At 30.0% G+C, this 72,089-nt stretch overlaps 4 protein-coding genes across 4 annotated transcripts; all 4 read right to left on the minus strand.

The window, feature by feature from the left end:
* Nucleotides 1-10,992: 10,992 nt before the first annotated feature.
* On the minus strand, nucleotides 10,993-12,130 carry LOC114189685. The gene is made up of 3 exons (XM_028078326.1): nucleotides 11,933-12,130; nucleotides 11,598-11,702; nucleotides 10,993-11,514 (listed from the first exon to the last, which is right to left on the minus strand). The coding sequence occupies exons 1-3, from the start codon at nucleotides 12,128-12,130 to the stop codon at nucleotides 10,993-10,995; spliced, it is 825 nt and encodes a 274-aa protein (XP_027934127.1).
* A 12,716-nt stretch (nucleotides 12,131-24,846) lies between these two features.
* On the minus strand, nucleotides 24,847-35,575 carry LOC114185859. The gene is made up of 5 exons (XM_028073803.1): nucleotides 35,203-35,575; nucleotides 34,818-34,943; nucleotides 30,032-30,070; nucleotides 25,940-26,482; nucleotides 24,847-25,175 (listed from the first exon to the last, which is right to left on the minus strand). Exons 1-4 carry the CDS (start codon nucleotides 35,239-35,241, stop codon nucleotides 26,354-26,356), a joined length of 333 nt encoding a protein of 110 aa, XP_027929604.1. The 5' UTR covers nucleotides 35,242-35,575; the 3' UTR covers nucleotides 24,847-25,175; nucleotides 25,940-26,353.
* Nucleotides 35,576-35,665: 90 nt separating this feature from the next.
* Nucleotides 35,666-36,948, minus strand: LOC114185850 (transmembrane protein 45B). The gene has a single exon (XM_028073791.1). It carries the CDS (start codon nucleotides 36,866-36,868, stop codon nucleotides 35,984-35,986), a length of 885 nt encoding a protein of 294 aa, XP_027929592.1. The 5' UTR covers nucleotides 36,869-36,948; the 3' UTR covers nucleotides 35,666-35,983.
* Nucleotides 36,949-38,949: 2,001 nt separating this feature from the next.
* LOC114188723 (pentatricopeptide repeat-containing protein At2g15630, mitochondrial) lies at nucleotides 38,950-41,425 on the minus strand. The gene has a single exon (XM_028077381.1). The coding sequence runs from the start codon at nucleotides 41,102-41,104 to the stop codon at nucleotides 39,248-39,250; it is 1,857 nt and encodes a 618-aa protein (XP_027933182.1). The 5' UTR covers nucleotides 41,105-41,425; the 3' UTR covers nucleotides 38,950-39,247.
* Nucleotides 41,426-72,089: the final 30,664 nt, after the last annotated feature.

Raw genomic sequence — 72,089 nt, forward strand, 5'->3', positions numbered from 1 at the left:
TTGTAATAATTGCGCAATTATGTTTCACCATAACAATTGAACTTAAATGGAGGCTTCAATTTCATTAGTACCTTTTTTATTATTGTTATTAGGTTTTTCTGGAATGCTCTGAACTATTAAACTTTTATTTCTTATCAATTCTCATAAAAAACACAGTCTTGTTTAATGTGTCCCTCAAATGACCAAAATCACATTTTAAAAAATATTTAAGCAGAAGTCATGTTTAAAAGGATCCATTCTAAGAAAAACATTGTTCGTATCCAACTGATTGAAATAAATTTTGAATTTGTTTCACTGAATATACATTATTATCCATCTATGTTTTTATAAATAAATTTTCTATCATATGCATTAATTTAATAAAGTGATTATAAATAGTTTATTGTGGTATTTGTTGTCATGTTTAAAAATTATAAATGCATTATAAATAGTTAAATGTATAAATTTTATATATACCAATCCATGTTTTAGTTAATAACATTCTCTTATGCGAGAAGGAAGTAGAATTAAAAATATAAATATGCAAATATTTTTTTCCAAATGCGTCCGACACAACACCTACAACACTCAAATAAGAGGGGGAAAAAATCACTATCACTTTATCCTAAAAAATAAAATAAACAATTTATCAAATTATTATCTGCAAAAAAACTCATTGACGAGGCTTTTGGTTTTAAAAAAGGAATAAAATCCACTATGAGAAAATATTAATTAGAGTTATAAGAAAACAGACGTGGATGGAATCAATAGAGTATGACGGAAAAGGAAAAATCTATAACTTCTAGATATAATTCTTACCGATTGTTTGATCATTGCCCAGAGCAAACACACAACTCATTCCCCAAAACGGTTCCTACTCCATTCACACAACTGATTTAACGAGAAAACGAAATCAAAGTATTTGATCATCAAGAAACATATATCGTGCTAAAAGAGTACAAAAGACTCAAAATAATCGCCGAAGTCTGTACCATAATAAAAAAACAAGAAAGAAATGGGCTCATATCAAGTGGAAATGTTGAAAGCTGCTACAAAGGAAATCTCAATTCAATTTATAAAGATAAGACACCAAAGTGGAATCCTTTGAAGAAAGGAGATGACGACACCTTCTCCAAGAATGGAATTAGGATTCCCACTCAGACCCCTCTCTTTGTAAACATTGTCGAATTGTGTTGTACCATAATAGTTGAACTTAAATAGAGGCTTCAATTTCAATATTACCTTTTTTTATTGTTATTAGGTTTGTTTAAAATGCTTTGGACTATTCAAATTTTGTTTCTTATCGATTTTCATCATAGGCACAATCTTTTTTAATGTGTCTTAATGACCAAAATCACAGTTTAAAAAAATATTCAAGGAGAAGTCATGTTTAAAAGGACCCCTTCTAAGAAAAACATGTTTTGTATCCAACTGATTGAAATAAATTTTGAATTTTAGTTTCACTGAATATACTTATTATCCATTTATGTTTTTCCTAAATAATTTTTTTATTTATATGCATTATTTTTATAAAGTTATTATAAAAAGTTTAATGTGGTTATTGTTGTCAAGTTTAATATTTGTAAACACAATACAAAGAGTTAAATGTATAATTTTTATATATAACCATCCATATTTGGGTTAATAATCTTCCATTGCACCACCAGAAAGAGGTAATATTATCCAAATACTTTTACAAATACATCCTATTTAACACCCACAACATTCAAACAAGAGCAAAAAAAAACCACTATTACGTTGTCCTAAAAAACAAAATAAATAATTTATCAAATCATTATATTCAAAAAATAAAAAATCCTCGTATTAACGAGCTTTTTGGTTTTAAAAAAGTAATAAAATCCACGATGAAAAAATATTAATCAGGGTTAAACGAAAACAAATGTGAATGGAATCAATAAAGTATGAGAGAGAAAAGAAATCCATAATCTTTAGATACCATCCTATGGTTGTCTCGTCGTTGTCTAGAGGAAATACATTAACTCATTCCCTAAAACGATTCCTATTGCTATCAACCAAAAAGAGAAATCCTTGGAAAGCCTCGGTTCTAATTGAACTTTCTTACACGCACAGATCAAAGTATTTCATCATCAAGAAACATATACCATGGAAAAGTAGTACAAAAAGTAAAAATAATTATTGAAGTCTATAACATAATCAAAGAAAACAAGAAAGAAACGCGCTCATATGAAGTTTAAATTTTGAAAGCTGTCACTCAGGAACACCCAGTTCAATTTGTAAAGATGAGATACCAAAGCCAAATCCTTTGAAGAAGGGAGATGGGGGACACCTTCTTCAAGAATAGAATTAGAGTTCCAACTCAAGATTGTAATTACTACCCAATTATGTTTCACCGTAACAACTAAACTTAAATAGATGCCTCAATTTCTCATTAGTTCCTTTTATATTATTGTTATTAGGTTTTTCTAAAATGCTTTTAACTATTCAAAGTTTATTTCTTATCAATTCTCATCATTGAAACAATCCTTTTTATTACGTCTCTTAAATGGCCAAAATCACAGTTTAAAAAACATATTCAAGCAAAAGTCATGTTTAAAAGGAGCCTTATAACAAAAACACTTTTTCTAATTGAAATAAATTTTGAATTCTAGTTTCATTGAATATATATTATTTATCCATTTATGTTTTTATAAATAATTTTTTGATTATATGCATTCTTTTTTATAAAGTTCTTATAAATAGTTTAATTGTCAATGATTACTCAGCTAATATTAATAATAATAAAAATATAAAATGATATAATAATAATTATTAGATCAATAATAATATTGAGACAATATATATAAAACAATGAATATTAATTAGATATCAACAAATATAATAACAATAATAAATAAAAAATAGACAAGGAAAGGAATAGAAATATCCTGGGTTGAGACACGCATAGCGCTATCCATAGAGAGAAAACGCCCATACTGCACAGGGCTAAACAAATATGTCAATACACAATCATATGTGTTTCAAATCATTTGCGTTTCTCTCCCAAGATACAACAACCCGTCAGATCAATCGAGTGCAGCGAAGGATCTCCGAACCTTATGAACACCATTGTCTTAAAGATAATATAGAGAATAAAGAGTAACACTTTTAAGAAAAACTCTAGTGTTTGTTGTTTTGTTGTTGTCCCCTTCCCCATGCACCTAGGTGGTATTTATAGGTAACAAAAGAAGACAAAGGAGTCAAGTGTAATAAGAATATAGCCGTTAGTCATTAAAAACCATTAACCCATAAATTAAAGGTCTATAAAAACTTCAGTAACAGTAAAATTTTATTTTAATTATTTATTTTTTAAATTATAATAAAATATTTCTAACAATCTCCCACATAATTTAAAAAATAAAATAAAATAAAAATATATTATCTTTTTAAACAAAATATTTTAGTTCAGTGTAAGGAACCTTCTGGGTCTGACCTTTACACCTAGTGCTTATAAACTTCCACCTGAGAAAATGCAGAGACTTGATTGTCTTAAACTACATCCCTTGTGGTCGGGTTTTAGTAAATAACACATACAATATCGGTTTCATTATAGGTTTTAATCAGTGGGTGCACGTTACGGCCTTGTGCATGTATCTTGTTTCATGAGTGTCACTTAGAGACTTGCCCATGTCTCACAATGGCGGCCCCACCATCACACTCACTAGGTAAACTCTCAAAGGGTGGTTTGTGACTCACACCCCTACAATAATTGTCATTGAGTTTATTAAGAGGTATTTTATAAAATAACATACCTCAACCATTGAGTTTATTAAGAGGTATTTTATAAAATAAGCATAATAATGCACATACCTCAACCTTATTATTGCCACAATTTATAGTACACCTCGTCATAGGAATGAGACATAAAATTTAATCAAATTATTTGGTGTACTTTAGTCAACAACAACTTCGTTGTTACCCATTGAACTCCATTCCATGGGATCGCCATTCATGTGGAGATGGGTGTCCATTGTTGCAACTAATTTATGGGCTATAGTCTCATTCCCCTCGATGACTTAAATTCTTGTTGTTGATGCATCAACCCTTTGATAAGCAGATCTGCAACATTTCTTTCTAACCTGACAAAGTCAAGAGACATAATATCATGAGTAATTAAGTTTCTAATATATTTATCTCTCATTCTCATATGTCAATTTTCCAATTTCATTGACATTTTTACTAAAAACTTTAAATATAACAATATGATTGTCATGATGCATTGAAAAAAGAAATAATTTATGCTTGCATAATAGATCATGATAGAACAACAACTTTTTAACATATTTTCATTATAGAACACCTTCATCCAATGTTATAACATAACCATAACCAATAGTTGATATTGTGCCACCAAAATTAATATCCAATTTACATTATCCTTTAATCATCTCAAGAAATTGGACATATTGCCATAATATAAGAAACACAAATAATATTACACTAGATGGCAAATCAATGAAGTATATATTCATTCACTTTATAATATATATAACCAAGATTTTTTTTTCTCATTAAAAGGTATATTAACCTTTACAAGACACCCCCACACTTTGAAATATTTTAAATGTGGTTCTCCTTTCTTTCATAACTCATAAAAAGTTTTATCACAATCTTTTGTGTTCAACAAATGGTAAGCAAGATATAAAATTTGACTAATATAATGTTAGGCAAGTTAGAACTTGTAGAATAACATTTACCATATCAAACAAAAACATTTTTTTCTTTCGCTGCACCATTACATTAACACCATATGAAAATGTTGCTTAATGAATTATACCATGAATTTTACATAAAAACACTCATTTGTAAAGACATGTATCATCACTTCTCTATTTAATTAATTTTGAACCTCAAAATTTTATAATTTGAATGGTCTCTAACCAAACTTCTTAACAATTATAATAATAGCATGTGATATATCAATACTTTCAACATATGTGATAACCAAAGAATAACTGCTAAATATTTTATTACAAGATAAATGTACTTAACTCAAACAAATCATCACAAATATATCATTTACCAACCAAATCACATGTCTAGAAATAATAATCTTATTGCACCTGGGAACCACTTCATAACCTTGTTGAGCACAAGAAAGATTCTAAATTCAGAAACATGAAAAACTCTTTAAAGAAATCTAGAAGACAAGTTTAATTTTTACTTGACTATCCCTTCAATTTTTTATATGAAGATTTCTTCTTTTATCAGCATTTACATGATCTTAAACATTATATCAATTAAAATAATTCATTTTAATTTCATGTCATAAACAATAATTTTGAATTCATAAATTTGATAAAGATTATCTTTATTATCAGTCACTTTTTTTTTATATAAATATCAAGCTAATTTTTTTTTCTCTTTGCAAATGCAAAGTTTAGTTCAAGTGTTTTCCATAACACAATAGTAGTTTTAGTAACACAAATTATTTTATAATTATTTTCATACAAACACTTAAAATATATACATGATATAGAACATCTTTATCAATGGTAAGAATAGACAATATTAAAGCATAAATTAATATAACAACATAAGCATGAGCTATAGACATCACAAAAAATTATTCAATGAGTAGGAATATCATTTATCCATAATTTTATTTATTGTTACCAATAGAAATAGAAACAATTATACACATCAATTTTTAGGCTTAGTTGAAACTGATTTAAATATAACCATAAGAAACACATTAGTTCATAAAATGTGTTTTCAGTCTTCAGCTCTATATTATTTTTAATTTTAGAAATGAATACAGATGAGTAATCAAAAATAGAAATAGCAAGATAATAAGTTTTTCTCTCTAAGAATGTTAAAAAATGATTACTCAGATAATATTAATAATAATAAAAATATAAAATGATATAATAATAATTATTAGATCAATAGCGCTATCCATAGAGAGAAAACGCCCCTACTGCACAGGGCTAAACAAATATGTCAATACACAATCATATGTGTTTCAAATCATTTGCGTTTCTCTCCCAAGATACAACAACCCGTCAGATCAATCGAGTGCAGCGAAGGATCTCTCCCAAGATGCAACAACCACTGTCTTAAAGATAATATAGAGGATAAAGAATAACACTTTTAAGAAAAACTCTGTGTTTGTTGTCTCTGTTTGTTCTTTTGTTGTTGTCCCCTTTCCCATGCACCTAGGTGGTATTTATAGGTAACAAAAGATGACAAAGGAGTAAAGTGTAATAAGAATATAGTCGTTAGTCATTAAAAACCATTAACCCATAAATTAAAGGTCTATAAAAACTTCAGTAACAGTAAAATTTTTATTTTAATTATTTATTTTTTAAATTATAATAAAATATTTCTAACATTAATGTGGTTATTGTTGTCAAGTTTAATTTATAAATGCATTATAAACAGTTAAATGTATAAATTTTATATGAAACCATCCATATTTGAGTTAATAATCTTCTCTTATGACGCTAGAAAGAAGTAAAATTAAAAATATAAATATTTAAATATTTTAACAAATGCGTCCCATTCAACACCCACAACACTCAAACAAGAGAAAAAGAAAATCACTACTACTACTTTGTCCTAAAAAACAAAATAATAATTTATAAAATCATTTTCTACATAAAGCCAAAAGTACTTATATTGACGAGCCTTTTGGTTTTAAAAAAGTAATAAAATCCTCAATGAGAAAAATATTAATTAGGGTTAAACGAAAACAAACGTGGTTGAAAACAATATGATATGAGAGAAAAAAGAAAACTCCATAATCTTTAGATACCATTCCTATATTTGTCTTGTCACTGCCCAAAAGAAACACATTGACTCATTCCCTAAAGTGGTTCCTATTACTATCAAACAAAAAGAGAAACCCTTGGAAAGCCTCGATTCTAATTGAACTTTCTTTGCACGCACTGATCTAAGGAGAAAAGAAGATCAAAGCATTTTATCATCAAGAAGCATATACCGTGCAAAAAAAGTACAAAAAATTCAAAATAACTGTTGAAGTTTATAACATAATCAAAGAAAACAAGAAAGAAACATGTTGATATGGAGTTTAAATTTTGAAAGTCGTCACTTAGGAAAACCCAATTCAATTTGTGAAGATGAGATACCAAAGCTGAATCCTTTGAAGCAAGGAGATGGAAACACCTTATTTAAGAATGGAATTAGGGTTCCCATTCAAACGGTGTTAAAACCATGTGTCAATTTCTAGTTTTTTTGAATTTTTTGAATTTTTTTGAATTTTTACACGTGTCACTTCACAGTTGTGCTACATGTTAAAATGATTCAATTTGGTCCCTATATTTGTTTTTAGTTTCAATTTAGTTCAATTTTTGTAAAAATGAAGCAATTTTATCCCTCCTTAAATTGAGACTCAATTTCCTTTTTGTATAAATCTTATGGTCATATTCTTACTAAAATTAACTTTTTTATTAAACATTTCTAGAAATATTTTTAAATTAACTTTAAATTCTATACAAAACTTTAAACTTTGGTTTTGTTTTGAACTTAAAATTTAGTTCCTAAACTTATATGTGTAACAAGTTATTTGATTTTTAATCTTCACTCAGTTTGTATAATATGGTATATTTGATGTCTTTATATATGATGACAAAATGGTTAATTATTGAAATTAGGTTTAGGATTTAACTTTGTTTAATAACAAAACTAAAAACAAAAAGTTTGATTAAAAATATTTCTACAAATATTTAATAAAAATGTCATTTTTGGTAAGAATATCATCATAAGATTTACACAAAATGTAAATTGAGTCTTAATTTAAGGAGGGACAATATTGCTTCCTTTTTACAAAAATTGGGACTAAATTGAAACTAAAATCAAATATAGAGACCAAATTGAATCATTTTGACTATGACACAACTATGAAGTGATAATTTAAAAAAATAAAAAAATTAAAAAAATTAAAAAATTAAAAAAATTAAAAAAATTAAAAAAGATTAGAAATTTACACGTAGTGTTGACTTTAACACTGTTTGGTCAAAATTTACGACAATAACCAAATTGAATCATTTTTAAAAAATTGACCAAATTGAGACAATGAAAAACTAAAGCACCAATTTAACACTACTTGACAAATACAATGATCAAAAGAGTAATTTAACCAACATTATTATATCATAAATAATAAATCATAAATATATAAATTTTATTAACCTTTATTTTTAAACAAAAATTAAACAGATAAATATTTTCAATATTTTAATATTTTAATTTACTTCTAATTATATATACTTTTATTTTTAGTTTTAAGTGATTACTAAAAATAGGTTGATAAAATTTACTTGTGGCGGTGTTATAATTTGAAGTGCCTCCCACATACATTTTTAAAGTGCTTCTCACTATTTTCACGTGACCATCCTCATTATTTGTTCCATCCCTAAATTTCACTTTCACATATATGTGAGGAGCGAGTTTCTTCTACAACTATGACAATGGACATGGAGCAAAGTGAAAACTACACGAAAATACTTTGAAAGTTCAATACCATCTACATATGTTCGCAGGTATGTTTAGCATTCGTCAATTGGATTGTGAACATAAGGTTGTTGTATGTGTATTGTGCTGTCAAAGAATTTTATTTCAGTTGGGTGGTAGTGTTAATAGTGTTTGTTTATACTATATCATGTTCTAGACGGAAAAGAAAAGTTGTATATCAAATTAAGTCTTATTTCACAAAGATATTTATGAATGTAAAATAACCAAAACACATGATAAAAGTCGTTCCTCTGCACTTTTTTTCATTTTCATAAATACAATGCCTAATTTTTTTAGTATATTAAGATTAACAAAAGTTGTGTTTCATGACAAAAATGAACTTTTGAGGTCTTATTTCACAGAGATGTTTATGAATGAAAAATAACCAGAACACATGATAGAAGTCGCTCCTATGCACTTTTCTTCATTTTCATAAATACACTGCATATTGTTTTGCGGTATTCCAAATATCTGCACATTAAGATTAACAAAAATCGTGTTTCATGACAAAAATGAACTTCTGAGTGGATGGATAAATTATAGTCAAGTGCTCATACAAAATAGAATTATCTTCATGCTATGAGTTTCATCATCTTCTTTATAATTTTGATTAAGACCACAGAGAATAAATATATAAAATTTGGGAACACATTTGTCAACAATAATTTGGGGGCATTTCTATACAATATTCCCTTTTCTTTTCAAACCATAAATTTCATAAGTAAAACCTAAACTTAGGGAAGCAAATAAGCATTAACTAAGTCAGAAACGAAGTGGGTACCTCCAAAATAGGCAGTGTGAAATCGACAAGCAAGAGGGTGATTGAAAGAATGGTCGAATTGGGTTTTACAATTATGAGGTTGTTGCTGCTTTTTTAGTTCAAACTTGAGTAACACCGAATAGAAGGGTACATGAATATGTTTGTGTTGTTGGGGTTTGATGAAGTGATGCATTGAAATTATAGAGTAAAAGGTGTTTATATTTTATTTATTGTTGGAAAATAATTTAGTGTGTTCATTAATTTGTAGCCATTTGGATTTGTCGATCGACATTTTGTTGTTGGTTGTGGACACGAATTAGGTCTACAGTGGGACTTGGTAGACGTAAATGGTAAGAGCACGAAATTTACCTATAACATGGATTCAGGTAACCCAATAATCATTGAAGGTTGAAGTAATATGAAAAATTTGTATGACATCCAAAGTGACTCTCACATCCAGCACTACAAGAAAATGCTTCATTAGTAACCAATTTTAGTAACCAAAAATTGTTAGTTACTATAATTACTAATTTAGATACAAGTTTACAAAGTAAAAAAATTATTGGTTACTAAAATAGTTACTATTATGAATAAAAAATTATAATTGGTCACTAAATTAGTTTTTAAAATTAGCTACCATAGTTTTGGCTACCAAAGAAAACTGGTCACTAAAAATTAGCCACCTAAGGTTTGGCTACCAAAATAACTTAGTTACTAAATTGCTCTCTAATTAATTAGTGACAAATTTAGTGACCAATTATAATTTTTTATTTATATTAGTGACTATTTTAGTAACCAATAAATTTTAATTTTGTAAATTAGTATTTAAATTGGTCACTATAGTGACTAACAACTTTTAGTCACTAAAATTGGTTACTAATAAGACCTTTTCTTGTAGTGCAGTTTCAGTATTTAGGAAATTCTTTATTTCAGCTAACAATGTTTAAAGGTGGTTATACACCAAGAAGTTTGACAACATTTATTTACCGTATCAGTTATCAAAATACAAGATCTATATTTTCAGTAAAATTGACAAAGTATCAAAGCAAAGGACACTACCAAAAAAACAGGAATTACAGATGGCAAAAATCCGTGGGTAATGACAAAAGTCCGTGGGTAATCAAAAATTATCCACGGATTACCGACGACTCTAAATCCGTATGTAATAGTGGCATAGGTAAATTTTGATGGATTTTTGGTCCGTGGGAAATGTCAGTCCGTGGGTAATACATACAGAGCACAGTCCATGGGTAATTACCCACCACCCAAATTCTGTGGGTAATACATACGACCACCTTCCGTGGGTAATTTCCCACAGCTTAGCTTTTGTAGGTAATGCTCACAGATCATTATCCATGGGTAATTTCCCATTGTAGATAGTTCGTGGGTAATCTCCCACTACTAAATTTTATTAGGTAAAATTATTGACCATTTTACACCTGTGGATGATTAATATGGATATATTCAAAAACCTAAATAATGCATTAACAATTGCAATCATTTTAATATTGAAATATCATTGAACACAATATTGTTCAATCATTTGACAATTAAAAATTAATTTCAAACACTATCCAAATCAAACATAATAAAAAATAAAGTGAAAGATAGCATGTCAAAATGCAATTAATCTAAAACATCATCCAAATTGCAAATGAAATTGAAACACAATCTAAGATTCAAAAGTTAACATAAAATATCCATCCAAATATATTGTAAACAAAGTTTAAACATAATCAAAATGAAGTCAAATATCCATCCTAATAATTGGCATAATCATGATCTTCATCTCCATGTTGTGCATGCTCATTGTGTTCTTGGTTGGGTGGTGGTTGTTGCTCTTGGCTTTGTCTAGGATGTTGTTCTAGTTGTTTTTCAAATGCACTTCGAGCATCAATGGGAAGCATAGGGAGGACAACACTAAGCAATGATTGCATTGTCTGTTTAAGTTTCTCATTGTCTTCCCTATAATTTTGGACTTGTTCTTTAAGTTGTTGGTTGCCTTCCCTGTAATTTTTGACTTCTTCTTTAAGCTGGTCAATTTGTTGTGAATCAAGAGAGGAAGTTGAACCTACATTATATATGAGGTTATCACCTAATTTAAAGTTATGGGCAAGCTCTCCAATCCCATAGATTCGACCTTTCTTCTTGCCTCCTGTAGCAACAAGCCAACTTTCAGTTCTTATTCTCTCTTCCTCTGTAGGATCAACGGGAGATGATTCTGATTGTCCATTAGAGGTATCCTGTGATCGAGCTTCAGAAAATCTAATCTCAAATTGTTCCTGTTATTCATAAATAAATGTAATTTCATATACATAGTTTATATCATTAAAATAAACAAAACATAAAAGAAAATTAAACTCACATATGTTATTCTCGATCTTTCATCAACAAATTCGCCAGTAGTCTTTCGTACATGGGTTTTCTTAAATACCTCATCAATGTGTGCAGGACGACCTAACTCCTTTTCCTAAAAAGTAAACATGGTTAACCAAATACAATGCAATATTTCCAACTACTTAATACTTCATTGAAGCATCTAATACAATATTATCCAATAACTTAAATATCTCATTAAAGCATCATCCAATGATATATAATCCAAATTAATTTCAATTATAATCCAAAATCAAATTCAAATATAATCCAAAATCAGTTTCAAACATAATAAAAAACAACATTTAAGTTTTATGTCCTTACCATGCGAATAGCATGCTCATGAGTACTTATGGAGCCACCTGTGTGTAAACAACCACCCATATCTGAACTTCGGTTTTTTTTGGCTCGTATAGACTTGTCACAAAACTCAGGTAAATTCCATTGGGACAATAAAGAGTTCCACACATCATCAAATATCCAATAGGGCTTCTTTCCTTTTTTGCGTGCTTCCATGAACATCTCTGATAGCCTATGTGAGGCTTTTGAGTGAAAGTTCTTTTTTATCCTCTCCTCATGTTCAGGTCTCCAACTGACTTTCCTCTACACAAAAGCAAACTTGTACTTTATCGAAATAGGACATTAAAGAAACAATAACTTTACATTTCATATAACAATCACACTTATACCAAAAGAGATGTTGCATATTCCAATACAATGTGTTTTTCCTAATCAAAGAATGCAAGAAGTAGTGGTGAAGCTAAATAAGGCCAATTACTTTAAAACGTTTAAAGAAAACGTCCCTTTCTTCATCCTTCATTGAACCCCATGTTAGCCATGGCTTACAATATTGTTGCTTAATAGTCATTGTGATTGCCTGTGATGCAACCCTACACGGATGAAAACTATTAGACAATAAATGCATACAATGAACAATGTAAATGATTTTATTTATATATAATTCTTACCTAATACCATAAGGTGAAATCATAGGAAGATCATCACCAAGTGGGGCATCCTCCTCAATATTTGATTGTGCATCACCTTCCGGAAGTCACTTGGTATATGCCTTCTCATTTCTTTTATCCTTACAAGTATAATTTAATATCATTTTACATAACATTAAATGAAAAAACTGAATGTACTAACAATCACCTTATGAATCATGTAGGACTTGCCATCAAAGTTTGCCAACTTCATTCGGGAGGAGAATGTACAAGATGTGTTTCTTCTAAGGCCTAAAACTATAATGAATTACAAAATCCTAATATCAAAGAAACCTAGAAGTTCAACAAAGATAGGTCAAGGTTGGAGACTATTTTGTTTTGAAAATGCCTTAAAGGAAGGAAATATTATTGTCTTTCAAGTAGACAATAGTTTCATCGAACCAAATATTGAAGTGTTTATTAATGGTTGTTGTTGTGATTAGATTAAGCTAAATTTTGTAATGTTATTGTTGAACATGGTGTACTTGAACAATCATATATGGTTATTGAAGCTTGATGTTTGATGGCATATTTTCTTTGATGCTTGATGAATATGGTTTCAAATGTGGAAAATGTTTTTATGTGTTTTTGAGAAAAAAATATATTGATGAAATAAAATATTTAATTTAAAAGAATAAATGATTTTATTGGACGAAGTATTAAATGTTAGTTGCAACTTTTTAAACTTTTAAAATAGTAATTGCTATTACTCATTATTATTTACGAAAGAGTTATCTACTATTTTTTCCCAAACTTCTAAATTTTTATTAGAACAAAATAGTTATCTATTATTAGTTACATAATTTATTAGTCTATTTTAATTTATACATATTATTAATACTCCCCTTTAAATTTAATATTATACAAATTAATGTAGAAAACTTTTAATGTATATATTTAAAAATATTTAATATAATATTGTTAATTTTCAATAACTAAGTTACGCGAGAACACCACTACATTGATCTATAACATCATGACTCACACATTTAGTTTATCTATTCAGTTAATTATTTTTTTATGATAACGGTCTTTATTATTTACATAATGTCTTCTTTTGAAAAAATATAGGTTCTTGAAAATGTGAAAATGGTAAAGAGGTAATTTATCATGTTGATCTCTCGTGATAAAGTACATTAACTTCTAAACAGTATGATTTTTGCATTATGTTGTAGATAAAAACTTCTACTAATAACTTTAGGAAAAAATGTTATGTTCCATGGGATCATTTAGATAGCATTCTCATTCTTCTACGTTGCTGACTGTAATTACATTTATTTAAACTCAACATTTTAGTCATTAATTTAAACTTAATTATATTTACTAAATTATTTAATTAATAATGAAACATTAATCTACAATGTTTCTTATATAATTCTAATTTATAATCAATGTTAAAGATAATTTTGTGCATTGTACGGGTAAAAAAACTAATTTTATATGTTATCATTCATATAAATATGCAAATATTTTTTTTCAAATGCGTCCCATACAACAACCACAGCACAAAAAGAAACCCTCTATTACTTTGTCTAAAAAATAAAATAAACAATTTATCAAATAACTATCTATATAAAAATATGTAATATAACTATATTTATGAGCCTTTTGGTTTTAAAAAAGGAACAAAATCCACGATAAGATAATATTATCAAGGTTAAAAGAAAACAAACTAGATAGAATCAATAATGTATGAGAGAAAAAATATATCCATAGTTTATAAATACCATACCTATGGTTGTCTGGTCACTCCGTAGAGGATTGACTCATTCTGCAAAATAGTTCCTATTGCTGTCAAACAAAAGAGAAATCCTAGGAAAGCCTCGGTAGGAAAGCTTTGATTCTAGTTTAACTTTATTTACACAATGATCTAATGAGAAAACAAGATCAAAGTATTTCATCATCAAGAAACATATATAGTGCAAAAATAGTACAAAAAACTCAAAATAATTGTTGAAGTTTATAACATAATTAAAGAAACAAGAAAGAATTGGGCTCATATCAAGTGTAAATTTCGAAAGTCGTCACCGAGAAAAATCAAGTTCTATTTGTGAAAATGAGGTACCAAAGTCGAATCCTTTAAAGTAAGGAAATGACAACACCTTCTTCAAGAATGGAATTAGGGTTCCCACTCGAGCCTCTCTCTCTCTTTGTAGTCACTACCCACTTATGTTTCACCATAACATTTGAACTTCTGTTTCAATTTCTTTAGTACTTATTTTATTATTGTTATTAAGTTTTTCTAAAATGCTTTCTACTATTCAACTTTTACTTCTTATCAATTCTCACCATAGACACAATCACAAATGACCAAAATCAGAATTTTAAAAAAGCACCTCTTCTAAGAAAAACACTTTTTGTACCCAACTATTCGAATTAAATTTTGAATTTTAATTTCATTGAATATAAATTATTATCCATTCATGTTTTTTAAATAATTTTTAATTATATGCACAACTTTTTTAAAGTTCTTATGAATAGTTTAATGTGGTTATTGTTGTTAAGTTTAACATTTATAAATGCATTATAAACAGCTGAATGTATAAATTTTGTGTAACCATCCATATTTGAGTTAATAATCCTCTATTACATGAGAAAGAAGTAAAATTAAAAACATAAGGCAAAGATATTTACAAATGCGTCCCATACAACACCCACAATACTCAAACCAAAAGGAAAAAAAAAAAACTATTACTTTGTCCTAGAATATAAAATAAACAATTTATCAAATCATTATATACAAAAACTAAATATTACTATTGTCAAGTCTTTTGGTTTTAAAAAAGGATTAAAATCATTAGTGAGGAACAAGAGAAAACATACCTGGATGGAATCAGAAATGTATAACAGGAAAAAGAAAAATCCATAATATGTAGATATCATTCCTACTCATTCTGGAAACGTATTAATCTAAGGTAAAAAGAAGATCAAAGCATTTCATTATCAATAAGCATTGTTAACATTCCAATTTTCAATATTTTTCATTTCTAAAATTTTAGTTTTAGTTTAAATAAATATTTATTTGTTTTTAATTAGATAATTTTTGTTGGCAGCTTAGAAAAATAGAATTTTTTTTTTTATAAAAATGTGAAAAATAATTTTTGATAGACTTTTGTTGTCATTAATTTTGTTCTTTTAGGATTTCTTTTTTTATAATAGACTAATATACTGATACGTACATATGCATGAGACGTATTTATTTTATTTTGTATATTAAAATAATAAAATAGTGAAAGTATTATGTAATGAAATATTATGAAAATTAAGTTATATTGTTGTAAATGTTGTTATTAAAGTAATGAAATAGTAAATTTAAGTGATGCAATAATAATTTCAGTTTTAAATGTAACACCCCATTTAATTTAATATGTGAAATTAAAAAGATAACATACTAGCGCAGTCCTGGAGTTTAAAATTCAACTCCTTACAACCCAAGACACACCATGATGCCCAAAAGAAAAACTGGATAAAAGTCTATAAAATGTATATAATTTCAAGGACAAACGAGTACATGGGCCATAGCCCTAAAGAAAAGGCCATAAATAAAATTTAAGCCCAGTCCACGCGGACTATGCAGCAGAACCATCACCTCCTTGCTGCCCACAGATGTTCCTCGCATCTGCTCACACCAATAAGTTGATGATCATCGCAAAGGAGAGTACCACACAGCAGGACACACAACAAACAAGTAGGGTAAGCTAGAGCACAAAAGATTTTATCCATGCAAACAAATATATTTTTCACATTCCCATATTCACATATCAGCCAAGCATGTTATGACTTCACAGATACTACACTAAGACACAACTCGACTCATCCGGATACGTATAACCTGGTCGGATTCAGCGGATGCTTGCACTTGTGGTGGATACCTCTGCTCACCCCCGAGCTGCTCACCCCCGAGCTATGTGTTACAAGTGTTACGATGAATCAATTTTTCCTCACCACAAGGTTAGCCCTTAATGAATTTCAGGCCTCCTGCTACTCTCACCATAGGACTCAGTCTACTCTAGGTGAGACTAACCGACCCCTTAGAGTGTCAGGATGCAACCTTACCTTGAATCCTTACCTAGTTATACAGATGGGGCACCACCATAGACACCCACTAACAAAGGCCATGGAATTACGTCCCGACCATTGAAGCACGACCCTGAAAACCCCACCTAAGGACTTTCAAGGAATTACGCATTGACCACAGACCAAATCATCATCGAAACAAGTAATTATTAAACACACTTATGTAAATATCCCATGCCAACCTTGGCAATTCCATCCTTCGTTATATCCCATGTCAATCTCTTTCATTCACCAATCTCAAACCACGAAAGTAGGAGTGTGTTTCATACCGACATCATGTCATATTCATTAATCAATCCTCACTCATGTCTCATGCCAAATCCATACCAACACATCATTTTAATTCCATGAATCATCCCATACCAAAAGCATACTCATATCATGTTAAAACTCATGAATCACAATTCCTCATTCATCTTATTCATGCAAAGCCACTCAATTAATACTTAGAAAGGCATAAACAATTCATACATGTATTCAACATCCAAGAACAAAGAAATCCGTCAACATACATACTCCTCGCTCAGCCCTTCGCTCAGGCAGAAGAGCCTTGCTCAGGCGAGAGGTCTCTCTTGCTTAGGCGAGCACCCTCCGCCTAGGCGAGGGCTCGAGTCAGGAACAATGGCACTGTCGCGCCCGCTCGCTTAGGCGAGACCACCCCGCCTGAGCGAGATGGGTTCTCGATCATAACTGGCGCTCATCGCCTGGGCGACCGTTCGCTCAAGCAGCCTGGGCGAGTTACTGCTAATCTCGCCTAGACGAGATGTACTCGCTTGGGCGAGACAACCAGAACCTGTCACTGTTCACGCAGGCAGATATATCCAAACAGACCAAAACATGTTTTAACAACTCCCACACAGTTTGTAATGGTAATTCAACATTCAACTCACGAAACAAGACTAAGCATATAGGAACACGAAATAAAATAGCGAGCCCTAACTTCCTCGTGCCTGGAAAGGACTAAGAGCAGGGTGCGTCTCCAATAGTGGAACGCGAAAGCTCCAGATGCAAATTACTGAGTTGGAAGAACAGCTATGAAAGAATAGACGTAAGTATACGACGAAGCCCCAACTAGAAATACAAACATATGAGCGAAAAGAAAACAAGACCTGAGGTGTAGAGCACTTACACGAGGCTAGGAAACGTAACCGAGCTGACTAGTTCTAGGTTGGGAGTAAACCCTAGCAAAGGGAAAACGACAACCACTATAAGGGTGTGAAAGTTTTGTGTTACGAAAAATGAGTATAAAGATTAGGGTTGGCAGATTAGGTCTGGTCCTTCCTGTTTGGGCCAGCCTTTAGGCCCATAAGATTGAGGTAGCCCTAAAAAAAAAGGACAGAATAAAATGGGCCTTACATCAAATATAATAAATAGAATTGATATCACAATATAATACATTTTACAAAATAATTATAATAGCCTATGATCCATGCAAACATTTTTTAAAATTTTTTTTTAGAATAATAATATAATGTTATTATATTTATTTAACCATTAAAAATACTAATAATAATATTAATATAAATTATAATTTATAAAAATTTTAAAATATTAAAACTCTATTTAGCAAAAGTATTTAGTATAACAACTTTTTCTATAATTAAAAAAGCACACTTATAATAATATCAAATTATGAATAGTAATAATAATAAAAATAATAATGATACCAATAATAATAATAATAATAATATTTATGCTATAAATATTAATATTAATGCTAAAATTTCAACTATAATAATCTGTAATTATATATAAAGATATACATTAATAACAAAACAAATACAAATGATAAGTAATTGAAATAGGATCCCGTAGTAAATTAATTTAAGATCTGTGTCTAACTATAATGATAATAATAACAATACCATTATAATAATATCTTATAGTGATAATAATAATAATAATAATAATAATAATAATAATAATAATACAATAACTACATATATAAGGAGATATACATTTGTTGTGTCCTCTTTTGTTTATACAATTTTATCCTTTTAATTATTATTTGTTAAATTAAAATAATTATTCATAATAAAAATTATTTGTCCATTTTATCATTTTAATAATTTTAGTAACTATTTTTTTAATTCAAATAATTACATATATATAAAAATAGAATGAACAACAAAACAAATAAAAAGTGCAAGTAATTGAAATATGATACCGTAGCAAATAAATGTAAAATGTGTGTTTAACTATAATAATAATAATAACAATAATAATAATAGATAATAATAATAACACTAAAATAATATCGCATAGTGATAAAAGAAGTAGTAATAATACAACTATATATAAAGAGATAAACATCTTTGGTGTCATTTTTTGTTTTTTCCAATTTTATCCTCTTAATTAACTATTTTTTTGAATTGAAATAATTATTCAAATGTAAAGATAAATAAACAACAAAACAAATAAAATGGTCAAGTAATTAAAACATGATTGATAAATAGTAAGTAAAAGTAAAATGTGTATGTAACCATAATAATAAAAGAATAATAATAATAATAATAATAATAATAATAATAATAACTATTATAATACTTATAGTTCTAATTAATAATAATAGTTATAATGATAATAATAATAATAATAGTAATATAATAATAGAAAGGATAATGATACTTTAATCCACTTTTTTGACCCATTTTTAACCTACCACTCTCATCACCTTTAGATCATCACATCACATCACTACAAAAAATTAAAATAGATGATCTAAGGGTGATAAGAATGGTGGGTTAAAAGTGGGTCAAAAAAAGTGGGTTAAAATATCATTTTCCTAATAGAAATAATTGTAGTTAATAATGATAATACTAATACTTATAGTTGATAATAATACTGATCATAATAATTATAGTTGATAACAACAATTATAGTTAATAATAATTATTATTATTATTATTATAATTAGAGCTGATAATAATAATAATAATAATAATAATAATAATAATAATAATAATAATTAGAATTATAATTGATAATACAATAATATTAAAATAAATTAATAAATATCATGAAAATTAGGTTATATTATTGTAAATGTTATTATTGATAAAATGAAGTTATAAATTCAAATTTAAATATAATAAATAAAATTAATATCAATTAATTAATTTTACAAAATAATTATAATAGTATATAACTCGTTTGTACTTTTTGATAGACTTTTGTTGTCATTAATTTTGTTCTTTTAAAATTTATTTTTTTATAATAAATTAGCTTTACTAGAAAACTTTTTAGTTTTGCTGAACTGCATTTAGGAAAATGATAAACTAACTCCATATTCTGACCCCTTATTTGACTCCATGAGGTGGCATGCACATGTGGATTTTATTTTTTAAATTAAAATTAATTTTATAAAACCATTCTACATTCAGACGTGGCTTTTATAATTTTTATTAAAACTTCTTTTGTAGAAAGATGTTTTAGAGAGTGGGTGTGGGCATGAAAATTGAAAGGGTGAGAAAGTAGGTTTTCTTTGCGTAGAGCAAGCAAAAATGAAGAAATGGAAAAGAAAGAAAGAAAGGGAAAAGGAAGAAAGGAGAAAGGAAGAAAGGAGAAAAAGGGAGAAGACGTGTGTTGTAGTGAAATCGAAGAAGAAGGGAGAAGACGAACCTCGCATAGTTAGGGTTTTTGTTGCTTTCCATTGTTCGATTCAGCATCATGGTTCGTAAGTCTGTTTTTTTTTTCGTTTCTCTAATACGCCAACAATTTTGTGGTTTTTTTTTTTCTGAAATCGTCGTTGTGGGTTTTTTGGTTAAGGAACTGATATATTTTTTTGTTTTTGGTTGCATAGCCGACTGAGTCATTCTTTAAAGGCAAATTTATCATCTATCTTGTACAGGTGAATGACCACAACACTATAATCAAAGAAGAAAAAGGGAAAAGACAAACCTTGCGAAGTTAGGGTTTTTGGTGTTTTCCGTTGTTCGATTCAGGCGGTGGTTGGTAAGTTTGGTTATTTTTTTGTTTCTGTGATTTTGGTGCTTTGATAGGTGCATGAATACTAGTTTTCTGACTAGGTTGATCAAAACTGTCTTATTTTTTTGTGCTGACCTGTTTACTCACAAGTGATGACCTGTGCTGCATTTTTTGCAATAATGTGGTTTGACTCAATTTTTTGAACTCATACTATAGCAGTCAATAGTTGATTATGGGGTGATTCACTTTGGGTAATATGTGTTGATTTGTAATAATTTCTTTCATGTGGTTTCATACCCAAGTGGGTTAAACATGTCTGATTTGTTGGTGATGACTTGTGTGCACCCAAGTGATGACCTGTGCTGCATTTTTTGCACTCATGTGGTATCACTCAATTTTTTGAACTTTCATATTATATTAGTCAATAATTGATTATTGGGTGATTCACTTTGGATAATCTGAGTTCATTTGTAATTATCTCTTTGATGTGGTTTCATAGCCAAGTTAATTACACTTGTATGATGTATGGGTGATGACCTGTTTGCTCACAAGTGATGATCTGTGTTGAATTTTTTGGAAGCATGTGGTATGACTCATTTTTTTTATCTTTCATGTCATACCAGTAAATAGTTGATTATGGGGTGATTAAGTATGGGTAATATGTGTTGATTTGTAATTATTTCTTTCATGTGGTTTCATACCCAAGTGGGTTAAACATGTCTGATTTGTTGGTGATGACTTGTGTGCACCCAAGTGATGACCTATGCTGAATTTTTTTGCAATCATTTGGTATGACTCAATTTTTGATCTTTCATGTCATACCAGTCAATAGTTGATTATGAGGAATCCACTTTGGATAATCTTTGTTGATTTGTAATCATCTCTTTGATGTGGTTTCATACCCAAGTTGATTACACTTGTATGATTTATGGGTGATGACCTGTTTGCTCACAAGTGATGATCTGTGTTGAATTTTTTGGAAGCATGTGGTATGACTCAATTTTTTGATCTTTTATGTCATACCAGTCAATAGTTGATTATTGGGTGATTCACGAATAATCTGAGTTCATTTGTAATTATCTCTTTGATGTGGTTTCATAGTCAAGTTGATTACACTTGTATCATGTATGGGTGATGACCTGTTTGCTCACAAGTGATGATCTGTGTTGAATTTTTTGGAAGCATGTGGTATGACTCAATTTTTTGATCTTTCATGTCATACCAGTCAATAGTTGATTATGGGGTGATTAAGTATGGGTAATATGTGTTGCTTTGTAATTATTTTTTTCATGTGGTTTCATACCCAAGTGGATTAAACATGTCTGATTTGTTGGTGATGACTTATGTGCACTCAAGTGCTGACCTCGGTTGCATTTTTTGCATATGTGATAAGTCTTTTGTGCACGAGTGGTAGTTGTTCAAAGTGAGAAGAATTACGTTGAAGTAAGTCTGAGTGCTGACATTGTGCTTACCCGGGGTTATGTATTCAGGTTATAAATATGACTGCAATCAGTGAGGGAAGTGATTTCAGTGTTGACCGCAAGGTATGATATATTTTGGAATTCAATTTATTTTGAAATTTGTTATGATAAAAATGACATAACTAAATTTTTTTTATTGTTCCAGATTTGTTTTAGGCATTCATGCCGGACAAATTTGATTGGTAGTTTGAATAAGAAGTTAACAGAGGAACAAAATTCATTTATTCGAGGAACACCATTTGGATGGATGGTTGAGTTGAAAGAGTCTGTGAAAATATCTAGGAATCTTTTGAGTCCGTTAATTAGTAGGTGGGTGGAAAGGTTAGGGGGTTTCACATGAGTACAGAAGTTGTTGGATTTACCTATTTAGATGTATGTCTTGGTCTAGGTTTGAGGGTGGTTGGTGAGAACATTGATTCAAATCAGGAAGGGTTAAATAGTCATTCAAAGAATTTATTTGGAGTTGCCAAACTTGTTCATATCTAAATGGTACATGATTACATTTTAAAACATATTAAAGTGCTTTGTTTAGAGGATTTTGGTAAGCTTTACATTTTGTTAGCAATTTTTGAGTTTTTGTTGCCCAATCGTAGTGGAACAGTTTTTTCTATTTTGTTCAACATTGTTGATGACCTTGGTAGTATTGGAAAATTTAATTGGGGTCGATTGGTGTATGAGTATTTGGTTGGCAGTATTTGTGAAGCTAAATTGTTCTTGAAGGAGAAACAAAGTACCAAACACTTCCATGTAGCTGGATGTGTTTATTTGTTACAGGTAGTGTATGTTAAATTAATTTCAAACTCGTTTGATCACTATAAAATATTTTGTTATGAGTTTTGACTAATTTTGATTATAATTGTGGCAGTTATAGTCTTTTGACCATTTTTTGATTCCGAATTTAAAGGATTGTCAGCGCACGACCAAGTTTCCCATAATCTTGCATTGGATGGAAATGAAAGCAGGGACAATGTAATTAAAAGGAGTTTGACAAATAACACTATAAGTTGGGTATTTTGTTGTACGATTTTTTTTTTAAATGTGTCATCTATACATATTGAAGGTTGTTGTGAATTGTTTCAGGTTGTTACAAATGTTGTTGCCTCTGCAGAAGAGCTAACCAATTCCTTCGTTAAAGAAGGTTTTGAGGTATGTGGACGTCGAAATAAGGGTACTAAAATAGTTGACTTAATTAAAGCTGTTAAAAATCAAGAAAGTGTGCTAGGGGAATTGTAAAAAGAACTTGTAGACTTGAATGTAATGATGATTGAGAGGAAGAACCAACACCAACATCACCAGGGCAAACTGAAGTTTTCTGAGTTGGGTGAACCAAGTGTTGGTGATTCACAAACACCTAATTCCAACCACCTCAAGGGCTTTATTGAATTTGGCGATTCTGGTGAGAGGGGTCATGTGGAAGAAGTTCACTTTCCAAGTCAAGAAGCACAAGAATCCGAACAGAGCAACATCTATGTGCGACGAAGGGATGATCCTCGGATGCGTGCCAAGAGTATGGCAATAAGAACTCCTTTTGCAACATTTAGTAGGAGGAAGCACCATATGTAGTTGATTTAGAAAACTGTTGAGTTTGTTGTAGTTAGGATTTATATTGCTAACTTTGGTATTTTTTTATGTTTAGACTTTGTGGAAGTGATTTATGACAATTTTTTTGTTTGGCTTAGTGATTGATTTATGAAATTCTGAGTGGTTTATGTGAAGTTATAGCTGAATGTTGTTCATCCTAATTTTCATTGAGTGCAAATAAAGTTTATAGCAGGTGAACAATTAATATCTATGTGGTCAAAAATTTAGTAATATTGGTTACCACACAGATCACAAATAAGTAATTATGTGCAAGATGTTGTTCACATGTCAACACTTAATATATGATTGATCTACATTTAAAAATCTGAGAGTTATCATGTATTCAATGTTTTACCAATTATAACACACCTGATTAATATATAATATGTGATGTACAACTTGAGAACTAAATAGCCCATACCAAAATTGATGTTGTTCAAAAAATTTTACTCTAATTTCATACCATATTTTTTGTACATGTGCAAATTTTTTGGACCAGGTCACTACTTAATAGTTCTTGAGTCATCATATAATTTGAATACAAATAAGAAGAATATCATGTTGGAGTTGTGGATGAATTATCCCACACGTAGTTTGTTGTTGTTCAATATGTTTCATATACACAATTAAGGTATTATATTTCATTAAGTATGGACTAGTTATTGACACCCTTACCCAAATACCTTAGATTATGTGTGTGTACAAAATGTGAAGCGTAGATCAACACTTAATAGTGAAATGGTCACTATTTAAAATTATCAGAGTTATGATGTTTTTCCTCTTTTATCAATTATCACACACCTACTTTGGTAAGGTTTTTATTCGTTGAATATATGTTAGCAGAGACCACGAATTTGGAAGGTGTGCAAAATGTCTATTGTAGGTCAGCACTTAATACTTGATTGATAAACATTTATTATTGTGAGTGTTGGCATGTATGTTATGTTCCACTTGTACCACAATTTTATCACACCTTCATCATGGGCAGTATCCTACATTATATTTTACTATATTTATGTGATTCACTGTAAGTGAGGTTCATATTAAAACCTTTTTCATAGATTAAAAATTTTGAAGGTGTGCAAAATCTTTATCAGTAATTAACAGTTAATAGTACATAGATAATCATATAATAAGTTTAACTAATAGTGAATTACATGGATATCAAATAGGAGGTGTGGACTAAGATCATCAACTTTTGTTGTTGAACTGACAGTGAATTACATGGATATCAAAGTGATAAAATAAGTTTAATATCATACATGTAGTAGATCCTTCCAAACACGTAGTGTCATGAAAATTAAAATTAACAACAGAAACACAAAAGTTAAAAATAAGTAGCCTAAAAATTGAAGACATTAAACAATCAACAAAAGGACAATTTATTTCCAATGCGTTGTCCATCTCCAAACACCATCTAAATGGTGTTGCCTGAATCCGCTTACGGTGGGTGTCTTTTAGTACATTGTTTACTTCAACAATGTACTTGTTTTCGCACCTATGCACAATTCACACCTATAGCACCATGAAAACAAATATTATTTATTATAAATAATAAAAAAAATTAAATCACTTAATGATTCCATTATTACAAATGAAAACAGTTTACCCAAAGCTAATCATCCCATAAAAAAGTATTGAGTCATACCACATGCTTTCAAAAAATTCAACACAGATCATCACTTGTGAGCAAACAGGTCATCACCCATACATCATACAAGTGTAATCAACTTGGCTACCAAACCACATCAAAGAGATAATTACAAATGAACTCAGATTATCCAAACTGAATCACCCCATAATCAATTATTGACTAGTATAATATGGAAGTTCAAAAAATTGAGTGATACCACATGATTGCAAAAAATGCAGCACATGTCATCACTTGGGTGCACATAAGTCATCACCAACAAATCAGACATGTTTAACCCACTTAGGTATGAAACCACATGAAAGAAATTATTACAAATCAACACATATTAACCAAAGTGAATCACCCCAAAAACCTGTATTGACTGCTATAGTATGAGTTCACAAGTCATCACTTATTTGCACACAAGTCATCACACAAAAAATAAGACAGATTTAATCAACCTATTCAGAAAACTAGTACTTGGTTGATTAGAAAGTTACTTCTACTTCAACTTCGACTAATTTCACATCCAAAGTAAACCCAACAATGAACAATCATCTACTTCAAATGCAAAAACTCAAAACTTTGGGTTTGTTAAACACTAAAACAAACCCTAAGACAACAAATAGAAAAAAAACCGTCATACCTCTAATCTCCTACAAATCCCGTCCTTCGTAGAACTGCAACCTTTGAAAACAATGGTTGAACAATGGAGGAGACGCTTCGTCACAACTCCCTTCCACAGCAAATGCCCTCCCTTTCACAGCAAATGCCCATCGTCAATAAAACCCCGTCGTCAACAAACCCCGTCGTCCGCAAACCCTAAGCCTTTCAAGGTTTAGCCGCCACAGAGATTCCGCCACACTATGCTATCTTCTGCGCTCAACGTCTTCTGCTATCTTCCTTCGCTAGACGAACCACTCCAAAAACCATTATCATTGCCGATGACAAGAGAAACTACGACTGCGACAACAGAAGGGGGTGAGAAGAGAAACTACCAGTAAGTGCAGGGGAGAAAGGAAAAAATGTTCAAATTTTCGACTAAAAAACCCTTCGCCATCTAGAACCACTCCTTGCCGGTGAGAAGACAAACGACGACTGTGCAGAGAGAAGGGGTTGAGAAGTTTCTCTTCAAGTGAGTGCGCGGGAGAAAAAAGAAAATGTTCAACTCCTCCACTAAAAGCCACGTCTGAAATGTAAAATGGTTTTATAAAATTAATTTTAATTTAAAAAATAAAATCCACTTGGGCATGTCACCTCATGGAGTCAATTAAGGGGTTAGAATATGGAGTCCGGGTATCATTTTCCTTGCATTTAAATCCTTAACTCCATTTGTATTCTTATTTGAAGATCAACTATTGCCTTAGCCAGTTTAAATGTTTGACCCTTATTCAAAACCCACGTTTCATTAAAAGAGGGAGGGGAGCCAATGCCAACCCATGGTCTGATTCAGATTAAGAGAGGCACGAAGCTGATCTGAAGATGCGAGGCAGAGGCTGATGCATGATTGAGGGAGGCGATTGGAAGATCAAGATGAGGAGATGAAGGCTGATGCGTGATGGACGAATGAAGGAAAGATCTAGCCAGAGCAAGGGCGTATGAATGTGTGGCTTTTGGTGAGGTTTTTAAGGGAAAATTTAGGTTTTGATGGAGCCCTAGAGTCTGCGTGAGAGACTTTTGTGGTGAGAGCTAGGGTTCAAGCGTTGTTGTATGCGCGAGGGATGTCTTCTTGAGCATAGCATCATTCAAGTAATCAATTAGGAATGAATGCTGATTTAGATATTGTTTCTCAGCTTGCTTTTAAGTATATTCTTATTTTCACTGCTTGCAAACTATTTAGGTATTTTAAGTTCTTGGTTTTGATTTCTCGAGCATCATTCTCAGCTTTTTCTTCATTTTATTTTGCTTTGCATTTTGCATTTTGCATTTCCATTCATTCAGTTTCCACTACATCATACATCTGTTATTGCACAATACTAGTTCTGCATTCATGTATATTATTGCTGCAAAGGTCTAATTTCTCTGCTGCATACTAGAATCATTTTGCTCATGAACTCTGCACCCATTCTGCATTAACAGGTTCTACATTCACACTGGTAAAGTGGCCAAGATTTCATGTTTGCAAAGAGTAGGTACAGTGGTGACACTTTGGTTTTGTATTCTGATTTTGACAAGAGCATGTATATGTGATTCCATATCTATTAGATTAATTTAATGATTATTCACAGTGCATTTGCATCATGACCCAACATAATTCTGCATGCACTAAATCTCTTTCACCATAACCATATCAAATTGCATTCTACACTTTCACTTGCACTGTTAAAGTTGTTACCATTTTTATTCCATGAATGTTTTCTTGTTTTAAGCTCCTGTTGCATTAGTATTTACCATCCTTCATGGTTTCTAACCTTTCTTCACTTGTATAGCTAGAATTGCATATAGTATGCTCTGTCACATTTCACTGCTGCCACGATCCAAAATTCTGCAGGTCTTAACCTTTAAATCACAATGATGTCACGTTTCCATTAGTTGATACAGGTTTTGGTTTGGTTATATCTTTAGGCTGCATTAGTTTAGTTCATTTTCTTTCTTTTTAGATTGAGCATAACATATTCCTGCCTATTGCATCTGTTCCTCTGCGTGAATTCATTAAAGTGCATAATGGTTTGTTGTTTTGCATTATCATTCGTTCCTGCTACATAATCAGAATCATGCTTGTATATGTGATTTTTGCACACCTAAGCTAAGATTAGTTTCATCTAAATCAACAATGCATCTGCTCATCTAACTTTCATGTTTCCTTTCCTGCATTGTATATACTCATATCATGCATCTAGATTGAATTATATTTAGATAATGCTGCATAATTCTTATTCTATTTTCTTCCAGCATTTAGCACGGTACTTATCAAGTTGATGCATATGTTTATTGTATATATCTTATTCTGCATTCATTTATTTCTCTACTGCCATTTAAGATATGGATTTTGATGTTGTTCTTGGCTTGTAGTAGCAATTTCTTATTATAATTCTGAATCAGTTTGGCTTGTGCTCATCCAGATAGGAACATTTAACATAGTTACATGCTGAAATAGATTCCACATAATAGTTTAGTCTTTTTGCTGCATCCGCTTAGAATTTCATTCTACTTAGACACCTCCTCATTCCATTCTAAATTCAGTTTCCTTTCCCAATAGGTTTCGCTCATTCTGCATTTTAGATTCATTTCATCGTCCCCCATTCCATTAGTTTCGATCCATACATTCCATTCACGACATATTTTCATTCATGCATTCAATTTAGTGCACTTTCTTAATTTCTTTATTTCATTTTAATTTTTCCCTTGTTTTAGTTTTATTTTCTTTTTACCGAGATTAAATTATGCAAAATAAACTTAAGACACATAATTTCCATGGATTCGATACCCAATTTCCCCTACACTTCACTAGGGAGATTTTGGTTTTGTTTGCCTTATTGAGACCAAAAAGGCAGTTAAACAAGCATATACAAAGCAAAAAGATTGCAAAAAAAATCAAAATAACTTTCGAAGCTTATAACATAATCAAAGAAAACAAGAAAGAAACGAACCCATAACAAATGTAAATTTTGAAAGTCATCAGTTAGGTAAACTTAATTCAATTTGTGAAGATAAGATACCAAAATTGAATCCTTTGAAGCAAGGAGACGGCGACAACTTCTTCAATAATAGAATTGGCGTTCCCACAGCGTACTTTTTGTAATCACCGCCCAATTATTTTTCACTTTAAATAGAGTTTTCAATTTCATTTTTGTTATTATTGTTATTACATTTTTGTAAAATACTTTGACCATTCAACCTTTATTTCCTATCAATTCTTAACATAAACAATCTTGTTTAGTGTATCTCTTAAATGACCAAAATCACAGTTTAAATGAATATTAAAACAAATGTTATGCTTAAAAGGACCCTTTCTAACAAAAACACTTTTTGTATCCAACTCAATTCAAATAAATTTTGAATTTTAGTTTCACTGAATATACATTATTATCCATTTGTTTTCCTAAATAATTTTATATATAAATGGATTACTTTTATAAAGTTCTTACAAATAGTTTAATGTGATCATTACTGTCAAGTTTAATATTTATAAATGCATTACAAAGATTTAATGTATAAATTTTACATTGTAACCAACACATTTTAGTTAATAATTTTCTTACGCCAAAAAGAAGTAAAATTTAAAATATAAATATGCAAATACTTTTACAAATGGATCCCATACAACTCCCAGGACACTTAAACAAGGGGAAAAGAAAACCACTATTACTTTGTCTTATAAAATAAAATAAACAATTTATCAAATCATTATCTAAAAAAACTAAACATCACTTTATTGACAAGCATTTTGGTTTTGAAAAAAAGAACAAAATCCATGAGAAAATATTAATTAGGGTTAAAAGAAAACAAACATGCATAGAATCGGTAGAGTATAAGAGAAAAAAAAATCCATAATACGTAGGCGCAATAAGTAAAAAAGAGATACAGTTGGAAAGACTCGATTTTGGTTGAACTTGCGTTATATGCATTGATCTAAAGAGAAAACAAAAGCAAAATCATTATTACTTTGGCCTAAAAAATAAAATAAATAATTTATAAAATCATTATCTAAAAAAACAAAATATCACCTTGTTGTAGAGCCTAAAAGGAATAGAATCCACGATGATAAAATATTAGTCAGGGTTGAAAGAAATCATACCTGAATGGAATCAATATGGAATCTACATTTGTCTGATTGCTGTCCAAAGGAAATACAATGACTCATTTTGGAAAACGATTCTTACTACTATCAAACAACAAGAGAAACCCTAAGAACTTATTGATTCTAGTATTCATAGTTTAAATTTTTCTATAAGAACTGATTGATTTGAGGAGAAAAGAAGATCAAAGCATTTTATCATCAAGAAGCATATACCATGCAAAAAAAATACAAGAATGAAACGGGCTCATATATCAAGTGTAAATTTTGAAAGCCGTCACCGAGGTATACCCAATTCATGTGAAGATAAGATACCAAAGCTAAATCCTTTGAAGCAAAGGGATGGCGGCACCTTCTTCAAAAATGAAATTAGGATTCCCACTCAAGCCTCTCTCTGTAATCACTGCCCAATTATGTTTCAACATAACAATTAAACTTATATAGAGATCGACTTTCATTAATATCTTTATTATTATTATTATTACTTTTTTTTTCTAAAATGCTTTCAATTATTCAACTTTTATGTCTTATAAGTTCTCATCATAGACACAATCGTTTTTAGTGAGTCTATCTAATGACCAAAATCACAGTTTGGAAAATATTAAAACTGAAGTCATGTTTAAAAGGATCCCTTCTAACAAAAACACATTTTAGTATCAACTGATTGAAATAAACTTTGAATTTTACTTTCACTAAATATACATTATTATCAATTTATGTTTTTAAATAATTTTTAATTATATGCATTATTTTTATTAACTACTGAAATAGTATAGTGTGGTTATTGTTGTAGAGTTTAATATTTGTTAATGCATTATAAACGGCTAAATGTATACATTTTATATGTAACCATCCATATGAGTTAAAAATATTCTCATAAGCTAGAAAGAAGTAAAATTAAAAATATAAATGTGCAAATCTCCTCCCACGAGCCTCAATAGAGAAAAAGAAAATCACTATTACTTTGTCCTAAAAAAATAAACAATTTATCAAATCATTAACTACTAAAATCAAAATATCACTATGTTGTCGAGCCTTTTGGTTTTAAAAAGGGAATACTATGACAATATTAGTCAAGGTTAAAAGAAAACATACCTGGATAAAATGAGTAGAGTATGAGAGAAGAAAGAAAAATTCATTATCTATATATACCATTCTACAGTTGTCTGGTCGTTGCCAGAGGAAACACACTGACTCATTCCAAAAAATGTTTCCTATTGCTATAAAAAGAAAAGGAAACCCTGGGAAAGCCTAGTTAGGAACAAATCTAGTTGAACTTTCTTTATATTAGAATGGCAATTAGGGCTGGTCCGTCGGACTGGCCGTAGGCTCGCAGAAAAAATCATGGCAAGCCAGGACAGTAAGCCTGCAGACTCACATAGATCCAGTCTGCAAGTCCGCATAAAAAAAAAAATAACTTGCACTTATATCTATTAATTACTTCTTTTATGAACTCTTGCATTAACGTTTCAAATTCTTCTATAACTGGAAAAGACAAATATTATGTAATTTTTAATGTGCTAATATTTAAAAAATACATTGTGTATGTCATAGAATGAATATGATGAAAATGTTGAATTATCAATTTATCATCTAATTCCCAAAATCTTTACTTAATTTTGTGAACTTCTTAAAGTTTCTCAATTTTTAAACATTGAAAGTTTTATTATAAAAAATTAAAAGAAAAATTAAAAAAAAATTAAAAAAATTAAAAAAAGCAGGCCGACCCACGAGCCCACGGGCCAATAAGTATGCAGGGCGGACCAATGTTTTCAGCCCACATAAAGTGTGTGGAGCAGGATGGACCTTCCCGCATTGTGCGAACCTTATGCAGTCCAAGCCTAAATGGGCCGGACCGGCCCGCATTGCCACCCCTACTTTATATGCATTGATCTAAGGAGAAAAGAAGATCAAACCATTTCATCTCATATACCATGAAAGAGTAAAAAGAACTAAAAAATAACGATTAAAGTTTATTAAATAATCAATGTAAATTTTGAAAGTCGTCACAGATGTAAACCAAATTCAATTTGTGAAGATCAGATACCAAAAGCCAGATCCTTTGAAGAAAGAAAATTGGACACACATAATTAAAAGTATAAATATGCAAATATTTTTACAAATGTACAAAACCCACATTACTCAGACAAGAGGAAAAGAAAACCATTATTATTTTGTCCTAAAAAATAAAATGAACAATTTATCAAATTACTTTCTAGAAAAAAGTAAATATCATTGAGAAACCTTTTGATTTTAAAAAAGAAATAAAATCCACAATGAAAAAATGTTAATCAGGATTAAAAGGAAATACCCGTGAATGGACTCAGTAGAGTATGAGAGAAAAAAAAAATCCATACTCTGTATATTCCATTCCTACTACTATCAAACAAAAAGAGAAACCCTAGGAATAGGAAACACACCAACTAATTCCCAAAAACGGTTCCTACTGCTATCAAACAAAAAGAGAAACCTAGGAAAGCTAAGTTCTATTTAAACTTTCTTTTTACACACTTATCTAAGGAGAATAAAAGATATCACTTTTCATCATCAGGAAGCATATACCCTGTGTAATAACTCCTGGTGTTTATAACATATTCAAAGAAAACAAGAAATGGGCTCATATCAAGTGTAAATTTTGAAAGCTATCACTGAAGACAACCCAATTCAATTTGTGAGGATGAGATACCAAAGCCGAATCCTTTAAGCAAGAAGACGGTGGCACCTTCAAGAATGAAATTAGGGTTCTACTCAAGCCTCTCTCTTTGTAATCACTGCCCAATTATGTTTTACCATAACAACTGAACTTAAATAGAGGATTCAATTTCATCAGAACCCATTTTTATTATTTTTACTATCAAAATACACATACGCTATGCATTTGCATTTTTTTAATTTTTATAAATTTGAGTTAAGATAAATAAGACATATATAATTAAATATAAATTTGGAAAATAAAATATGTATACGGAATAAATTTTGAACATAACAATGAAAGTCAAAAAAGATTTTAAAATAATAATTAATTTTAAAAATAATAATTAAGAATAAAATGAGAATATCGTGAACACAAAAAAATATATTTTTTTTATATATTGTTATAGATTTATATAAAATTATCATTTTTAAAAATATAAAATTTATATATAATTATTCAGCTTGTAATAATTAATAATAAATAAAATAATAAATTAAAGTATTTTTTCTGAAATTTGATTTTTGTTGTATATCTAATCTAGTTTAGTTTATAATAATTCTCTATAGAAATATTTATTCGAACAACTTTTAATAATAAATTAAATTTAATATTCATAACATGTCAAAACTATAATTATTTTGAATTAATTAAAAATATTTATTTTTATTATGTTACTTTGTAAATTATATTATAATTGAATTTATTTTAAATATAATTTTTTATTATATATACATATATATATATATATATATATATAATGTATAATCATAGTAATACTATATATTTACCTACTTATAACTTTAGAATTAATGTTATAGGTATTTTTAATAGTTTAAAATTTATATATTTTTGAACTGATATTTGTATACATTTTTAATAATTTAAAAATTATATGTATAATTGTAGAATTTTAGAATTTATTAAGATTTAGTTACTTACATCTATTAGTTCAAGTTTTATTTGATAATTGATTCAAATCTTGCTCACGCCTCTTTACTCTCATAAATTTTGTTTTTCACTGGTGAATTGTTACTTGTGTTTGTTTCTTAGTTCGATTGTGTTCAAATCGTGGCTTCTTTCTAGTTGTTAATCAAGACATTGGATCTGTTCAGATTGCTTGCTTGTTAAGGTTTACTCAAGTGTGTTTTCACTATACGCTTTATACCTTAGCTTTGCATTTTTTTCAAGATTTGTTACCACTAAAATCATGACTTCTACTTTTGCTAGATTGGCTTTTCCAAACTTTCAATTGCTAAGAAACTGGATAACACAAATTATCATCTTCAATAGAGACAGTATGTTGAACCCATTAATTCACCCAAATTGCAACGTTTTGTTGTAGATTTAGTTATTCATTCTCAATTTCTTATTGAACAAGACAAAACACTAGACATTATTAATCCTGAATATGAAACTCGGAAGGTTCAAGATCAGATGTTACTGGTTTGACTTCAATCTACACTACTCTAGCAGCCTGATCTTTCTCATGTGCTTGGTGCCAATCATTTCTATGAGGTTTGGGACAAGATTTATGCGTACTTTAGACTTCAATCTAAGTCTCTACCAAGAATTGCGCATTGCAACGTGTGTTGTTAGACTGAAATCTAAATCTATGAAAGTGTGGTCTTAAAATTAAAAGCTATGTTTCTTTCATTGTATATTTTTCCCTCTGTACAGCTGTCAGTTTATAACAGCTTCTTAGACATTTGTGTCTATTAATACCTCTTGTACATAAGATTCAATGTGTAAAAGCAGTAAATAAAAATATTCTGTTCTTATTCAATTTTCCTCTCTTTTCTCTGTTCAAATTCTCTAAGAAGATTGTACAACAATTCACCTGACATATGATCCTGGAGTGAGTTACCTCACAAGGAAACTAGAAAATTAAAAATCAATCTATTTAACAAAGCATACATTCCTTTACATAACAAAAACAGAGGAACAAAAATATCTAATCCATTTATGATTTCCCTATATGATCCTTAACCATGAAAAGATCATGAGTGGAGGGGATGCAGTCTAATTGTCTCATCATAGGGCAATTTGCAACAAAAGTAAAATTTAGAGTGGTTCTAGCTTTAATAAAATTACCTGCTTAACTTTGTTCTGGTATGACAAGCGAATTTCCCTCTCCAAAACCTCTTGGACACAGACACGTTCTGGAGGTCTTGAACATAAGCTCACTCTTCCCATGGCTAGATGAACTGGAAGTTTGATCTGCATAATATAGACCATCAACCAAATTGAATATGAAAATACTTGTTACACAACTTAGGCCAAAAATGTAAATTCCGCATGTAAAAGAACATGTAAAATATTCCATTTTATTTGTATTCAGTAAAATAGGAGTAAAGTGAAATATATGAAAAAAAAAGAAGTAAAGTTGCGCAGGACAAGAAATCAAGCAGCACAAGCACAGCACAAATAATGTCAAGTAAAGCATGTGAAAAAGCAATTACTAAAATTGTGAACATACAAATGGTGTGAGAAGCAAAGGACTAGACGTGTTCGACATTTCATATCCAAATCAACTATCCTCTGAAAGAGAGTACGAACTGCTACAGCAACAACAGCCGGAAAAGTTCCAGGAAGAGCCTATTGGTAGCCACATGATTACAATACACGCATATAGACAATATAAGCAAAACTAGCGAGCGACGGTGAGTGCAAGCAGCAACGAGACTCAACAAGAACAAAGAAAGGCGTGAGTAGTGTGTGAGAATATTAGGTCAAGTTATAATATTTTTGTTGGGCCAAGTAAGGCCCAACTTTTAACAAAATTATCATTTGGACTTTTAATTTTAACCCTAGAGAAAACAAATGTGCCCTGCCGCTACTCCTGCAAATGCTGTTTTCTTCTCATGCGCTACATATACTAGCAGTGGTTGTTGCATTTGGATATTTGCATTTTTAAACGTTAAGAAAAAAAATATGGTATATAAAACAAAGAACCATTCTTATAATCCAGTAGTCCAATATCACAGTCCGTTGTTGGAAATATAAGGAATTTATGAAGCAATCAAGATCTGGAGACATTAGTTTCTTACACAGACATACCAGCAACTTAATAGACACTATCAACATACCTTGCTGAAGATTTTATAAAACCCAACAGATTGTTGGACATCAATCTAAACTTGGTCTATAACAAAATACACTGTAACTTATTTTTCATTGCATAGCTCAGGTCTCTTATATACACTTGAGACCTTAAAAATGAGAGCACCAGGCCTGTTCAACAAACTGTGGTAGATTGATTATCTACCCTGCTTCAAACCTTCATTGGCCAAAGCTGAGTCTGCACCTTTACTTTGAATTCTCTCATATTCCAATCGGTTTGTTGCAATGGTACATTTTCTAGCAAGTTTCAAGCAAATGATTCCTGCAAAAATCAGAATTGCAGAAAGGATCCAACTGAACTGTAAATTGGCCAAGCCCCTAGCCCTAAAATCAGCCTCTTTGGAGCCACAGGTAACTGCTCCAATGATATCATGGCCACTTGCCTTGGCCAAATTCATCACACATCCTTCAGGGACTAAAGCTGGAATCCATAGCATAAACCCCATGTTTATGAACCAACATCCTTGGAAGATGACAGAAATAGAAAGCACAAGAGCCGCATTGAAATTGTTAGGGAAAATAGTTGCAGCCAAAGCTGCTACCAGTGAGACAAGCACTATGAGCTGCAGGAGCCAGTGGTAATGGCCTTCAAGTCCAACATGGTCTGTGGAGTGAAAATGGAGAAGGAACAGTTCTTGGCTGAACACTGAGGATGCAAGTATCCCAACAAAGCCAGAAAAGAGGTCAAGTGAATCAGTCAACTCAGTGCAGAGGGAGAAACCAGCAAACAAAGCAAGGTGTATGAACATAGTTGCATGCTCAAAGTTATCAAGCTTAAAAGCATAGTGGAAATGAGGAAAGTCCAGAACTTGCATGAATATTGCAAGGATGGAAAAGGATAAAATGGAGACAAGCTCCAAGTGTTTGAGTCTGGAGTGAGGGGTGTTAAACTGGTACCAGAATCTAACAGTGAAGTTTGCAGGACCCTTCACTAGGTAAGTTCTGATGGTGTTGATGGCGAGCCATAATCCAAGGAGAGCTAGAGCTGAACCTTGCACTGCGTGTCCTACAAATGAGCCCATGAATGATAATTTTCGTTTCTCTTCAGAAGACAACCACTTTTGAGCTCAATTCCTTCATTTAAATATATGAAGCCACAGCAAAAAACATGGTGCATACATACACCAAATAAAGTGCTTTATGTGATACATGATTGGTCCATGCATTTGACTAAGTGCATGTTGCATGTGTTTCCACAAACGGAAAAGAAAACCTACTATGAGCAACATCATGAAAGAAGATGAAAATGGGGACAGCACTTAGTTATAGATTAAAGTAACCCTCAACACAAGTAAAAGTTGGGGACGTGTAACGTGTTTGTTTTCTTCAGAACTGTTTGCACTCTAATAATTTGAAATCCGCGTTAGAGTTTGGAGGATAAGAGATAACTCCACTACCAAAAACGCCAAATATAACAGCAATTGTCTTTCGTGGTGAAACTGAAAACTAGCCCTGGCGATAGTGGTTTTGCCTTTTTGCATCGAGTCATACATGCAAATGTGTCCCTTCAGGGAGTGGAGAGTGAAACTCTCCAATAAATTCATGTGGCAAGCAATATGTTCCCACTCATTAAAAGAAGCTGCTTCTCCATTAGATCAAATTCATGTTAAAGTATATGACAGTGAAAGAGATAAGGTTATGGGTATGTATATTATTTCACCTCCACATTCATGTATCGTGTACGTAACATATAATCAATTTTTATGGACCACCCCAGAAAAGTTAAGTTCTCACTTTAGGGATAGATATAAAATGGTATTTCATATAGCATATTTTACAAGAGAAAAATAAGATATGGAGCACTATATTATATGTGCAATGAACGAATGCATAAGTATGTTGAATACATGCACAAGTACATCACTAAAATATAGAATGGTAGATGTAGATGAAGCAACAGTGTTAAACTTAAACAGGTCGAGTGGATCCCAAGATTAATATTAATTACTTAAACCTTAATTAAATCCAGTTATAAGAACCCTCAATGTCAATGATATTAAAACATGAATTGTATTTATTACTTGGTTAAAATTTTCAATGCTGTTTGAAAAATGAAAATAAAAAGAATAAGATAATGAAAATGAAAAGATAGATGCATTTGAGAGATACATATTGGCAAAGCACTGGTCATTGATCACCCATGCTCCTTTCTATTCTAGTTGTAGTTTTCAAGTTTTGGTGTTTGACTCAGCAAAAGTTACATTTATGAAATAAGAAGTTAGAAGTTAACACACGATTTCATAAAGAGACAAAGAGAAAATCCACTAGCAGACATGTACTTCCACTTTCATCTATATACTACAGACACACAATAATCCTTGGAAAGTTCAGCTTTAGAAGTTACTTGCAATGGCAACCTATTACGAGAAACGTATGTGCATCATCAAATAAAGAATGCGAAAATGCTCAGCATCCACACCACAAAAGATCAATGGTGGTTGTCAATGATATACTTTCTTTAATTATCGTAGAATTGACATGAGATTCGATATTGTAAGTCTCTTCTATATCATATTCATCTCTTAATAGATAAATAAATAATAAGTTGAATGGAAATTTTAATTTATAAATAGGCTAATTTCAATTATCTTCTTAATTTTCTATACTAAAATTGTTTAGAGATAAACTCTTCAAACCAAATTCGTAATGTAAGAATTGGACAAAGAAAACGGAGAAAACAGAAAACATACTTTCATCAAATATTAAAAGCCTAATTATTTAATCACCCATAATAAATGATAAGCAAATTTTCTCCATATAAACAACGAACTAATATACTATCATTTGTCAGCCTAGCGCACAAGGACCAACAGGCTGAGTATATAATTTTGAAGGTTAAAATTGATTGATTGTAGCAGAAAACTCTTTCCCATAGCTATGTACATATAACTAACTACGATTGATGTATAAAAACATTGCAAAAGAATTATGTGCAGAAAACAAATTAACTACAACACAGTGCACAGAATGAGGTTATTGAGCAGAAAACAAAAAACCAAAAGGGTAGAAGACTTGAAATTATTTAAAGCAATTACTGGTTTTTTTTTTTAAAGCAATAAATATTTCGCCTGTCACAACAATCTTCCTGCATAACTCTGTAAAAGACCGACAAACTCAACCATTGGCTATTATTTTCATTTTTCAAACAAAATCATCAATAAACATTTTGTAAACCATATGGTTCAAAACTAATATAACTAATATAACTAATGAAGTAAAAAGTAAAACTATTGCTACAAAAGAAGTGAACTAAGGAAAATTACAGTTTTTCAAGAACTTCTTTGACTTGTTACTCATACATATGGAATGTTGATTCAGCTTGTAGAACAAGGAATGTTGATACGCTTGTGTCCAAATTCAATGCTAGAAGTTCACTGTGAAATACTATTTTCTTCTTCAATTCATTTATCACCATTTTCCTCCAGGTCATCAACATTCTCCATGGCCTCAATTATAGATAGGTAGGTGCTGTCGTCAGGAGTAATGCCTTTACTTACCATTTCTTTGAGGAGCTCTTCAGCATGCTCACCTTCCCGATTTTTGCACAAACCTTGTATAAGAGCATTGTAAGTGAGAATTGTAGGATCAAATCCTGTAGTCATCATTTCATCGCGAACTCTAAAAGCATCCTTCATATCACCTCTTTTACTGTAACCACTAATGAGTGTGTTGTAACTAATGTGATCAGGTTTGATCCCCCTTCTCTTCATCTCATCAAGAAGCTGCCTCGCTTCTTCCACTTTCCCCTCTCTGCAGTATCCTTGCATCAAGGTGTTATAAGTGATTTCATCAGGAAGAACCTTCATGTTATCCATCTGTTTCAAGAGTTGAAATGCACTATCAATATTACCATTTGCACAGTGACCATCGATCAAAGCGTTAAACATTACAGCATCTACCAACAGACCTTCTTGTTGAACCTTATTAAACAAGGCATCTGCTTCTTTCATTCTATTCCTTTTACCCAGAACATATATAAGTGATGTATACGTGACCAAAGTTGGCCGAATCCCTTTTCCCACCATTTCATCAAGAAGGCTGAAGGCTCTCTTTGCATCCCCGCATCTGCAATAACCATTAATCAATATGTTATAAGTAACAGCATCAGGCTTCATGCCTTTTTCTCGCATTTCATTTATCATATTATCAGCCTCCCCCATCCTTCCTTCCATAAACAGTGCATGGATAAACAAATTGTATGTAACCAAAGTTGTCGTTACACCTTTACTTATCATCTCATCCCTGCATGCAAAAGCCTTATCAAGATCGCCTTTGTTGCAATACCCATCAATCAACGCGTTATATGTTACTGCATTTGGAACCAAGCCAATTTCTAACATTTTACAAAGTAAACCAGAAGCCTCCTCGAGTCTTCTTTCTTTACACAACCCAGATATGAAAGAATTATACGTATAGCAATCAGGCTCAAGACCTTTATCTTTCATTGTTTGAAAGATCACACGGGCCATTTGGAACTTCCCTCTCAAACAGTGTCCATGTATAACAGTGTTATATGTGACAACATTAGGCTTCACCCCAAGAGCCTCCATGTACCCAATGAACTCCTTTGCCTTCTTCAACTTCCCTTCTTTACACAACACATTAACCATAATGTTGAAAGTGTACACACTAGACTTTATCTTCATCCTAAACATCTCAGCATACAAAACCCAAGCCATCTGAGTCCTGTTCAGTCTCAAAAACAGACTCAGCATCTGATTGCAAGTCTCAATGTTGGGCTCAACACCCTTTTCCTTCATCAAGTAGAAACACTCCAAGGACTCATTGGGCTTCTTGAGTTCACAATAGGCCCTGATCAGAAGGTCAAAGATGAGACTTGTCTTGGCATCCACGCGGTCGCGGGAAAGTTCCAACTCATGGAAAATTGTTCTATTGGTGGCAGTGGAAGATAGAATGATGCTCTGTAAGAGGTTGATGGAGGGTTTGGGAGATGGGAGGCGACAGAGGATGCAAGCAGCGAGCGAAGAGGTGGTTAAGTCGAGGGAATGAGGGTGGTCGTTGAGATGGGAGAGAAGCTGAAGGACGAGTCGGGGTTTGTGGCGGAGGGAGGTTAGAGCGGAAGAGAGAAGAGAGGGAGTGTAGTGTGGCGCAACCTGTTTGATGAAATGCCACTGAGAAGATTCGATGGAATTTAGGAGTTCGGATTCGGTGATTGGTGTGACGGTGGTGGGAAGGGAAAGAGAATTGAAAGTTCGGAGATTGAAGGGTTTGGCTTTGAAGATTTTAAGGAATTTCATAATGGGTGGTGAAATCTCAGCGGAAACTCAGAATTGAGAATTGAGATGAAGGGTTCGGAAATAAAGTAGGCGTAAAATAAAATTCAAGGCATTGCTGTAATATAGAAATTGAACTGCACAAGATTAATTGGTAAAGGAAGAGATATTAGGATGAGAAACAGTGAATCGATGAAGAGTAGAGTCCTTTGCCACGGTAACCAAACAATTTGCAGAAACCACTTGCAGCATTACAGAAACAGATGAGAAAACAAGAACAAGCCCTCACTTGCACCGCGTCTCGTCTTTGCAAGTAAAAAAAGAGGGAAATGTGAAAATGGTTGGGAAAAGGAAATCATAATAATAGAAGTTTATATAATTAATCAAACTTAAACAAATGTTTATAAAGGGCAAAATTACAAACGTGGATCACTTTCAAATTTATTTTATAAATATGGATCAAATGACTAAAATATTACATGGATCGGATGAAATTGTCACGATAGACATGAAGTCCTTAAGAATAGTAGTGTTTTCTTTTAAAATTTAAAAAAAAACGTTATAAATGGTAACCACTTCAAGTAGTAGAAGTTGTTAAAGATTAAAATCGATTTCAAGTAAAACTGTTTTGGATGCTAACGATTTTGGTTTTTAAATTTTTTTAGTAATATTTAAGCTTTTTTTATTACGTAGACGGTTTTGGTTTTTAAAATTTTTTTTAGTAATATTTAATCTTTGTTTTAATTTACAGGAGAGTTAATTGCTGATGATATTAGATGTTTGTAGTTGGCACGTTTTGGGCATAAGTATATATTATATTGTTAGAGTTTTTTAAAAAAAAAACTAAAAAATGTAATATTTTTTGTTATTTTGATAGAATATTATGCAAATTTCTAATTAAAAAATATAATAATTTCTTTTACCATACCCATTTTTACGTAATAGCAAAATAAGTCGTTATTCATATAATATAACTAGATTTGTTATATTAATTTTGTTTAATATTAGTTTATTATTTTATTTTTAATATATTCGTAAATTGATTAAATTTTAATTATTGCTAAAGTGATTCATAAATACGCCTGGGAATTAAAAAAACTTAAACATTAAAAATAAATTTAAAAACTAATATAAGTATTACATTTTTTAGTTTGAAACTCAAATAATATAATACTCCAAAATATATTAGTTTAGTAAAACGTGCCAACTACATTACTTTCCATTATTTTCTGAATGCTAACAAACTCATGGTTTAATTAGTTGGATCATGGTTTAATTAGTTTAATTAGTCGGATGGTACTTACTCTTATTAATATATGTCAGTTTGGTTCCGCTTGTAACAATGTGTTAATCGAGTTTCAATTTTTTAAAAAAATGTCTTCATCAGATTCCTTTTCAGACGAAAATGATTAAAGCCGTTAACTTAATTAATGACTTTTACCATTAAATTTTAATATAAATATCAATACTTAATTTTGCAAGTCATTTTAAATATGAATACCGTTGACGGTGTTAATAACTTTTTGCTGGAAATTATTTAATTGAGACATCTTCTCAAAAATTGAGACTCAATTGACACATTTTTTAAAAGCGGATAACACATTTGAAGAAAAGTGGATATCATCCGACTAATTAAGCCTAAACTCATAAAATATAAAGTTGTATGTAGTATTATTGTATGAATTTACCCTGTAATAAAAAAAAGCTGAAATATTTTAAAAAAAACAACCAAAACCGTTATGACTCGAAATAGTTTCACGTGAAGTCGATTCCTCTCTTATTTTTTTTTTTTCAAAATGGTGTCACTCCTAACAACTTCATCTTATATGTCCTTATCCATCATAATGTCTTCCTTCACCCATTTTGAGTAATATTTGAGACAACTGACCCAAATTTGTAAATTAAACTTCAAAATGACCTAAATTTGTAATTTTACTGTTTATAAAGTCTACTGGTTTTGAAACTTTTGTGATCACGGTTTAATTTAAAAATTAAATAGAAATGATAGTATTTTAAAACCTTTAATATTATATAAATATATAATATCAATAAATTTCAAATACTAATATGAATATATTGTATATGACAGTCAAATATATTAATATTAATACGATTGTTATATAAAATTTATACGAAATAATATAAAATTTATATATATTAAAGCGTGATTAATAACCAAACTAATAATTTTTTTTTTTTAAAAAGTGTTACTCTGAAGTAACATTTTTAGAAAATGTTCTGTAGAACAAGTTAGGTTCAACTGTAGTTATATTTATTTTAAAGAAAATGTCACGGTATTTTATATATCTTATTTAGAGTAACGTTCATTAGTGTAACATGTAACATTTTTTCTTAAAATAATTTGTAACTAAAAAGTATTAAACGGTGTTGTACCATTCAATTTTGGAGTTGGAGTTGAATAGAGTTTTAACCATTCAAATGCATTGAGTGTGAAGTGACGTGTGTATCCAACCAATGTAGACGGGCCGGCTTCCTGCAAGTAAAAAAAAAAAAACCCTCTTTACATAACTTTTTTAAAATCTTAAATTTATTCATAATACTACGATGTGTTCACATTTTTTAATTTATAAAAAATTTAAATTAAGATCAATAATAAATATATAATTAATTTTTAATAGTTGTTAAATATAAAATTAAAAAAAAAACATATATAAAAAAAATTTAAAATAATAATTTAAGACAAAAGAAAATTTTAGAATAAAGGTTAAAAGTAAATTATTTATAAAATAATTAATTTTTAAAATAATTAATTCCAAGATTCAAAAGAGGAAAAGATTATGTTGTTGTTAGTTGACAGGTTTTCAAAAATGGCTCACTTCATTCCTTGTTACGAAAGTTGTAAGATCCGAGAAATTTAATTAATTAAATAAATAATTAATCAATAAGTGCGGGTAGTGAGAACCTTTATGATAATTAATGCTAACTTTTATGATGTAGAAAAGTACTAACTTAAATGATTGAGAGTACTTGATTATGTTAAGAGAATTTGAGTTCAAGTCCTGTGTATGTCATTTGTGTGTTATTTTATTTGGTTATTATTTTAATAATAATATGCTTGATCATAATCCCCGCATTGACTAGGTATTAAGATGTACATATCCTCGCCATAATACTTGTCCCCTTTAAATTATTAAAATATTCTCAATTAATTAAGTAACCATATATATACATATATATATATATATATATATATATATATTATTTTTTATTTCTTCTAATTATTTGGTTTGTCATGAAACTCATTTGCATCTCAATTATATTTTTCATCTTATCATAACCTTTATGTAATTATGTTAAAAGAATGTATGTGAATTAAAAATAAATAAATTATGTCTCACATTTGAATCTTTTTATTATTTTTTAATATTTTTATTTATTGTATACTTTCCTTTCACATGAGAATGTTTAATACTCTCAATTTAAGTATTTAATAACACAAACCTTTTGTTTACTAGGTAATATAAAAAAATTATTTACTTATTATTATTATTAGTTTTTCTTTCATTTGAAAAACTCTTTTGTTTCACTAAAATAACTTTTGTTATTTCTCAACCACTGAGTATATATGTTGATATTGTAAGGCCCGTTAAGATTGCTCCTTATCTTTCAGCCCTAAACTAAAAAGGTTGCCCTTGTAAGTGGGCCTAAGGGTTGGTCTAGTAGATAAAAATCAATCTTAGTTTCCCTAAGTCTCATTTTCCATTCATTTCAGAGAACCTAAGACTGCAGTCGTCAACCCCCTCCGCTAGGGTTTGCTTCCACTGTCACGTTAAGCTAAGAGGACTTGTACTCCATGTAAGTAACCTTCCAAACCGTGCTTGTAGCTCTGCTACGATTACGCTGAGTAACTCATTCTTCCCCTGTTTCTCTTTTCTTTCCAGTACCTTGAGTCGCCCCTTGTGTTGTAGTTCTCTGCTGTTTAGGGGTCGAGATCTCGTGCTTGTCATTTTCCAGGTAGGGAAGCTAAGACCTTACTCATATGTCCTGTTTCCTTCATTGTTTGGCTGTTATTTCGAGTTTGTGTGGTTGGTGTGTTGCTATTTTGGTTCTGAACGCTTGAAACTGTTGTATGAATATGTTGTTTGGGCTGGAGCGAGGAACTGTTGCAGGAAAACAGTGGCGAGACCTGTGAATCTCGCCCAAGCGGGCCAGTCTCGCCTAGGCGAGATGAACAAGGACTCACCCAAACCCTTTTTACGCGAAAGGTCGCCCAGGCGACCCACTCTTCTTTTTGAGAGAGCGAGTATCTCGCTCAGGCGAGAGGGGTCTCGCCTCAGCGAGATCCCGCGTTGATTTCTGGATGCCTTTTTTAGCCCTCGCCTGGGCGAAGGGGGCTCACCTGGGCGAAGGGGGCTCGCCTGAGCGAGCACGTCTCGCCTGAGCGAGACCCTTCAGCCTGAGCGAGGTGCTGGGCGAGATAGTGCTGTATTTAGATGCTTGTTTATTCTTGGATGTTTGATATTGGTTTGGGTATGAATGTTGTAATGAGAGACATGTATATAATGGAGTATTATGTATGCGTAGCATGATTCATGAATTGTAGATGATTGGTTTGGTATGAGAATTGGCATGTGAACTAAATGAGATGGGCATTATTAATGTGGCATGATAACGAGATGAGTTGAATTCTATGTACGTGGATTGGAATTAAAGTAACATGGTATTGATATGAGGTGAGGCCCTAGACTCATGGGGTGGTGATGACCAATGGTATGGATTCAAAATGTGATACGTATGAGGAATTAATTCCAGGGGTTGGTATGAAATTGTAAACATGATTTAATGTTCCCATACTGCTGATTTATGATTGTTGGTCCGTGTCAGCGTGTAATTCCTTGGGGTCTCTAGGTGAGACCTTCGGGGTTGTGCTTCAGTGGTCGGGACGTAATTCCATGGCCCTTGTTAGTGGGTGTCCATGGTGGTGCCCCATCTGTATAACTAGGTAAGGATTCAAGGTAAGGTTGCATCCTGACACTCTAAGGAGTCAGTTAGTCTCACCTAGAGCGGACTGGCTCCTGTGGTGAGAGTAGCAGAAGGCCTGAAATCTTCTGAGGGCTAACCTTGTGGTGAGGGAAATTGATTTATTGTAACACTGTAACACATAGCTCGGGGGTGAGCAGAGGTATCCACCACAAGTGCAAGCATCCGCTGAATCTGACCAAGTTATATGTATCTGGATGAGTCGAGTCGAGTCGTAGTGTATTGCCTGATGAGTCATAACATGCTTGGTTGAAGTGAGTGTATGATACTGTGAAATTATATCGGACTTGATGGATGAAATCTTTTGTGCTTTAGCTTACCCTACTTTTGTCGTTGTGTGTTCTGCTGTGTGGTACTCTCTCTTGCGATGATCATCAACTTGTTGGTGTGAGCAGATGCGAGGAACAACCGTTGACAACAGGGAGGTGATGATTCCGCTGCATGATCTGCATGGGCTGGAGCTTGGTTTTCCTTTAGGGCTTTGTCCTATGTATCACGTCATGCTTTACTTTCTCTACTAGTATGGATTAGACTTTTCAACTGTATTCTTTCGGCATCGTGGTGTGTCTAGTTTGTAGGGTTTGGGTTAAGGACCCCAAGACTGCTATATAGTATCATTTGTGTGTGGTGTTTCTTTAATTACGTTTATTAATTAAATGAGACGTTACAGATATTTGAAAAGTTTTCTTAGATCTTTAAGATATTTTTCAACTTATCATACCCTTAATTATACATTTATTTTCCTTTGTGCGATTTCTTTCAATAGTCTCTCAAATTATTTGTAAACATTTGTTAATTTTTTAATATTTTTATTTCTTGTTTATTTTTATTATGTAAAATACTATTTCGATATATTTTATCTAATTATTTTTTTTATAACTCATTATCAATCATACTGTAATTTTTTCACTATAATTGTATAAATAACTTTTATTTACTACAATATAAAAATTAATGTAATTGTCATGAATTTTTTTTATCACCATCTAACATAATTGAAGTTCAAAAGATACAAGATCTATGTTAAAATTTTATTATTATGATTATTATTTGTTATTTGTATCATTTTGATCAAGTAATGTATTATAACTTTGATTAGTGTATAAAAAAGAGATTCATTAGAATTTAAAAGATTGAAGTAAACAAACATTTAAAATATATTTTAATTTGAATATTTGTTTTCCTTTTATATTTTTTAAAAAATAATTCTAAATTTTATCAACTAGGTTTCATTAATGTTTGTAAATTTAATAAATGTGTTGGTTCTCATGAAATTTTATTTGGTATTATAATCTAAAATGTAAATAATTATAATTTATTTTAAACTTTTATTATGATTATTATTTGTTCTTTGTATCATTTTGATCAAATGATGTATTATAACTTTTATTAGTGTATAAAAAATAGATTTATTAGAATTTAAAAGATTAAGTAAACAAACATTTAAAATATATTTTAATTTGAATATTTGTTTTTCTTTTATATTTTTAAAAAAATATTTTTAAATTTTATCAACTATGTTTCATTAATATTTGCAAATTTAATAATTGTTTTGGTTCTCATGAAATTTTATTTGGTATTATAATCTAAAATGTAAACAATTATAATTTGTTTTAGGCTTAAATACCTTTTTTGTCCCCATTTTCGTAGTGTTTTGTTGCGGATGGTCCTCATTTTGACAAAATGTTTAAAATGGTCCTCATTTTTACCGAATGTTTAAAATAGTCCTCATTTTCGCAATTCGTGTTTTATTTGGTCCTTTTTTGTGACACTGTTTAAATCAGTAACAGAGCACTATACAGGTGACACTGTTTGTATTACGTTGCATTGGTGTGTGTTAGGTGTACTGTACAGGTGATCTGTTGTTGATTTAAACGGTGTCACAAAAAAGGACCAAATAAAACATGAATTGCGAAAATGAGGACCATTTTAAACATTCGATAAAAATGAGGACCATTTTAAACATTCTGTCAAAGTGAGGACCATCCGCAACAAACACTACGAAAATGAGGACGAAAAAGGTATTTAAGCCTTTATTTTAAAGTATTTGATATCGAAGAAACTACCATCCTTTTAGTATTGAATATTTGATAATATTATGTTTCATTTATCATAATTTTTTATTATTTTATAAATATTAATTAAAATTATGTATAAGTAGTAAGAAAATGGGTATGGGTATGGGTACGAGATTATACCCGTTACCCGGTGGGGATGCGGATGGGATAAAAGTTTGATACCCGTTGGGTTTAGATATGGGTATGGGGATGAATTTTTTTTACGGGGATGGGTATGGGATAGTGAAACCCGTACCCGCCCCGCCCCGTTGCTATCGCTAGTCATTTGTTACCAAAAATGACTAGATCAAACAAAAGTTAATGAAAATTGGAACCTGATTGATCAAAAAAAAATTATTAGGACTTAATTGAAATAACTCAACAAAAATAAAGACCAAATTAGTATTTAAGCCAAAAAAACTATATAAAAATACAAAAGAATGCTATAAAAGTACGGAAAGATGGAAATCATTGAATTGTTTGTTGTATGAGGGTTGTGCTTCTAAGGAAGAAGTGCAAATTCATACTAGTTTAGTATTATGCATCAACTAGGGATACATATGGGTTAGAAGTCATCCTAGAAGTCATATCTTTTGGATGATTGTACTGATATACTTTATACTGTGAATTATTTAATTTCTAAATATTAATTATGAAATATTTTTTTTAGTAGCTTTTGAGTATTAAAATGAAATGTTACAGACAAGATACGAAGATGCTAAAAGAAATAAGGTTAAAATACCTTTTTGGTCCAAATTTTCACCAAGTTTTGTCAAATAAGTTCTAATTTTGTTTTTGTGCTCAAATAGGTCCTATTTTTCATCATTTATGTTCAATTTGGTCCTTTTTTGCTAACACTGTTTAAATTATTAACGACCATGAATACTGACACGTGTCACTTCGTGGTTTTGTTTTTATTTTTAAATTTTTTTAAATGTTCACGTGTCAACCTAGCAGCGTACCACTTGTCAAAGTCAATATTTCATATTCAATTTGGTCTCTATATTCATTACTTTTGTTCAATTGAGTCCCAATATTTGTTAACATGAACCAATTTTGTCCCTTTTCAAATTAAAACCAAATTTAATTTTTATATTGAAATTCACATTTTTTTATTAAATGTTTTTATATAATATGTTAAAATTCACATCATTATAATTTTTATATAAAAATTAAATTTGGTCTCATCTTCGACAATGACAAAATTGGGAAAAATTGAACAAAAATAACAAGTATAGGGACCAAATTGAATATAAAACACCGACTTTGATACATGACACGTTATTGGGTTGATACATGTACATTTTAAAAAAAGGGTTAAATATGTTTTTGGCCTCTTAACTTTCGGTGAATTTTGGAATTAGTCCATTTCGAAACTTTAGACCAATTTAGTTCTTCATTTTTCGAAATACATGAATTTAGTCATTTTAATCAAATTTTGTTAAGTTTATTTGACATTTCAAGCACGTTTCATATTAGTATTTGACTTAACATTAAAGTAAAAATGTGTTAAACAATATAAACAACTCAAATACGACCCTGAAATGCGTACGAAACAGCAAATAAACCCAACAAAATTTGATTAAAATGACTAAATCCACGTATTTTGAGAGATGAATGACTAAATTGGTCTAAAGTTTCGAAATTGACTGATTCTAAAATTCAATGAAAGTTAAGGGACCAAAAACATATTCAACCCTTAAAAAATTAAAAAAATAAAAAAATAAAAAAATAAAAAAAATCACGAAATGACACGTGACAATTATTATTGACCGTTAATGATTTAAATGATGTTAGTAAAAATGACCAAATTGAATAAAATTGATTAAAATTAAGACCTATTTAAACAAAAAATAAAATTAGAACTTATTTAATAAAACTTGACAAAATTGGAAAAAAAAAATATTTTAACCTAGAAATAAATAGAAAGTTGTGGTATGCGATTTGTAGGTCTTCATGTGGAGGTAATTGTTCCCTGTATCCCTTCATTCCTAAAATTGACCATTTTACCTTGACTTCGAGATTATTAATTATGGAACAAACTTTTCAAAATAAGATTTTTAGAATTTTTGGAATAACATTTCCATGATGAAAATTTCCAAAATAGAATATACGGTTTGGTGGCGGTGACGATAACAGTAGAGACAACAATGATAAAAGTGGTTTGGTACAAATAGTGAAGGATATTTAAGTAATTTTCTTGTATTATGGTACATGAAGTAATTTGATGGGTGCAAGAAACAATTGTCTAAGGTGGAAAGGCAAACTCCGGGTCTATGTTGCTCAGAAATGGTTCCGTGTTTTAAGGACGATTTCAAACTACAAATAAAGTTTCCATTCACACTTTTGGGGAAGAAGAGATAACAAATTAAATTGTTTTCTAGATTTATCCTAGCATTGTTCAAGGAGACCAAAATCTCAAAGCAGGGGAGTTTTGAATATAAAATGTTGCAATTCACACATTTTTCAATCACTTTTTTATTATTATTATTATTATTTTTATTTTTTAGCATCTTTATATATATGGTTTCAAAATTCAAAAGATTTGAAGTTTTCATTTAAGTATATAATTTGACATGAGACTGATTATAACCATGATTATAAATTTATAAATAAAACATTTGTTAAAGCAGATTCAAACTTAAGTTCTTAAATATTATTACAATTCCTTTATGTGACCAAATTTTCAGTCAGCTATTTCAAAACTATATATGATATGGAAGTAGGTCATGATTGATATAGTCCTCCGATATGCCCATTTATATATAGAAATAGAAAAATAAAATAGATAAGTTACATGTTTGTATATATACAAAAAAACTAGATAATGTACAGGAAAAACAATTATGATAATACGAGAGTGAAAAAATAAATATAAAATTGAAATACAATTAATTTTTAATGACACAGATAATACAAAGACAAAAATATAATAGATTAAGCATGTTTTAATTATTTGAAGTTCTGATCAATTTACTTATAAGTCATATTAGATATTTGGCCTTCCAAACTAATACGTGATTAACATGTAAATTAACAATATATAACTATTAATGTGACGAAATAGAGAGAAAGCTTATCGAAATTGTCACAACTTGTTCTTAATTAGAATTCTTAAATTTCCTCGTTGCTCTACTTGAAAAAGATGACGTTTTAAAATTTGCGAAACGAGTTCATATAACATAAAAAATGAAATAAATCCTCTTTCTTATATGCATGATCATTACACATTCAAACATGAAAAGTATAAATACTTAATACATTGTTATTATATTCTCAAAACATTTTTTTAGAATGTCTATATTTAAAATAGAACAATTAAAGTACTGTAACCCATTTATACACGACATTTGCATACAGTAATTTTCATACATTAGTTTTAATCAGTTTTAATGAAGATAATTAGGGAACATACCAAATTAAGATACTCTTCCAAAAAATTCCTCTTATTGTTCCATTGGCTCCCTAAGACTAATACAACAAATCTAAGTCCAACTCCCTTTAATTCCCATTTTTGTTCTAGTTCCTTCAAGTTGACTATTGTGTCTCCGTGTTTTCTTGCCTCAACTTGACTAGGGTAGCCACATATGTCTTTAAGTTTACTATGCATGTCCCTGCTACTACTCACACCCTTCTTCCACCCAAATTGTTGTAGACCCCTTTCTAGCACAACTGCTTTCTATTTAAGACTTAGACCCAAGGCTATGGATGTTTTGACGATACAACACTATGATCTCATTGTCGGCGCAATATTGCTCTAGAAAGAGACAATGAGTTCATATTTATGCCTTCATTTGGTATTTAATACTGAATTTTTAATTGAATTTTGTTCTTAAAAAATTGATTTAATTGAGATTTCTTATAATTGGATTTATTGAGCATGAGATACAAACATATGTTAAAAATAACTTTTTAGTTGCATAAATGTTCTTTGGATATTTTGAGGTGTGTTAGTGTAGCTGTAGCTAAGTTGAGCTCATGAAGGTGTAGAAATAAATTGTTTAAAGCTTCATGACACCTTAAAGATAAATTCAAGAATAGGAAATTACAAAATCACAAAAATCCAAACTAAGCATTGCAAGAAAACGGCAAGAAAAACTTGAAAAGTGAAGAAGTTTGGCTAAGCCCAGAAGAGGGAACGAACAACAAAAATTGGACCTTGCGGTTTTCTGTATTTTTTTCTAGGAGAAAGGCTTTGATAATTCATAAATATTTATGATAAAAGATAATTTGGAAAAATATATCTTTAGATATTTATTTGATATTTTTAAATAATTATCTTATTTAATTATATCATAAAATATCAAAAGATAATAACTACTCAATCTTTTTTAAATATGGCAAGATCTTCTTGAATCTTTTTAGATCTCCACAACAAAATAATATATCTTGAAGATATTAGATTATTTAGAAGATAATTGGAGGAGATTATAAGAGGAACAAAATTAGAACTTGAACAAAAATTAAATTGCTGAATAATTAATTAAAGATTTTTTATTAATTATCTTTGATATATCTCAAATTATCAACAAAGGAAATCTTCTAAATATTTTAGAAATTGATAATTATTTGAGAGATATTATATCAAAAGATAAAAGATTTTAGCAACAAAAAATATAAGATTAATTTTAATTGAGAATTTACTTTGATTAAATTTAGAAACTTTCATGTGATTGAATAAATTTTTGCCAATGAGTGAGAATGTACTTTGATTAGAGGTGAAAACTTTAACTAGAATTAATCAAGAATGTACTTCGGTTAATTAGTTTTTTACTTGATTTTAGAGGTAAAAGAATGGACATGATTAAGGATAGTAATATTTAATTGAGAATGTACTTTGGTTAAATTTACTATGATTAATCTACAAAGTTCTTGCTTTTGACTGAGAATTTACTTTAGTTAAAGTGAGAACGCTAACAAATTAATTGAGAATTTACATTGATTAATTTGCAAATCTACAACAATAATTAGTTGAGCAATAACCTTTAGATTACCAATGATGAATCTATTTTGAAAAAACAATGTGTTTTCTGTAGGCAATGGTGGAGTGTATGGAAGAGCCGCAAACAGAGGATTATCTAAGACAACATTAGGTATGACAAGGTCTATGGTGGTGAAAGAAGTGTCAATGGATTCATACAAAAAGAAATATCCTTATGGAAGACAACATCTCGACTATTGAAGACTTGGTGAGTTTCGAGATCATATAACTTGTAAGCCTTTTGGCCAAGAGGATAACCAAGAAAAACACATTTTTGGGCATGAGGAGCAAACTTGTGAGAAACATGAACATTAGTAGCATAAGCAAAACATCCAAAAACTCGAATGTGTGAATAAGAAGAGATTTTACCATATAGACGTTTAAAAGGTGTCTGACGTGATAGAAAAGGCATAGACAACCTATTAATAATATGGACAATAGTGAAAACACATTATGCCCAAAAGTGTAAGGGAAGATGAGCTTGAAAACAAAGAACGCCTACTGACTCAAGGATATATCTATGTTTACGCTCGACAACTCCATTTTGTTGTGGTGTGTAAGTGCAAGAATGTTGGTAAGTTGTTCCTTGTTGGGTAAAAAAGTCTCGCATAGAAAAAAATTCCCTTTCATTGTCAACCCGAATATTGGCTATATTGGTATTAAAATGGGTTTTTACAAAAGAGTAGAAATGGGAAAGGAGATGTTAGGTTCCACTTTTATGATGCATGAAAAAAATTCAAGTGAAGCGAGAAAAATCATCCACAACAGTCAAAAAATACTATGCACCAAAAAGAGAAGGAAATTTATATGATCCCTAAATATCACAATGAAGTAATTCAAAAGGTTTAATGGAAAAAATTGAGTTATTTGGCAAAGGAAGGCGTTTCTGTTTTGCAAGATTACAAACATCACAAATTTTATTTGACTCTAAAGAGAGGTTTAACAAAGGAAGGCGTTTTTGTTTTGCAAGATTACAAACATCACAAATTTTATTTGACTCTAAAGAGAGGTTTAACAAAATTTTAGCCATGAAATCTAATCTAGATGGAGATGGATGTCCTAGTCGTCGATGCCACAAGGTAGTAGAAGTTTTTGAAGGAGGAGATGACTTGGTGACATGGGTTGCGAGTGATGGAATGGAAGTGCATGACTGAATTGATGTCATTACAACCAAGTATAAAGTTCACATTGTTGTTTGTCCAAACCAATTGTCATTCTAGTCATCAAATCCTGTAAAATACACTAGAAGAAAAAAAAGTTATTGAACAATTTAAATCTCTTGTGACTCGACTTACTGACATCAAATCAACTTTGCAAGATGGTACCCCAAACACATTTGTTATAGAAACAATTGGACTTAAAGGTAAAGTTCCAATAAAGATAGTACGAGCCTGGTTACCATTTGGCATAACAACTAGTGGTAAAGAAGTGTTTTCTTTACTGTTGACAAGCAAGGTTGGTGAAGAAATAATGTGATCGGCGGCCCCATTATCAATTATAAGTTTGGGTGGTGACAAACCTGAACGAACATTGCGTCGTTAACCTTAGGATTAGCTAACATAGATGATGCATTATCCTGCATAATAGACAACATCTGTTGAAGTTGTAGTTCAATTAATCCCTTCATTGTGGACTGCAACTATGGCATCACTAGAGTCAATGTGACATTATTTGCTAAAAATTGACTATTCCCATTGGGCTTAGAAGAAGCATTCTGGGTGACTTCATGCCTTGGGTGTTCAGGAGGATAACCGTGTAGTTTCCAACATGTTTCTTTTGTATGATGATCTCTATGACAATGAGAATAGTGCATCGACTTTGATTAGCTGAATTAAAACGAGAAGGAGTACCTTGGTTGCGTTGAACAACAAGGGTTGTTGGTTCATTCTTTTGAACAATCATGGTTGAAGATTCTATTGTGTCACATGTGGTGACCAAATGTCGTTGTTTTTCTTCTTGAATGATGGAAGAATAAACTTATGTAACATCAGACAATGGATTCATTAAGAGAAGTTGGCCACAAATAGCACTATAAGAGTCATTCAAGCTCATAAGAAAATGCATCAATTTGTGCCTTTTATTGTCTGCTCCACAAGTGCAGGTTGCATTACTATAAAAGCATAACTCATCCCATAATTTCTTTAACTTCGTGTAAACAGATGTGACTGTTATTTGATATTGAGCCAAGCAAGCAATGTACCCCTCAATATGAAAAATCTATGGTGCATGACTTTGAGAGAAGCAATTTTGAAGATCTTCCCAAACTTCATAAGTAGTGTTATAGAAAATAACACTATCTACAATATTAGGTGTCAAAGAATTAAAGATCCAAGATAATATCATGTCGTTGCATTTTTTCCATGCTGCATATTCTTCTAGTTTGTCTTTCGCAAAGGGTTCCTTGAGAGTTCCATCAATCAAACCCAATTTGAATTTTGCATTTAAAGAGATGACCATGACTCTACGCCAAGTCGAAAAGTTGTCTTCATCTAGAGGTTTTGAAACTAGGACATTACAAGATGGTTAGAATGATGAAGATAATAAGAACTATTGGAATTTGGTTATTTTCTGTCGTTAGCCATTGATACAAGGATAAGAAAAAAAAATGAATGATTGAGTAGAAGATTGTTCCTACTCCTAATACCATGTAAAGAAAACAAATAAAAAGAATTATCTGTTGTGTTTTATTGAAAGGAAAAACAGAAGTATATACAAGAGAGTATCTATAATTAATATATACAATCCCTACCATTATGATATTATTCCTATAATAATGTAAAAAACGTGAAAAACTGTTATTGTAATTTAGCTATTTTAATAATTAAAATATGTTCTCATGATTTAATTTCTAACAATCTTTAATATCATCTAATAATTAAAATTTTTTCTCATAATCTGGATATGATATATTTCTTTCTTTAACGTTGATGATATATGATATTTCAATTTTCAAAATTAATCTCTAATATAATCTTCACATATTCATCTTTTGATTTTCATTCAAATCTCCAATCCAATAATTTTTTCTTTTAATTCTTGATTCACACTAAAAGGTACTTGATATTGAAAATGTTGATATGATTATCCTTTAACGTTCATGCTTTTTTTTTTCACTAAATAAGTTAAGTTATAATAAACAAACTTAACTTTGTAGTCATAATGTACAAGGATCATTTTGATTTATGTTTTCAGTATTTTCAATTTTTTGTTATCATCAAAACCTTATTATGAATTTCATTTGATATATTTGTCTACTTTGGTTGGAAATGTATGGTTCTAACACTCGTATCATCATGACTCGAGTTGTTACCTAATCGTTATTATCCTTCTTGATAGTTACTTCACAATGTTTTAAAACATTCACTAGGGAAATGGAGCCAATTAAGGTTTGAGAATGTTATAGTAAAAATTTTGTGTTACATCCACAACCAAGCATTTAACTGTGCCAAACTAAAAATTTATTCTGCATTGACTTTCCTTTTCCTAAATAATATCTTATTTTTGTGGTTCCAAATATCCTAGATTATTGCTACCCATACTACCTTTTGTTTTGTTTTTCATTTCGTTTCAATTGATGGATGTTTTGGAAATTTATCCTAGGTTGGTTATCATGCATCGAGCTTAGTCCTACCCACCTGTCACATTATTCTCAAAACTGAATGATATATTCAACAACTGAAAAAAAATAGATGCATTACATTCTCCTCATTTTACTTACATAATACACATAAAGTACTACCAACCTTTACTCCTTTATGACCTAAAATTATCCTTTTGGTATCTTTTCAAATGTATTGTCCACAAAAAATGTTGTGGATATAGAAGAAAATTTAAACTCCATAAAAGTTAATCAAGTTTGTGTTGTAAGGCCCGGGAAAAATAAATAAATATTTATTTAATATATGCGATGACGAGAATCTCTAAGTTAATTAATGTGGAGAGAGAAGATAAAGAATAATACTAGTTCAAGTGATTGTGAGATTACTTATTTTATGAAAAGACTTGAGTTCAAGTCTTGTGTATGACATTGTGGTGTTAATTAATTATTTAATTTGTTTTGCATGGGGATAAGATCTCGTGACTTAATGTATAAGCAAATGTGTGCCTAAAACATTACAATACATGAATTGGTTGGTTGGTTGTGCTTTGACTTAGTATTTGTGAAGGTGTGGGTTTAAACCTTGGTGAACACAAAATAGTTATTCTTATTATTAATTTTATTTTATTTTACCATTATTATTATTATTATTATTTTATTTTACTATTATTATTACAATTACTATCATTTTTATTTTATTTATTTTGATTTTTATTATTTTATTATTTTTATTATTATTATTTTTTTATTATTATATTGTAATTTCATTTTATTTTATTTTATAATTATATTTATTAGTATTATTATTTTATTTTATTTTATTATTATTTTATTATGCTGTTTTTATTATCATTGTTTTGTTTTATTGATGATTTTAATATAATTATTATTGTTTTATTTTATCATTATTATTATTATTATTTTATTATTAATATTACTGTTTTATTATTAGTTTCATTTTATTTTATGATTTTTTTCATTTTCATTATTATTTTTATTTTTTAAAATTTCATTTTATTATTATTATAACTATTATTATTTATTATTATCATTATTATTTATTATTATTGCTTTATTTTATTTTTTAATTTTTAATTTTTTTATGTCATTATTATTATTTTATCGTTTTAGTATTATTGTTTTATTATTATTGTTTCATTTTATTTTATTATTATTTTTTTTTGTATTTTTGATTTTATTATTGTTATTATTATTATTGTTGTTGTTATTATTATCATTATTGTTATTGTTGTTGTTTTTTTTATTATTATCATTATTACTATTTTATTGCCCGTGCGATATTTTGGGATAATGGTTATGTGTTCTTCCTGGTTTGTATATTGTTTGGTTGTGCAAAATTATGTGTTGGGTATAACACTTTGTTTTGATAGTTTTATGTGGATTTATTGTGATTCTTCGGGATGTATAAAAACAAGAATATGATTGTGTTTAATGTATGACCATGTGATATTATGTAGTTGAGTTCAACTTAATGATATGAAGGTGTATTTACTTGTCATGGATGCATGTTTTTCGTGCACTGAGTCTCTTGTGTAAATAGGTCCATTGAAACCTATTCTAGAGTGTCAAATACCAGTAAATTACCAGTTACTGGTGTGGCGTTTGGCGTTTGGCAGAACGGTGTAAACCGCTAGGAGATAGACCACAAAGTGAACTCTAGAGTATAACCCGAGAGTTGGTGCTTGGCGATGGAAGTGGTTTCGCCAGGTAGTGTGTTGTAGAACTGGGCTTGGACCAAAATCCGGTGGGTTGGCGCCCGACGGCTCCAAGTGTTCTGCCAGGTGGTCTAAACCGCGAGTTAACCTAGCGACATGGATGTTGTGCTAGGCGGTTTTGGATGCAGTAATGGATTACGCGAGGGATTCTACATAGCTTTGGATGAAGGTCTGGATGCGATGCTTTGCTGGGGGCCCAGTTACGAGTGTAACTTGTATTGAGATAACATGTGGCCACTCGAGGTTGTAGCCTGGTGGTTTTGGAATTCTAGTGGAGTGTGCGAGATCGTGGCTCGTACGACGGGGTTCCGAAAAATTGCCCTCTTTAGTGTAACTGATTAAGTTTGGTAGTCCGGGGACAACTACGAACTGTAGTTCGTTTTGGGAAACTCCACTTGGTGTCGTGGATTGTGGCTGTGGCAATTTATTCCCGCGTGTGGACTATTAGGTGGTAACATGTAGTCGGAGGGGCGAGTAGACACTCGTGCAAAAAAGATCAATCAGTATACTCATCAAAGGGTGTAGAATCAAGAGGCATCCAGAGGAAGATATGAAAGTTTGGGTCCGAGATTTGAGTATAGTAGAAGTGTTAGGGGTTTTTAATTGTTATTATAATGTACCTTGTAATGCGTTTTTATTTTGAGCTCACCTTATCCGTGTGTGTTTGGCGATGATCATGTAACTCGTTACATGAGAGTAGAAGTTGATGCAGGTGAGCACAAGGATACTTAGAGCCGGAGTGGGGTCAGCATGAGAATTTTTACATGAAATTATTTTATGGGTTATTTTTGTAATCAGTTACTATAAATTGTTTTATATTTATAGGCGTTGAACGCATTTATGAATTTTGTCTTTTAGTGCTTTTAATAAAGTTTGAAATTTTCCTGCGTTTTGGGAAAGAGCTTTGGTTATTAAATACGTTTTATTTTAGCTTCATTTAATTTTATTTGAAATAGTAATATCCGACCAGGATGTTACATGTATTCTTCCCACTTGAATTATTTTGATATATATTATATGAAGGTCTTACTATAAACATTCCTTCCTCATCTTTTTTCCAAACCAAAGCGCCTTCACTTCCTTTTTCAAAATTTTCATTTGTTATAATTTGCATAAATTCCATTTGGTCCGATTCCTACACTACTATGTCCCTCATCCAAATCAAATTTCAAACCCATCTTCTATCTCTCCATCCACTCAACTATCGTATGATTTTTTACTTACGATTTGATATAGTGCACAATCGAGGAAATTTATAACTAAGTGGTATTTGTTCTACCAATTTATCCTCTTAGAACTTGATTTTAATTTTGTACTCCTTTTCTTCCTACAATAGTGTTATCAAACCATGTCTTGTTGTCCAAATTTTTTGAAAAACCTAAGTCACAAGGAGATAAGTCTCAAACATGGAACTTGTGACCCTTATTTAACATATCAGAAATACAACTTATTTATTACTATCCCTTAGATGAAAATCTAAACTCTTGGATATAATGTGTAAATATGGAATATATGTTTATATCCTAAGTATTTTGATCTCAAAAGGTCATTTTCCCTTTTATTTTTTTATTTGTTTTCAATATATGCTTATGATGATAATGTATATATATTTTCCTAAGCATTAGAGATGACAAAGTGGATCACAACCAGTGAGTCGATCCCTTAGCCAACCAAAATTTGGCAGGCTAGGTTGCAGTTTTCAATTCCACAGTCTGCTTTGATTCATCTTGTCTAGTTTGCTCAATTGGTGGACCAAAGACTAGATGCGGTGGACTAGCCCACTAACTTTTTTTTTTAATTAAAATTAATTTTTTTATATTATATTATTTTAAGTATGTAAATATGCATTAATATTATAACTTAAATCGTTAATACTTATAAATTGAATTTCAATTATTAATTATAATAGAGTAAAACATGTAAATATAATAACTATTTTAATTATTCAATTAGTAAAATTAATTAAGTAATTAAAAACTTATAAAATATTTATATAATGTGTATGTAATTATTTTAATTATTCAATTAGTAAAATTAATTAAGTAATTGAAAACTTATAAAATATTTATATAATGTATATGTAATGATTTTAATTATTTTAATTATTAAATTAGTAAAACTAGTTAAGTAATTAAAAACTTATAAATTATTTATATCGTGCGTGCGTGTGAGACTAGTCCGGTCCATCTTGATTTTGTTAGGCCAATGGGATTTTGAACCTTATCCACTTTTATGGGAGATAAATGTTTTAATTAATCTTAGGCCACTTGTACATTGAAGAGTATGCATTAGCTACACCATTATGTATGACTTTTCTATTTTATTGTCATGGTCCTGATAACAAATTACTTGATTTCATAGGCATATCATCATATAGAACTTTATTATAAAAATTTATACTAATAATGTTTCTAACTTAAATTCAACAAATATATATGAACACTAAAAAAAATTGTAACATGTAAATATAAATTAAAATTCTAACATTTAGTGAATCAAATTATATCACATTAGTTAATGCAATAATTATCATTCTAGAATTATATAATTATACCGATAAAAATTGTTATAAGTATAACGTTTTATATAATATTATAATATTGAACAAGCAGTATGATTTAATAATAATATAGTATGATTTAATAATAATATACAAAGTATACACTTACATACATTATTTGAAATATATATCGTAATCAAAATTGACATTATCATTTGGTGGATTATTAATTGAGAATTTCACCGTGAATTTAAGTTCGATATTGAATAGATATAAAAAAGTTGAACACCTATAATATAAATTCATTCTTTTGAGATTTAGAGTGGAAGTTAGAGTTAATCACTTATGCGGAATGGATTCAAATTTTATTAGTGTTGTGTCTCCGTGTTAAATTTATTTTTAAAAAACCTATTAGTGGTATTAATGGAACTTAAATTTAGTTTTAGGTTTGAGTGGTGACAATTCTTTTAAATAAATTGAGCTGAGATTTTATTGATGTTATGTCTTTCCAATAAATTTATAAAAAGATAAATTATTATCATATATAATTAAAAAAAATTAATTTCTATATATAATAACTATTTTAAAAATCATGTATAAAATTATTAGTACATAGTTCACAATATAACATTTTTAAACATTAGAATACATGCATAAGTTTAAAATAAATGTTTGAATAACTTTACTGAAAAATGATTTATTGAAATTCCGTTAATATCCCTGCATACACCACTAAAGTTAAACTCTTTAACGTATATAACAATTCATGCCAAACTATGTATATAACAATTTATGACAAACTATATATTTAATTACACATACCTTTTGTCTTTCCTTTAGCTGTTGTGAAAGAGATTATAGAAATAATTTGGCAATACAGTTTGGTTGCAGAAGACATTCCGGAAAATATGTCTGGTGTTCTTAAACATGGAAACAAAGAAAAAGATGGTGTAAAGGCAATGGGGTTCCCACTTTGCTACAACAAGGTACCATAATTGAACCCACTATCACCTTGTCTTAAGTGTAGTGTGTTTTCTATATGATATGATCCCCACTTGTTTAACCTTGTTAATGATGTTTATATAAAAATTACTACTAATTAAGCAGGTTAACCAAACTTTTCTGACAAAACAGTCCCTGACAATTCCAACTTTGTTCCAGCTGGTTTCACTGTTTTTGTCTGACGGCTGTCTTCCCAGTTATCAGTAATATATGATTGTTAAGTGATTGTGCTGTTTATTACTTTAAGAATTGTGCTTTTTCTAGTTTACTTTTATACAATATTAATTCCTCAGTGGTAGTAGTTTTCTTGTTCTTCTGATGCATGGGTTAATGAATTATAAATTATTGGGATATTAAGTTTATTAATATAATATTGTTAAAGTTAATTACTATTTAAGTGATTTTACACTTTGTAATTTCATTACACTTTTATCTTTTATCTTTAGAAAACGTTTCAAAGAATTATGAGAAAAAAGGTGTATTTAATACTTTTAGACGTGTCTTAAATTATGCTAGACTATTTGAATATAAATTTAGTGTTATTCTGTTAGATTAATTAGATGTGCACTTTAATAAATAATTAGTGTTATTCTGTTAGCTTAATTAGATTAGCATGGGGAGTAACAACATCGTTCCCAAGAAGAAGGGGGTGTCCACTGATCAACATAAAACACCTTAACCTGATGCCACGGAACCCAAGGTAATTTTTTTTAAAACTTTTTGGCTAATAAAAAAGTTTAATGCATGCAAAAAATAGTGTTATAAGTGAATAAATAATTTAATTTATAAGTTTAGCAGATATATATTTAAATATTTATGTACACAAACTTAGTAATTGGTGTCTCTTGATAAATATAACTAATTTTGTCTATAGATTAGTGTTATTTTGTTCTTATGAATTTTGTTACAATCAACTGAGTTAAAATTTTGTTAACAAACTTGGAATGAATATAAACCATAGGAACTATCTTTGGAAATTCCCAAAGTGAGACAAGTTCGGTCAACAAAAATAGGATAGAGTAGAAATTTTTAGTCGAAGAGAATATTTTTAAGTGCATTTGCCGACTCTAAAGTAGATGTGCGCTTTAATAGATATCCACTAAGATTATTTCAATTATTCGTTCATTAACATGGTGGATATAGGTTTAGGTCAATCATCACACATGTATTGTCCGCTTGGCGTATTAAGGGTAGAAGGAGAGAAGAGTATTTAAATTGTCTTTGGTCTCGATCAACTTTAAGTGATATATGACTATTGAGCATAATAGAAACATAAACCTCCAATCGAGGTTTAAAGGGAATGACAAATCATTCCCAATGAAGGGTTTAAGGGACTGATGGTTCATTGTAGAACCTTGTTATTGGTTCATAGTGGGTGCCAATGTTCTTATCCTATCCAAAGTGTGGACCTTTGTATAGGTGACAAGATCCTATTGGTGGTTTGAACGCTCCTGATTGCTGGAATCAAATCCCTTATTGTTCAAAGCGAAAGATCCACCTGCAAAAGACTCTTCGATGCTAAAGTCATTAAGAGAGTTTTGGATCTTTATGAATAAAAGATAGAGTATGAGATAATTTTCTGTCTTTCATTGTGAAATACTATGTGTATTTATAGGGTTTATGAGCCCTATAAGGTTTGTTGTAAGAACTGATAATATCAAAAGAATATCAAATAATATCAACAAATATAACGACTTCCATATATATAATAATTAGCGGGATAATAACAATAATCTGATACCTTACCTAATATACCAAATATTTTGTAAATATATGGTATTGAGAAATATAACAACGTAATCAAATTGTTGAGATTTGGTCACATATACGGTTAATATGTGAATATTTGCACTAACAAATGCACTAACAAATGTATCATAGAATGTATTCGAACCACTTTAGGTTAGTAAAGTTAAATGAGCCTTGTTGGGCCACATCACTTAGCATATTTGTTGGGTCGACTATGTATAGGTATGATGTTCTCTATTGAATAAAATTAAATATATTAAGATTTTCTAAATTTTGCACTATAGAACATAATCTAGTTTGATTATCAAAAAACACATTAAATTGTATTCAATCTTTAGTGTTTGTTCTAGTACAAAATAATTTGAGGGTTTAGGGACTAAAATCATAAAACAAGTTTAAAATTAAAAAGGAAAATCAAGAAGAGAAGAATAGATCAAATTGTTAAAAATTTAAATGATAAAATAAAACAAGATAGAGATATGGATAAAAAGAGATGATCAAGTCATACAATTCTTATAACAAACATTAATAACATAAGATAATGTAAATGAGGAAATGATAGAAACGATTGAGTTCAGTGAAGAATCTTTAAACCTTATAAATACCATGTTAAAATAGTATGGAGTGCTAAAAGATAGTATGGAGAAGAAGACGAAACACCGTTGTATGACCTTTAGTGTTTGTTGTTTGTTTCCCACATGCACTCAGGTGGTATTTATATGTAGAATAGAGACTTATAAATCAATTGTAATTAATCTGATTAAAAAATAATAATAACTAATAATCAATAAAATAAATGAAAAATTTTGTTCAGCATAAACAACATTTACCTCTAAAATTAATATTGCTTAAAACATTTGTAACAATACTATTTTATTTTAATAATTTTTATTTTTTAAATAATAATAATATTTGTTACAATCCCCCACATAATTTAAAAAAAAAACAAAAAATTATGTTATCTTTTAAAACAAAATATTGTATTTTAGCATAAGGAACTATCCGGTTTGAGCCTTACACCTAGTACTTATAAACTTCCACTTGATAAAATGCACATACTTAATTATCTTGAGCTACATCTCTTCTAACCTAGCTTTAGTAAATAACACATACAATATTAGTGTTCATTATAGGTTCTAATATGTGGCTGCACATTAAAACCTTGTGCATGTATCTTGTTTCATAAGTGTCACTTATAGAGGTGATGAGAATAACATAAGGTTTAGATATTGTTTTGTATGACATATAAAATTAAATAGATTTAGGAAGGCGTTAGTTTAAAACATAAAGGGATGAAAAGAATAAGTCAATTTTATCCTTTCAAAATTTCTATTAGCATATATCTTACCCTATTCTTCTTCTACTTTTCCTCATTGTCTCTACCCAAAAGAAAAATCCACATTCTATCTACCTATTCTTTGTAAATCTCAACCTTCAAACTAAACGACTATTGTAAAATTTGTTTGTGTGTAGTGAGAGATTTTTCTTGTGGCAGTTTCTTTTTCCTTATTTCTTTTATTTTCTTTATTTCTCCTTAAAATACCTCATGCATGGTTTATGGTTTACGATTATAGGAAAAATTAGAGTTTCTAGTTTAATTTTAAGGTTTTTGATGACTAAAAATTTGAGTTTTGAAGGTGATTAAGAAATCCCTTTGGTGTTTTAGTTACACCCTTTTCATATTAATTTTTTTTATTATTGCTAAAAGGAAAGTTTAAGGTAGATAATATAAACTTTAATTCAAAATATAAGATGAGTTTACAAATAAGACAGTAGTTGGATGGTAATTTTAACCTATGCATGTAAAAGAATTAAATGAATAAGTGAAGTGTGGAATTTGATAAATTGTGGAGTAAATTTTGTATGGTAGAATTTGGTAATTTGTTGAATAATGGAGTTTTGAATAGTTTTTTGTGACATGCATTTAGATTGAAATCAAAGATTTCGATGAGTTTGATTCTTTTGTGTTTTAGATAGTGTGATGTTGAGTATGGTGACCATTAAGGAAAAGAACATAGTAGATTTCACTAATAATCAAAAGGGATAAATATGTTTGTAGTCCCTAAATTTGTCCATGTCCAAAACTTGATATATTTTGATCCTCAAACATTAAAAATGAATGGATATAATTCTTTTAAACAGTGTTTTAGGGTGACATTTGAGCTAGAACTTGTCAAACGATGTAAAGAGCTCAAACGTTAGCTTGAAATGTCATTTGACATGCAAAAAAACTTTAACACAATTAAGATAGGAGGACTATATTTGTAGATTGCAAGAGGGGAACGGGTGCACAACGAAAATAAGAGGTAGCGGTTGGGCTGTTAGGTGATGGCGCACGATCACTGAAACCAGGGGACAACGCGTGAGTGGGAGAAAGAAGAGAGGAGTGGCTCGCGACTACTAGAAGAGGAAAGGCATCGTGCGAGTGGGAGAAGAAAGTGAGCGAGGGCACGGAAGCAAGTTGTTGGTGGATGATGTGATCATGAATAACTCCACGCCATCTTAAACCTCTAGGAGAATAACTCGAAGCATGAGTCTAGAGTGTGGGCTTTTGAGTCTTTTTTCCATTGAAGTACAATAAGGAATAATGTCAACACAAAAAGAGCAAACACTTATCGCATTTCAAAGACAATTGATGCAGGTTAAGCTAGTTTCTTAGGGCTCACACATGTTTCTAGAAGTGGGATCACACCATATGCATTGCACACATGGTTTAGAGTTTAGGGTTTAGATGAAAATTCGTGATTAACGGCACATGTTAAGTGTAAGACCTGGGGAAATTAAATAATTAAATAAATAATTATTTAATAAATACGGGTAGTAGTAGCCTTTATGACATTAAATGCTAATTTTCATGACATGGAAAAGTACTAGTTCGAGTGGTTGAGAGTACTTGATTGTGTTCAGAGGACTTGAATTTGAGTCCTATGTATGTCAATAGTGTAATTATTTGATTGTATTCTTTTATGATATATTTGAACATGATACATGATTATAAATTCCTAGATTTATAGGAATTATCAAGAAACATGAATTAGCTTAATGGTTGTGCATGAGCTTGGTAATTGCATGGTGATGAGTTCAAATCTTTGTTAAAATAAAATCATAATATATAATTTTTTTTATGCTTGGAGAACGAAATTGGGGAGATAAACATCCAGTGATAGGTTCCACGGATATGGACACATACAAAGAGCTTAATTAAAATTTATTAGCTATTAAGGTCTAATTAAGGTATTGATCGAAATTAATTTCATTTTAATTCACTTATTTTCGTTTAGGGTTGGTAATGTGAGGAAAACTAACCACCAAACTGTACTGAAACACTGCATTGAAAGTGAATTGAAGGGCTAAAGTGTGGGAGACTAGGGGAGGACAACTTAGACTAAGGAAACGACTAGAACGTTTTGGAGCGAGGAATTCAGGTTAAAGGAGTTCCATCTGTTGTTAAATTGTAATTTTCGCATGATCATGTATTGTATGAAATGTTTGAAGTGTATATCTCTGCCATGCTCGAGTTCTTTTCGCGTTTCTGGATTTTTTCAGAAACTGCCTTGCGGCACACGAACTGCCGCCAGGCGACTAAGTGTGTATGCGTGGGTGAGTTGAATGTGGAAAATTGCCTGTGAGTTAAACTTTATATGAAATTGGTATGAAATGAGATCCTAGCGACCGAAATAGAGATTAAACAGAACTAGTAACGAAAACCCTAGTCGCAAACCACTTAGCAACCGAATATATATTTGGTTGCTAAATAGTCACCGAAATTATAGTCGCTAATTGGTCACTAAAAGGATTGGTCGCGTTTTAAGAAAGTAAAAAATGGCATAGTAAAAGACGACACCTTTAGGAAGTGAAAGAGTGAACTAGGGTTTATGAGAGAGGAGAGACAATTAAGGTTGATTTAACATGTTCACTAACATTGTAATGGGCCAGCCAAATTAGCCCAATATCACACCACTTTGATTATTAAAATTTAATTATTATTAACATTAATATTTTAACTTTGTAAATATTAAATTTAAATAAATAGAAAAAAAATAATTTTACTGAATATATTAAATAATGATTGACAATAATATTATTTCCCAATTCATGCATTCATTAATAATTTTAAATAATTTAACAATAAATCATTTATTTATAATAGAAATTTTATATTATAAAAATATTAATAATTAACAATAATAAAAATCTTCTACCATAAAAGAAAAAGAATTCGTAATAAATATTTTCTATTGAAATTATTTTTGTAAATAAAATTTAAATGAGTTAATTAACTAACATCAAAATTGAATAAATAATAAATATCAATAATTATTTTTATACTATAAACAAAAAAATTGTATAATTAAAATTATTTTTATAAATAAAATTTAAAGGAATTAAATTTTAAAATGAAAATTATTATTATTATATTTTATTTTTTTTAAATATTGAATTCAAATTTACAGAATAAATTTCAAATAAATGCTGATTGAATGAATAATTAAATGCTGACTCAAATGAATGCTAATTTAAAATAAATGCTTATTCAAATAATTTCTATTTATAAAAATTATCATTGTTATTATTAACTAATGCTGATTGAATGACTAAATTAAAATTCAAATAATTGAATAAAAAATTTCCTATAAATGAATTAATTAATAAATACACACAAAAGTTAAAACAGTAATAAAATATCAATAATTAATAATTACTGACGAAAAACGTTTTACATTGTAACTAAGAAAGGAAATTTAGAATAAATATTTTTCTATAATTAAAATTATTTTCATCAATAAATTTAAATAAATTAAATAATTAATTAACACAAAAATTAAACGAGTAATTAATTAATTAACAAAAATAAAATAAAAGGATCAAAAGTTAACGGTAAAGAAAGTAAAAGAAAAATTAACTAAAATAAATATTTCTCTATACGTAAAATTATTTTTATAAATAAAATATAAATGGATGAATTATTTAATTAAAACAAAAGTTAAAATAAATGGATGAATTATAAATAAAATATAAATGGATGAATTATTTTGAGATCTGGATGTTTTTGGAGAAAGTGAAAAGTTTTGGAGGTAGGATTAATTTTTATTTTCATCTTCTTTTGTTTTAATTAGTTTTATTTATAAATTTACTTTTAATAAATAAAACAGTCTGCACTTAGGTGACAATGGTTATGGTGATTGCACTGATGTTAGTGATGGTGATGATGGTGGTGATGGTGGAGGCAATGGTTATGGTGATTGTGCTGATGTTAGTGATGGTGGTGATGGTGGAGGCGGGAAAAAAAAAACTTATGTGTAGTAATAAATTGTAAAAGTAAATAATTTAGTTATTTTATAATTTTTATTAAATATCAATTTAAATTTTTTATCATGTTAGTTTAATCTAATCAAATAATTTTATAAAAAAATATGTATACGACTAAAAATATTCGGTGGCTAAATATCATATTAAATATATTTTATAAAATAAAATTTATTTTGGTCGCTAAATCGGTGGTTAAAACATTACATATTAAAGAATGTTTAGCGACAAAAAATATTCGGTGGCTAAATATCATATTAAATAAATTTGATAAAAAAATTATTTTGGTCGCTAAATCGGTGGCTAAAACATTACATATTAAATAATGTTTAACAACAAAAATTATTCAGTGGCTAAATATCATATTAAATATATTTTATAAAATAAAATTTATTTTTGTCACTAAATCGATGGCTAAAACATTACATATTAAATAATAATTAGCGATCAAAAATATTTGGTGGCTAATTACCATATTAAATATATTTTATAGAATAAGATTTATTTTGGTCGCTAAATCGGTGGTTAAAACATAATATTTAGAGACTAAAAATAGTATGTCGCTGTTTTGGTCGCTATATGAATAAAAGTTATTGTACATTCATCCAATGGCTAAATCGGTGACTATTTGTGATTACTATGAATCAGTGGCTATTTCAGTCACAATTTGCGACTAAATTATTTTGGTGGCTAATATCGGTGGCTAAATTGCATTTTTCTAGTAGTGCTAATCAAAATTACATAAATCAAGAAAACAAACGATGAAAATTCAATTGATATTTTCATGTAGAGTTGATATGCAAAGAGTTACCTTAACTTATTATAAAATAGTTACATTAAATTAAGACTCAAGTGTTTATCTTTAGTGAAGTTTTGCTGACCCGTTTCTTTGGAAAAGTTTTTGAGTCTTCAACTTTTCAATAATGAGTAGGTAAAGGAAGAATGTGTGATGTAATTTCTGAATAATAAGTGTAACATCCCATTTAAATAATAACATAATTAAATGAAATCTTACATAAGATAATATAAAGATTAAATTTTAGGTATTTTAAATTTTTTTATATTATAGATATTAGATAATATATTATAAATATTAGATAATATATTATAAATTAATGATGATTAAATTAAATATTTTATTTTTTTATAAATATAATAATTAATGTTAATAAATAATAAAATATAAAATCAAACATAATAAAGAATAAAGAATAAAAAGATTTATCAAGATGTTTTTATTATTATTTTTCATTATGGTTTGAGCTTCTTATATATCCTTTTTATTTCTTATTCTCAAATTTTTTTCTTTTGTTTTTAAAGAGAAAAATATCTATTTTTTTGCTCTTATTTCTCTTCGTTCTCTTTCATTTACGAGGACGAAACGAATTAGGTAATTCTTTCATCTTACTTGATAGTGAAATATTAGTTTAATAATTTATTTAATAAATCTCTTTTATATTAATTTTTATTTTATGAACATAGAAGTAAAAGTATTTTACTGTGTGTTTTTTATAACCAGATTTTAACTGTGGTTCATTATATGACTTGAGTTTCTCACGAATTGTTCTCATCTCCCATTCTCACATATTTTCTTTTGTTTCTGAAGAGAAAAATATCTACTATTTTTGCTCTCATATATAAGTTGTTGTCATCCGTTCTCGAAAAAATAAAGGAGAAGGTAATTCTCTCTTGTATCACATGATAGTGAAATATTAGTTTAATAATTGTATATTAATATATTTAATGAGCTTGTATATTAATTTTTTATTTTATGAACATAAAAGAAAAAATATTGTACTGTGTGTTTTGTATAACTGGATCTTAAGTGTGGTTTGATTATCATCGAATTTTCTTTTGGTATTTACGTCTCTCAGTTTTTTATTAGATTATAAAAAAATATTTTTGTCTTTTTTTTAAATAGGTATACAAATTCAACTCTTCCGTATATTCATTTGTAGTCTTATTTCTTTTTTAGTTATCGTTATACTAAATTATATATTCATTTTTATTATATTAGTGACAATAATTAAATATATAAATTTTAAACGTATTATTTTGGCTCCCCCAACAATGTTGGTCAAGATCCGCCACTGTAAAGAGCCAAGTTGCGGAGTATAAGGTCACTCCTTACAGTTATCCAAGGTACTTAAAAGAAAATACTAAAGCTCACTACAATGCCTACAACTCAAAAGGAGTAAGAGATAGCCAATATTCAAAATAAAGCCTTAGGGACAATACAATACACGGGCCTTAGCCCTAAAGAAAAGCCTAAATAAAACGTGAAGTCCAGCCCAAGTAGACTATGTAGCGAAATCATCTCTCCCCTGTTGACCCAGAGTACCTCTCGCATATGCTCCCATCAATAAATTAATGATCATCACAAAGGTAGAAGAACAACATGCAAGGCAATCAAACAAGCAAAGGGTAAGCTAGAGCCAAAAAGATTTCATCATGCAATCAGATATACTTTCACAGTCCAATATACACACATCATCCAAGCATGTTATGACCTTCAAATCAATACACTAAGACTCGACTCGACTCATCCGGATACATATAACCTGGTCGGATTCAACGGATGCTTACACTCATAACATCTTACTTCCTTTGTTGGCTTCGTCCAAGGCAACAAAGTTCCCAACCGAGTTATTCCATTTCTAATTTAAAACTCTCAACTGATTCCATCGCCATATCGTTTTGGCGTCCTATCCTCATTTTTTTATCCCTTAACTTGTAACCATCATTCCACCAAACCACGGTACCATAACTTCCATTGACTCCAAATCTCTAGTTTGTTTTGCACCAAGCAACCCTACGATACACCTCAAACTAAGATTGCCCGATTTGGCTTTTTCTCAACCTCTTTGAGAAACTTGCCCTAGTCGAATAACTAGACCAAGGAAATCTCTTCACATCTCCTCCTCCCGACTTAGACACTTACTTCTCCGCCAACCCTTACCATGTCAAGCCCAGAATCTTGAATTCTCTTCTAGAAATAAACACCTACCCTTACTTCCTTACTTTAAGGTTGGTACCTTAACTTGAAAACATAATTCAACCACCTCTCATTTCCTTGGT

Source organism: Vigna unguiculata, chromosome 1, assembly GCF_004118075.2.
Source record: "Vigna unguiculata cultivar IT97K-499-35 chromosome 1, ASM411807v1, whole genome shotgun sequence".
NCBI classification, from domain to species: Eukaryota; Viridiplantae; Streptophyta; class Magnoliopsida; order Fabales; family Fabaceae; genus Vigna; species Vigna unguiculata.

Coding starts and splice junctions, on each gene's coding strand:
- LOC114185859 (XM_028073803.1), bottom strand. CDS start 35,241: ATGTCGAACACGTCTAGTCCTTTGCTTCTCACACCATTT. Junction 34,944..35,202: donor CTTTGCTTCTCACACCATTT/GTATGTTCACAA, acceptor TATATTATGCAG/ATCAAACTTCCAGTTCATCT. Junction 30,071..34,817: donor ACCAGAACAAAGTTAAGCAG/GTAATTTTATTA, acceptor TCCTTTGGACAG/CAATCAGACAAATGTAGATT.
- LOC114185850 (XM_028073791.1), bottom strand. CDS start 36,868: ATGGGCTCATTTGTAGGACACGCAGTGCAAGGTTCAGCTCTAGCTCTC.
- LOC114189685 (XM_028078326.1), bottom strand. CDS start 12,130: ATGTTCATGGAAGCACGCAAAAAAGGAAAGAAGCCCTATTGGATATTT. Junction 11,703..11,932: donor ATGAGCATGCTATTCGCATG/GTAAGGACATAA, acceptor TTTACTTTTTAG/GAAAAGGAGTTAGGTCGTCC. Junction 11,515..11,597: donor AAAGATCGAGAATAACATAT/GTGAGTTTAATT, acceptor TATGAATAACAG/GAACAATTTGAGATTAGATT.
- LOC114188723 (XM_028077381.1), bottom strand. CDS start 41,104: ATGAAATTCCTTAAAATCTTCAAAGCCAAACCCTTCAATCTCCGAACT.